Genomic DNA, 72089 nt, shown 5'->3' on the forward strand with positions numbered 1-72089 from the left:
CTTCACCATGTTGATGAATCTGACTTTGGCTCCCAACCAATCTGCACGGTAGACGTCAAATTCGTCACTGAGTGCCTTGATCTCAGCTTGCATAGTCACAAGTTCATCAATTGTCATCTTAACAATGTTTTTCTTTAGAAAATGCTCTTTCTTGTACTGTTCCTTCTTGAGCTTCCTGGCCTTCTCAAATTTCCATTTTTCTTCGCCTATGAAGGAAGTCAGCATGTGACTTTGCCCAGGAGTGAGCTTGAAGTCAGGCATAGGAGTGTTGGGGCCCTTGTCCGAGAGATCAATGAAATCAAGGATCGGCTTGGGATCCAACAGGAGAGGCACATCTGTGCCTTTGGCTCTAGAGGCCCTCTGCTGTCTATATCTGATGATCTCAGCGAGTTCTTCATCATCAGCTTCGTCTTCACTGGACGACACATGGAAGGCAACCTGCTTCTTGTGAGGACTTGGTCTAGAGCCTCGTCCAGCAGTAGCCTTGGTCTTCAGTAAGGTGGGGCCAGTTGAGGATTGTGGAGGAGCTGAAGAACTTGCAGAGGCTCCTAAGGCAATTGGGTTGCCTGCAGTCCTTTGGCAAGTGGCGAGATGCGCAGGTGATGAGGACTTTGCCAGAGAGGAGCCGAGGGCTTTGCAATAGGAGGAACTGGAGCAGCTTGAGGAATTTGCCGTGAGGGCATAGACGAGCTGGGCCATGAGGGCATTGCCGAGGAACTTGATGGTTTGCGAGCTGGCTTCTTGGCCATAGCCTTCCTGGGCTTGCTAGCAGAGGCCTCAGCAGCAGCAACAACAACAGTGTCTTCATTCAATTTCTTCACTACTTCTTTGGACACTTTGGCCAGTTTAGCTCGTCGCTTGGCCCATTCAGCTGGAAATTCCTCATTTCTTCTGATGCTAGAGGGATCAGCTTCTTGACCAGGTGCCAGTGGAGGTCTTGGGCATGGAGGGTGTAAAATGAATTTCTTCATGTACTTGGGAGTGACATAGCGATATGCCCTCCATTCTCTGGCCCATTTCCTCTCAGTTTTCTGAATGCGCACTTTTCACTCATTCTTTGTTTCTTCAGGGGGTGTGCAATACCCTGCATAGATGTCTTCAGGGATTTCAAAGGCAGTGTTGACTTCCAATTTCTTCCCTCCCTTCTGAGGTTTCTTGCCATCAACCATTTTCTTCTGCCAAGGATTTTGAACAATTGAGTTCTCAGAAGAGGTATGCAATCCATCTTCGAGGAACGCTGCACATGAGTTAAGTTGATGAGAACCTAGTGATTCAGCAGCACACATGAGTACCTATGAACAGAGTATAGGTGCGAAGAATTTGGAGAGGTCACATGCGTTCTCAAAAGTTTTTGCAAAAAGAACAAGTTTGAGGAATTTGACCAAAGGTGCCCTGAGGAATTTCACTAAGCGTTCTTTGACTTAGGTTCTAGATTTGTATAGATTGAAAATCCACACAATTGAGGAATCTTGAAGAAAAATGTTGCTTAGAGAAATAGATCAAGAACATATGCTTATGTGAGTTGTTTAAAGTGTGGAAGTTGAAGAATAAACACCTTTTGAAGATTTTGTAGAAATCATCAGAATCAACAAGGGCAGTAAAAATAACTTTTAATTACCCTTGATGAAGAACACGACGAACTGGGAGTAGTAGATTGGAAGTTCGTCAGTCCAGATCTTCCATGCCCTAACTTGGCAGAGGAAGACAGCTACGGCGGCGGCGGAGAGAAGAAATCCGCGGCTAGCGCGAGTACGATGATGACGAGGTCGAGGTAGTGAAGCTCTTCCTCACCTGCGACGATGTAAGTAGCAGCGGCGCTAGGTCTGGAAGCTTGGGCAAGGAGAGTGAGGTCGAGCGAGGTAAATGAAGTCTGAGGAGGGTGAAGGGTATTTATAGCCGAAGTGAAAAACCGCTCGCCCGAAGAAATTGGACAAGTGTGCCCCTGACTCTTCTCATCCTAGCGACATGTGTCACCCACGTACAGAGCGGTGGCGATCGTGTGAGATCGTGTGTGAATATACAAGTCTTATCGAGGGATGCAAAACGATTTGAGTGGCAAGAGCCAAAAATTTGAGATAAGAAAATTTTAACGTTACGTTCGCAAATTCTTCAGCTGACAAGGGCACAGTGAATATTTTGAACGGGTTTCAAATAGAACGCACATGAAGAATTTGTGAACAGTTTGGGTTGAGTTTAGAATAGAGGGGGAAGGGTCCGATCACATTCACTTAGCAGAAAAGGTGACTTGAAGAATTAGCAACAAGTGAATGCTGTAGAGGACAAAAAAACTCAAATATATATATAGTCAATGAAGAACAACGACAGAAAGAGTGAAGACAATGCAAAGTGAAGAAATTGAATGAACTAAGGAATTTCAAAACTGAAGAAAAACTCAAATTGAAGAATTTCAACTTTTGTTGGCGGCGTGACCCACCGTATAAGAATGATGATTTCAGACGCCGCGTACAATTGTCGTAGGGCTCTGAGAATCAAATTCTTTGTTAATTTCTTCACACTTAGAGGGTTAGTCTTCATTGATTGAAGAAAAACGTTACTTCGTGCGTTGCACATCTAAGTCATCAATTTTGCATAAGTGTTAGGATGTGTGCCCTTTTCAAAGGACATTCGAAGATTCTAAGATATTTAGCTCACACTGCAACTTGCTAAATCTCTTCTCATCCAAGGGCTTTGTGAAGATATCGGCTAGCTATCTTTAGTCTTCACATGCTCAATAGAGATGTCGCCCTTCAACACATGATCACGAAGAAAATGATGACGAATCTGAATGTGCTTTGTCTTCGAGTGCTAAACTGGGTTATGAGCAATCTTGATGGCACTCTCATTGTCACAGTAGAGAGGCACATTCTTCACATTGATGTTGTAGTCCTTGAGGGTTTTCTTCGTCCATAGAAATGGAGCACATCACAAACCAGCAGCAATGTACTCAGCTTCAGCAGTAGAGAGTGGTACACCGTTCTGCTTCTTCGAGGACCAACATACCAAGGATCATGCGAGGAAATGGCATGTTCCTGATGTTGACTTGCGGTCCACACGATGACCAACATAGTTAGAGTCAGAATATCCAATGAGATCAAAAGCCGAGCCCTTGGGATACCATAGTCCTAGTGTTGGTGTGTGAGCTAGATACCAAAGAATATGCTTCACAGCCTTATGGTGTGATTCCTTCGGTGTAGCTTGAAATCGGGAACACATGCAAACACTAAGCATAATATCTGGCCCAGATGCACATAAATACAATAAGGAGCCAATCATGGAGCGGTATACCTTTCGATCGAAGTCTATACCATTTTCATTAGTGCATAGGTGGCCATTTGTGGGCATAGGGATTTTGACGCCTTTGCAATGTTGCATGCCGAATTTCCTCAACACATCCTTGAGGTATTTCTCCTAAGATATGAAGATGCCATTGCGTTGTTGACGTATTTAAAGACCTGAGAAGAATTTCAATTCTCCCATCATAGACATTTGATATTCTTCACTCATCATATAGGAAAATTCATCACTGTAACGTTGGTCAGTACAGCCAAAGATGATATCATCAACATATATTTGGCACACGAATAATTCATCATCATAGGTTTTGGTGAAAAGAGTTGGGTCAAGTGAACCGGTTTTGAAGCCTTTCTTCATGAGGAATTCCTTCAAAGTATCATACCACGCCCGAGGGGCCTACTTGAGGCCATATAGGGCCTTATTGAGTTTGAAGACTTTGTCAAGATGCTTTGGATCTTCAAAACCTGGGGGTTGAGCAACATATACTTCTTCCTCAAGCTTACCATTGAGGAATGCACTTTTCACATCCATTTGATATAAGATGATATTATGATGGTTAGCGTAAGCAAGCAATATGTGAATAGCCTCAAGTCTAGCAACAGGTGCAAAAGTTTCATCAAAATCAATTCCTTCAACATGTGTGTAGCCTTGAGCTACAAGCCATGCCTTATTCCTTACCACAAGGCCATTTTCATCTTGCTTGCTGCGGTTGATCCATTTGATGCCTATGATATTGTGCTTGTGTGGGTCTGGTCGCTTGACAAGTTCCAACACATTGTTGAGCTCGAACTGATGTAATTCCTCTTGCATTGCTTGAATCCACTCAGGCTCCAGAAATGCCTCATCTACTTTGGTGGGCTTTGTGATAGAGACAAAAGCAAAGTGCCCACAAAAGTTAGACAAATGTGAAGCTTTTGAGCATGTGAGAGGACCTGGTGCTTTGATGTCGTTGATGATTCTATCAATATGCACTTCATTAGCAACGCGAGGATGAGCGGGTTGACGACGTTGAGGGGGCTCAGCATTTTCTTCAGAGCCATTTTCCTCAGGTGCACCAGGATGATGTTCTTCACGATCAGGAATGGCTTCTTCAGCAGATTCTTCGGTAGGGATGACATCCTCAGTGGCCTTGAACTTAATGGATTCCTCAGGTGGTATTTCATCTAGCACAGGAGGTAGGTGCTCTCTTTGCGAGTCGTTAGTTTCATCAAACCGCACATCTACATTTTCAAAAACTTTGTGGTGATGGGTGTTGAAGACTCTGTAGGTGTGCGAGTCCTTTCCATAACCAAGCATAAAACCTTCATGTGCTTTCGGTGTGAATTTAGAATTTTGACAAAGGTATCTAATCCAACATTTAGCACAGAAGACTTTGAAATAACTAACATTGGGTTTATTGTTAGTGAGGAGTTCATATGAGGTCTTTATTAAGAATTTGTGAAGATATACCCTGTTGATGATGTGGCACGCAGTATCAATTGCCCCAGGCCAGAAGCGAGGAGGCGTCTTGTATTCATCAAGCATAGTGCGAGCCATCTCAACAAGAGTCCTGTTTTTGCGCTCCACGACGCCATTCTGCTAAGGAGTATAAGGAGCAGATAACTTGTGAGTGATGTCTACTACACAACCATCTTCTAGTAGACGTTGTTGGGCCTCCAAGTGCATAGGTTTGTAGGACAGTGGCAAATTTCCCTCAAGTGGATGACCTAAGGTTTATCAATCCGTAGGAGGCGTAGGATGAAGATGGTCGCTCTCAAGCAACCCTGCAACCAAATAACAAAGAGTCTCTTGTGTCCTCAACACACCCAATACAATGGTAAATTGTATAGGTGCACTAGTTCGGCGAAGAGATGGTGAAACAAGTGGTATATGGATAGTAGATAAAGGTATTTGTAATCTGAAATAATAAAAACAGCAAGGTAGCAAGTGATAAAAGTGAGCGTAAACGGTATTGCAATGATAGGAAATAAGGCCTAGGGTTCATACTTTCGCTAGTGTAAGTTCCCTCAACAATGATAACATAATTGGATCACATAACTATCCCTCAACATGCAACAAAGAGTCACTCCGAAGTCACTAATAGTGGAGAACGAACGAAGAGATTATGGTAGGGTACGAAACCACCTCAAAGTTATTCTTTCCAATCAATCCGTTGGGCTATTCCTATAAGTGTCACAAACAACCCTAGAGTTCGTACTATAATAACACCTTAAGACACAAATCAACAAAAACCCTAATGTCACCTAGATACTCCAATGTCACCTCAAGTATCCGTGGGTATGATTATACGATATGCATCACACAATCTCAGATTCATCTATTCAACCAACACATAGAACCTCAAAGAGTGCCCCAAAGTTCCTACTGGAGAATCACGACGAAAACGTGTGCCAACCCCTGTGCATAGGTTCATGGGCGGAGCCCGCAAGTTGATCACCAAAACATACATCAAGTGAATCACGTGGTATCCCATTCTCACCACAGATACGCACGGCAAGATATACATCATGTGTTCTCAAATCTTTAAAGACTCAATCCAATAAGATAACTTCAAAGGGGAAACTCAATTCATTACAAGAGAGTAGAGGGGGGAAGAAACATCATAGGATCCAACTATAATAGCAAAGCTCGCGATACATCAAGATCGTATCACCTCAAGAACACGAGAGAGAGAGAGATCAAACACATAGCTACTGGTACATACCCTCAGCCCCGAGGGAGAACTACTCCCTCCTCGTCATGGAGAGAACCGGGATGATGAAGATGGCCACCGGAGAGGGATTGCCCCCTCTGCCAGGGTGCTGGAACAGGTCTAGATTGGCTTTCGATAGCTACGGAGGCTTGTGGCAGCGGAACTCCCGATCTATTGTGCTCATAGATGTTTTTAAGGTATATGGAGATATATAGGTGGAAGAAGTACGTCAGGGGGGCACGAGGGGCTCACGAGGGTGGAGGGCATGCCCAGGGGGGTGGGCGTGCCCCCTGCCTCGTGACCTCCTCGCAGATCCCCCAACGTGCACTCCAAGTCTTCTGGGCTTCTTTCCTTCCAAAAATGAGTTCCGTGAAGTTTCAGGTCAATTGGACTCCGTTTGGTTTTCCTTTTCTTCGAAACCCTAAAACAAGATAAAAACAGAAACCGGCACTGGGCTCTGGGTTAATAGGTTAGTCCCAAAAATGATATAAAAGTGTATAATAAAGCCCATAAACATCCAAAACAGTATATAATATAGCATGGAGCAATCAAAAATTATAGATACATTGGAGACGTATCAGCATCCCCAAGCTTAATTCCTACTCGTCCTCGAGTAGGTAAATAATAAAAACAGAATTTTTGATGCGGAGTGCTACTTGGCATAATTTCAATGTAATTTTTCTTAATTGTGGCATGAATATTCAGATCCGAAAGATTCAAGACAAAAGTTCATATTGACATAAAAATGATAATACTTCAAGCATACTAACAAAGTAATCATGTCTTCTCAAAATAACATGGCCAAAGAAAGCTATCCCTACAAAATTATATAGTCTGGCTATGCTCCATCTTCACCACACAAAATATTTAAATCATGCACAACCCCGATGACAAGCCAAGCAATTGTTTCATACTTTTGATGTTCTCAAACTTTTTCAATCTTCACGCAATACATGAGCGTGAGCCATGGACATAGCACTATAGGTGGAATAGAATGGTGGTTGTGGAGAAGACAAAACGGAGAAGATAGTCTCACATCAACTAGGTGTATCAACGGGCTATGGAGATGCCCATCAATAGATATCAATTTGAGTGAGTAGGGATTGCCATGCAACGGATGCACTAGAGCTATAAGTGTAAGAAAGCTGAAAAAGAAACTAAGTGGGTGTGCATCCAACTTGCTTGCTCACGAAGACCTAGGGCATTTTGAGGAAGCCCATCATTGGAATATACAAGCCAAGTTCTATAATGAAAGATTCCCACTAGTATATGAAAGTGACAACATAGGAGACTCTCTATCATGAAGATCATGGTGCTACTTTGAAGCACAAGTGTGGTAAAAGGATAGTAGCATTGTCCCTTCTCTCTTTTTCTCTCATTTTTTTATTTTTTTATTTTTTTATTTGGGCCTTCTCTTTTTTATGGCCTCTTTTCTCTTTTTTTATTTGGGCTTCTTTGGCCTCTTTTATTTTTTTATTTTCGTCCGGAGTCTCATCCCGACTTGTGGGGGAATCATGGTCTCCATCATCCTTTCCTCACTGGGACAATGCTCTAATAATGATGATCATCACACTTTTATTTTCTTACAACTCAAGAATTACAACTCGATACTTAGGAAAAGATATGACTCTATATGAATGCCTCCGGCGGTGTACCGGGATATGCAATGATGCATGAGTGACAAGTATGAAAGAATTATGAACTGTGGCTTTGCCACAATTACTATGTCAACTACATGATCATGCTAAGCAATATGACAATGATGGAGTGTGTCATAAACGGAACGGTGGAAATTTGCATGGCAATATATCTTGGAATGGCTATGGAAATGCCATAATAGGTAGGTATGGTGGCTGTTTTGAGGAAGGTATATGGTGGGTGTATGATACCGGCGAAAGGTGCACGGTATTAGATAGGCTAGCAAAGGTGGAAGGGTGAGAGTGCGTATAATCCATGGACTCAACATTATTCATAAAGAACTCATATACTTATTGCAAAAATCTACAAATTATCAAAGCAAAGTACTACGTGCATGCTCCTAGGGGGATAGATTGGTAGGAAAAGACCATCGCTCGTCCCCGACCGCCACTCAAAAGGAGGATAATCAATAAATAAATCATGCTCCGACTTCATCACATAACGGTTCACCATACGTGCATGCTACGGGAATCACAAACTTCAACACAAGTATTTCTAAAATTCACAACTACTCAACTAGCATTACTCTAATATCACCATCTCCATATCTCAAAACAATCATCAAGCATCAAACTTCTCTTAGTATTCAACACACTCATAAGAGAATTTTATTATTCTTGAATACCTAGCATATTAGGATTTTAAGAAAATTACCATGCTATTTAAGACTCTCAAAATAATCGAAGTAAAACATGAGAGTTCATCTATTTCTTCAAAATAAAACTACCACCATGCTCTAAAAGATATAAGTGAAGCACTAGAGCATCGACAAACTACTCCGAAAGATATAAGTGAAGATAAATGAGTAGTTGAATAATTATGAAACTATGTGAAGACTCTCTAACATTTAATAATTTCAGATCTTGGTATTTTATTCAAGCAGCAAGCAAAACAAAAGAAAATGACATTCTAAGAATAGCAAACATCATGTGAAGAAGCAAAAACTTAAGATCAACCGAAACTAACCGATAGTTGTTGAAGAAGAAAGGTGGGATGCCAACCGGGGCATCCCCAAGCTTAGATGCTTGAGACTTCTTCAAATATTATCTTGGGGTGCCTTGGGAATCCCCAAGCTTGAGCTTTTGTGTCTCCTTAATTCCTCTCATATCACGGTCTCCCTAAATCTCAAAAGCTTCATCCACACAAAACTCAACAAGGACTCGTGAGATAAGTTAGTATAAACTATTGCAAAAACCTTATCGTACTCTACTGTAGAAAATCACTAAAATTATTATTCAACATTGCATACTAAATGCCTCTGAATATTTAATAGTCCTATCCTCAAATAGAATCATTAAAGAAGCAAACATATGCAAACAATGCAAACATAACAGCAATCTGCCTAAACAGGATAGTCTGTAAAGAATGCTGCAACATCCATACTTCCCTAGCTCCAAAAATTATGAAAGGAAATTCCCACTGTAGTAAATTTATCATAGCTTAATATGCAAAAGGTTTCAACATTTTATCGCATTCTGACTTTTCTAGGGAATTATTGCAACAGCGGTAAACTTTCTGTTTTCAAACAGCAACATGTATACTTGTAACATAGGCATAGTAAAGGCTATCAATGCCACTTTTATTGAAATAAAAGATGCAAAACATTGTTCTAAATAACAGCAAGCAAATCTTAACAAAATAAATTGACGCTCCAAGCAAAACACATATCATGTGGTGAATAAAAATATAGCTCCAAGTAAAGTTACCGATGAACGAAGACGAAAGAGGGGATGCCTTCCGGGGCATCCCCAAGCTTAGGCTCTTGGCTATCCTTGAATATTACCTTGGGGTGCCTCGGGCATCCCCAAGCTTAGGCTCTTGCCACTCCTTATTCCATAGTCCATCGAATCCTTACCCAAAACTTGAAAACTTCACAACACAAAACTTAACAGAAAACTCGTAAGCTCCGTTAGTATAAGAAAATAAATCACCACTTCAAGGTACTATAATGAAATCATTCTTTATTTATATTTGTGTTAAACCTACTGTATTCAAACTTCTCTATGGTTTATAAACTCTTTTACTAGCCATAGATTCATCAAAATGAGTAAACAACACATGAAAAACAGAATCTGTCAAAAACAGAACAGTCTGTAGTAATCTGGATCAAACGTATACTTCTGGAACTCATAAAATTCTCAAATAAATTTCTGGACCTGAGTAATTTATCTATTAATCATCTTCAAAAAGAATTAACTAAATATCACTCTCCAAATAAAAATGGCAGCAATTCTCGTGAGCGCTAAAGTTTCTGTTTTTACAGCATGATCAACAAGACTTCTCCCAAGTCTTCCCAAAGGTTCTACTTGGCACAAAAACTAATTAAAAGCATAAAACCACATCTAAACAGAGGCTAGATGAATTATTTATTACTAAAAAGGAACAAAAAGCAAGGATCTAAAATAAAATTGGGTTTCCTCCCAACAAGCGCTATCGTTTAACGCCCCTAGCTAGGCACGATGATTTCAATGATGCTCACATAAAAGATAAGAATTGAAACATAAAGAGAGCATCATGAAGAATATGACTAGCACATTTAAGTCTAACCCACTTCCTATGCATAGGGATTTTGTGAGAAAACAACTTGTGGGAACAATAATCAACTAGCATAGAAAAGGAAAACATGCATAACTTCAAAACTTTAAGCACATAGAGAGGAAACTTGATATTATTGCAATTCCTACAAGCATATATTTCCCTCACAATAATTTTCAGTAGCATCATGAATGAATTCAACAATATAACCAGCACCTAAAGAATTCTTTTCATGATCTACAAGAATAGAAAATTTACTACTCTCCACATAAGCAAAATTCTTCTCATGAACAATAGTGGGAGCAAACTCAACAAGATAACTATCATGTGATTGAAAATTAAGATCAAGATGAAAAGTTTCATGGTTATCATTATTCTTTAAAGCATACGTGTAATCACAATAATCATCATAGATAGGAGGCATGCTTTCATCATAATAAATTTGCTCATCAAAACTTGGGGGACAAAAAATATCATCTTCATCAAACATAGCTTCCCCAAGCTTGTGGCTTTGCATATCATTAGCATCATAGATATTTAAGGAATTCATACTAACAACATTGCAATCATGCTCATCATTCAAATATTTAGTTCTGAACATTTTAATGCATTCTTCTTCTAACACTTTGGCACAATTTTCATTTCCATCATACTCACGAAAGATATTAAAAAGATGAAGCGTATGAGGCAAACTCAATTCCATATTTTTTTGTAGTTTTCTTTTACAAACTAAACTAGTGATAAAACAAGAAACTAAAAGACTCGATTGCAAGATCTAAAGATATACCTTCAAGCACTCACCTCCCCAGCAACAGCGCCAGAAAAGAGCTTGATGTCTACTACACAACCTTCTACTTGTAGACGTTGTTGGGCCTCCAAGTGCAGAGGTTTATAGGACAGTGGAAAATTTCCCTCAAGTGGATGACCTAAGGTTTATCAATCCGTAGGAGGCATAGGATGAAGATGGTCTCTCTCAAGCAACCCTGCAACCAAATAACAAAGAGTCTCTTGTGTCCCCAACACACCCAATACAATGGTAAATTGTATAGGTGCACTAGTTCGGCGAAGAGATGGTGAAACAAGTGGTATGTGGATAGTAGATAAAGGTATTTGTAATCTGAAATAATAAAAACAGCAAGGTAGCAAGTGATAAAAGTGAGCGTAAACGGTATTGCAATGATAGGAAATAAGGCCTAGGGTTCATACTTTCGCTAGTGTAAGTTGCCTCAACAATGATAACATAATTGGATCACATAACTATCCCTCAACATGCAACAAAGAGTCACTCCGAAGTCACTAATAGCGGAGAACGAATGAAAGGGTACGAAACCACCTCAAAGTTATTCTTTCCAATCAATTCGCTGGGCTATTCCTATAAGTGTCACAAACAGCCCTAGAGTTCGTACTAGAATAACACCTTAAGACACAAATCAACAAAAACCCTAATGTCACCTAGATACTCCAATATCACCTCAAGTATCCGTGGGTATGATTATATGCATCACACAATCTCAGATTCATCTATTCAACCAACACATAGAACCTCAAAGAGTGCCCCAAAGTTCCTACTGGAGAATCACGACGAAAACGTGTGCCAACCCCTATGCATAGGTTCATGGGCAGAACCCGCAGTTTGATCACCAAAACATACATCAAATGAATCACGTGGTATCCCATTGTCACCACAGATACGCACGGCAAGACATACATCAAGTGTTCTCAAATCTTTAAAGACTCAATCCGATAAGATAACTTCAAAGGGGAAACTCAATTCATTACAAGAGAGTAGAGGCGGGAAGAAACATCATAGGATCCAACTATAATAGCAAAGCTCGTGATACATCAAGATCGTATCACCTCAAGAACACGAGAGAGAGAGAGAGATCAAACACATAGCTACTAGTACATACCCTCAGCCCCGAGGGAGAACTACTCCCTCCTCGTCATGGAGAGCATCGGGATGATGAAGATGGCCACCGGAGAGGGATTGCCCCCTCCGGCAGGGTGCCGTAACGGGTCTAGATTGGCTTTCGGTAGATACGGAGGCTTCTGGCGGCGGAACTCCCGATCTATTGTGCTCATGGATGTTTTTAGGGTATATGGAGATATATAGGCGGAAGAAGTACGCCAGGGGGGCCACGAGGGGCTCACGAGGGTGTAGGGCACGCCCCCCTGCCTCGTGACCTCCTCGCAGATCCCCCGACGTGCACTCCAAGTCTTCTGGGCTTCTTTCCTTCCAAAAATGAGTTCTGTGAAGTTTCAGGTCAATTGGACTCCGTTTGGTTTTCCTTTTCTTCGAAACCCTAAAACAAGGTAAAAACAGAAACTGGCACTGGGCTCTGGGTTAACAGGTTAGTCCCGAAAATGATATAAAAGTGTATAATAAAGCCCATAAACATCCAAAACAGTAGATAATATAGCATGGAGCAATAAAAAATTATAGATACGTTGGAGACGTATCAGTGAGTAATACCAAGTTCATCGAGATATTCATCAAGACTAGTATTCTTGAACTCGGTTCCATTGTCACTTCTGATGTGATTGATCTTCACACCGAAGTTGGTTGAAGCCCTCAAGGAAAATCGCTTGAAGACTTCTTGCATTTCAGTTTTGTAAGTGATGATATGCACCCATGTGTAACGAGAATAGTCATCAACAATGACAAAGCCATATAAAGATCCAGCATTAGTAAATGTTGCATAATGAGCAGGGCCAAAGAGATCCATGTGAAGCAATTCAAATGGATGAGTGGTAGTCATGATGGTCTTTGAGGGATGCTTGGCCTTGGTTATCTTTCTAGCTTCACAAGCTCCACACAAATGGACCTTGAGGAATTTGACACCCTCGATGCCAATGACATGCTTCTTCTTCGCTAGAGTGTGCAAGTTCCTCATGCCAGCCTGACCAAGTCGTCGATGCCATAGCCAGCCTTTTGAAGCTTTTGCAAGTAGACATGTAGCATGTTGTGGTCCTGTAGGGAAATCAACAATATATAGATCTCCTCTCCTAAAGCCTTTGAAGACTTTGGAATTGTCAGCTTCCATGATCACAATACAATGATACTTGCCAAAGACAACAACCATATCAATATCACAAAGCATTGAGATAGACATGAGGTTGAATCCTAAGGACTTGACAAGCATGACTTTGTCCATGTGTCGATCCTTTGAGATCGCAACCTTACCTAGACCCAATACCTTGCTTTTGCCTTTGTCAGTGTAGGTCATATGCTTCAGATGTGATGGAGACAAAGTAGTGTCCATCAATAAGTTCCTGTCACCAGTCATGTGATTTGTACATCCACTGTCGAGGACCCACTTAGTGGCTTTGGGTTGATCATCCTGCAGATGAATTAGTGCATCTTACGAACTCATATACTTCAGCAGTGAAGAATATGACTGTTAGGGAACATAGTAATTTCAAAAAAATTCCTACGCACACGCAAGATCATGGTGATGCATAGCAACGAGAGGGGAGAGTGTCGTCCATGTACCCTCGTAGACCATAAGTGGAAGCATTATGAGAACGCGGTTGATGTAGTCGTACGTCTTCACGATCCGACCGATCCAAGTACTGAACGTACGGCACCTCCGAGTTCAGCACATGTTCAGCTCTGTGACGTCCCATGAACTCCGATCTAGCAGAGCTTCGAGGGAGAGTTCCGTCAGCACGACGGCGTGATGACGGTGATGATGATGCTACCAATGCAGGGCTTCGCCTAAGCACCGCTACGATATGACCGAGGTGGATTATGGTGGAGGGGGGCACCGCACACGGCTAAAAGATCAACCGATCAACTTATATGTCTTAGGGTGCCCCCAGCCCCCGTATATAAAGGAGCAAGGAGGGAGGCCGGTCGGCCCTAGCAGGGCGCGCCAGGAGGAGTACTACTCCCACCAGGAGTAGGACTCCCCCCTTTCCTAGTTGGACTAGGAGAGAAGGAAGGGGGAGAGTGGGATGAAGGAAAGGGGTCGCCATCCCCTCCTAGTCCAATTTGGACCAGAGGGAGAGGGGGCGCACGGCCTGCCATGGTCTCCTCTCTCTCTCTCCACTATGGCCCGATAAGGCCCATACATTTACCGGGGGGTTCCGGTAACCTCCCGGTACTCCGGTAAAATCCCGATTTCACCCGGAATTATTCCGATGTCCAAATATAGGCTTCCAATATATCGATCTTTATGTATCGACCATTTCGAGACTCCTCATCATGTCCGTGATCATATTCGGGACTCCGAACTACCTTTGGTACATCAAAACACATAAACTCATATTACCGATCGTCACCGAACTTTAAGCGTGCGGACCCTACGAGTTCGAGAACTATGTAGACATGATCAAGACTCGTCTCCGGTCAATAACCAATAGCAGAACCTGGATGCTCGTATTGGTTCCTACATATTCTACGAAGATCTTTATCGATCAAACCGCATAACAACATACGTTGTTTCCTTTGTCATCGGTATGTTACTTACCCGAGATTCGATCATCGGTATCCTTATACCTAGTTCAATCTCGTTACCGGCAAGTCTCTTTACTCGTTCCATAATGCATCATCCCACAACTAACTCATTAGTCACAATGCTTGCAAGTCTTATAGTGATGTGCATTACCGAGAGGGCCCAGAGATACCTCTCCGACAATCGGAGTGACAAATCCTAATCTCGATCTATGCCAACTCAACAAGTACCATCGGAGACACCTGTAGAGCACCTTTATAATCACCCAGTTATGTTGTGACGTTTGGTAGCACACAAAGTGTTCCTCCGGTACTCGGGAGTTGCATAATCTCATAGTTATAGGAACATGTATAAGTCATGAAGAAAGCAATAGCAACAAACTAAACGATCATCGTGCTAAGCTAACGGATGGTTCAAGTAAATCACATCATTCTCTAATGATGTGATCCCGTTAATCAAATGACAACTCATGTCCATGGTTAGGAAACATAACCATCATTGATTCAGCGAGCTAGTCAAGTAGAGGCAAACTAGTGACACTCTGTTTGTCTATGTATTCACACATGTACTAAGTTTCCGGTTAATACAATTCTAGCATGAATAATAAACATTTATCATGATATAAGGAAATATAAATAACAACTTTATTATTGCCTCCTTCAATGACATCAAGTTCATCACATCAATTTCATCAAACGATAGAACAGATATAGCAGTATGAGGACATGGGAAATGAAAATTCATTTCTTCATGATTAGCCTGCATCCTTTCAAGCATATTCAGGTCTCCAACAAATTCTTCAGACATTTAGGATCGTCTGGAGACCTGACCCTACATAAGATATTAGTTCTTTTTCTTCACCACCCACATCTGGAGGGGTGGCAAAGAGTTCACCATTCTGCGAGCTACATATGAGAAAGGTGGCATAGAAGCCAATCCACTTCGTTTCACATGAGAGGGGTTAGAGTAAGCATATGAATAAGCATAGAAATTCTTCGAGGACTTATGAACATAATGATTTGAAGAATAATGCACATATTCATAACCCTTAGATCTTCCTTGCGAAACAGAAGTGTTAGCACGATGATGTTCATATGAGGATCTGGATCTAGATCCATATGAAGACTCTGGTCCATATGAAGAATTTGATCTGGGGTTCCAATTCTTCATAGGTGGTGTCATGATGACATTCACCTGAAGACTTTCAAGGCACCTTTTGGGAACCCAGATTTTCTTCATAGGGGTCCGTTCCTGCAGTTAGTGCCAACATATCTAGCAAATACTTCACCATTCTGATTTTTGAACATTTTATAGTTGAGTCCAAAGACTCATCAGAAGAATGTGAAGATTTAGACATAAAGCCAAATAAAGTAGATGGATCCACTGAAGGTCCCTTTGCAGCAACCCATGAGGTTTTGGGATACTGCTCAGGTTTCCAGTAGGTCCCATCAGCATTGAGTTTCCTCTCAAAGGCAATACCCTCTTTCCTAGGGTTCCTGTTGAGGATCTGCTTTTTAAGCACATCACAAAGTTCCTGATGCCCTTTGAGGCTTTTGTACATGCCTGTCACATACAATTCCTTCAGCCCTGCAGGGTCAGTGATACTAGCAGCATCCTCAGATGATGAATTTGTGATAACAGAGATAGTTGAAGAATTTGCAACAATAGAAGCATTTGAACTTTCAGGTGAAGAATTAGCAGATTCACGTTCAATGCATTTCAAACATGGTGGAATGAATTCAACCTAAGCGGAACTGATTTGTTGAGCAAGTAATGAATCGTGTTCCTTTTGAAGATCTTCATAACTCGCCCTTAGCTGCTCAAGATATTGCTTTCTTTGAATAAATTCATAAGAAAGCTTCTCATGATCAGATAAGAGAGTGCTATGATGACTCTGAAGATTGTCAAACTTAGTTTGAAGTCTCTGAAGACTTTCAGCCAAAGCTTTAGAACGGTCCATTTCTTCACCTAACATATCATCGCTCTCATCTAGCATGTTTTGAACTTTTTTCAAAGCTCTTTGTTGTTTAGTGGCAAAGAAAGCAAATTTGGTATAGCTGGGTCCAAATTCATCGCCAGATTCATCATCACTGGACTCAGTGTTGGGGAACGTAGTAATTTCAAAAATTTCCTACGCACACGCAAGATCATGGTGATGCATAGCAACGAGAGGGGAGAGTGTGTCCATGTACCCTCGTAGACCGAAAGTGGAAGCGTTAGCACAACACGGTTGATGTAGTCGTACGTCTTCACGATCCGACCGATCAAGTACCGAACGCACGGCACCTCCGAGTTCTGCACACGTTCAACTCGATGACGTCCCTCGAACTCCGATCCAGCCGAGTGTTGAGGGAGAGTTTCGTCAGCACAACAGCGTGGTGATGATGATGATGTTCTACCGATGCACGGCTTCGCCTAAGCACTGCTACGATATTATCGAGGTGGATTATGGTGGAGGGGGGCACCGCACACAGCTAAGAGATCAAGAGATCAATTGTTGTGTCTTTGGGGTGCCCCCTGCCCCCGTATATAAAGGAGTGGAGGAGGGGGAGGGCCGGCCCTCTCTATGGCACGTCCTAGGGGAGTCCTACTCCCACCGGGAGTAGGATTCCCCCTTTCCTAGTAGAACTAGGAGCCCTTCCAAGTAGTAGGAGTAGGAGGGAAGGAAAGGGAAGGGAATAGGAGAAGGAAGGAAGGGGGCGCCCCCCTCCCAAGTCCAATTCGGACCAGCCCATGGGGAGGGGTGCGGCCACCCTTTGAGGCCTTTCTCTCCTTTCCCGTATGGCCCATTAAGGCCCAATACGAATTCCTGTAACTCCCCGGTACTCCCGAAAATACCCGAATCACTCGGAACCTTTCCGATGTCTGAATATAGTCGTCCAATATATCGATCTTTACGTCTCGACCATTTCGAGACTCCTCGTCATGTCCCCGATCTCATCCGGGACTCCGAACTCCTTCGGTACATCAAAACACATAAATTCATAATATATCCATCATCGAACTTTAAGCGTGCGGACCCTACGGGTTCGAGAACTATGTAGACATGACCGAGACACGTCTCCGGTCAATAACCAATAGCGGAACCTGGATGCTCATATTGGCTCCTACATATTCTACGAAGATCTTTATCGGTCAAACCGCATAACAACATACGTTGTTCCCTTTGTCATCGGTATGTTACTTTCCTGAGATTCGATCGTCGGTATCTCAATACCTAGTTCAATCTCGTTACCGGCAAGTCTCTTTACTCGTTCCGTAACACATCATCCCGCAACTAACTCATTAGTTGCAATGCTTGCAAGGCTTATAGTGATGTGTATTATCGAGTGGCCCCAGAGATACCTCTCCGACAATCGGAGTGACAAATCCTAATCTCGAAATATGCCAAACCAACAAGTACCTTCGGATACACCTGTAGAGCACCTTTATAATCACCCAGTTATGTTGTGACGTTTGGTAGCACACAAAGTATTCCTCCGGTAAATGGGAGTTGCATAATCTCATAGTCATAGGAACATGTATAAGTCATGAAGAAAGCAATAGCAACAAACTAAACGATCAAGTGCTATGCTAACGGAATGGGTCAAGTCAATCACATCATTCTCTAATGATGTGACCCCGTTAATCAAACGACAACTCATGTCTATGGCTAGGAAACTTAACCATCTTTGATTAAATGAGCTAGTCAAGTAGAGGCATACTAGTGACATACTGTTTGTCTATGTATTCACACATGTATTATGTTTCCGGTTAATACAATTCTAGCATGAATAATAAACATTTATCATGATATAAGGAAATAAATAATAACTTTATTATTGCCTCTAGGGCATATTTCCTTCAGTCTCCCACTTGCACTAGAGTCAATAATCTAGTTCACATCGCCATATGATTTAACATCAATAGTTCACATCACCATGTGAGTAACATCCATAGTTCACATCGTCATGTGACCAACACCCAAAGGGTTTACTAGAGTCAATAATCTAGTTCACATCGCTATGTGATTAATACCCAAAGAGTACTAAGGTGTGATCATGTTTTGCTTGTGAGGGAAGTTTAGTCAACGGGTCTGCTACATTCAGATCCGTATGTATTTTGCAAATTTCTATGTCAACAATGCTCTGCATGGAGCTACTCTAGCTAATTGCTCCCACTTTAAATATGTATCCAGATTGAGACTTTGAGTCATCTGGATCAGTGTCAAAACTTGCATCGACGTAACCCTTTACGACGAACCTTTTGTCACCTCCATAATCGAGAAACATATCCTTATTCCACTAAGGATAATTTTGACCAATGTCCAGTGATCTACTCCTAGGTCACTATTGTACTCCCTTGTCAAACTCAGGGCAGGGTATACAATAGGTCTGGTACACATCATGGCATACTTTATAGAACCTATGGCTAAGGCATAGGGAATGACTTTCATTCTTTCTCTATCTTCTGCCGTGGTCGGGTTTTGAGTCTTACTCAACTTCACACCTTGTAACACAGGAAAGAACTCCTTCTTTGACTGTTCCATTTTGAACTACTTCAAAATCTTGTCAAGGTATGTACTCATTGAAAAACTTATTAAGCATCTTGATCTATCTCTATAGATCTTGATGCTCAATATGTAAGCAGCTTCACCGAGGTCTTTATTTGAAAAACTCCTTTCAAACATTCCTTTATGCTTTGCAGAATAATTCTACATTATCTCCGATCAACAATATGTCATTCACATATACTTATCAGAAATGCTGTAGTGCTCCCACTCACTTTCTTGTAAATACAGGCTTCACCGCAATTCTGTATAAAACTATATGCTTTGATCAACTTATCAAAGCGTATATTCCAACTCCGAGATGCTTGCACCAGTCCATAGATGGATCGCTAGAGCTTGCATATTTTGTTAGTACCTTTAGGATTGACAAAACCTTCTGGTTGCATCATATACAACTCTTCTTTAATAAATCCATTAAGGAATGCAGTTTTATTTATCCATTTGCCAGATTTCATAAAATGCGGCAATTTCTAACATGATTCGGACAGACTTAAGCATAGATACGAGTGAGAAACTCTCATCATAGTCAACACCTTGAACTTGTCGAAAACCTTTTTGCGACAATTCTAGCTTTGTAGATAGTAACACTACTATCAGCGTCCGTCTTTCTATTGAAGATCCATTTAATCTCAATGGCTCGCCGATCAATGGGCAAGTCAATCAAAGTCCATACTTTGTTCTCATACATGGATCTCATCTCAGATTTCATGGCCTCAAGCCATTTCGTGGAATCTGGGCTCATCATCACTTCCTCATAGTTCGTAGGCTCGTCATGGGCAAGTAACATGACCTCCATAACAGGATTACCGTACCACTCTGGTGCGGATCTCACTCCGGTTTACCTAGGAGGTTCGGTAGTAACTTGATCTGAAGTTACATGATCATCATCATTAGCTTCCTCACTAATTGGTGTAGTAGTCACAGGAACAGATTTCTGTGATGAACTATTTTCCAATAAGGGAGTAGGTACAGTTACCTTATCAGGTTTTACTTTCCTCCCACTCACTTCTTTTGAGAGAAACTCCTTCTCTAGAAAGGATCCATTCTCAGCAATGAATATCTTGCCTTCAGATCTGTGATAGAAGGTGTACCCAACATTTTCTTTTGGGTATCCTATGAAGACGCACTTCTCTAATTTGGGTTTGAGCTTATCAGGTTGAAACTTTTTCACATAAGCATTGCAACCTCAAACTTTAAGAAACTGAAAGGATCGAGAAGAGGTGTCTAGAGGGGGGTGATTAGACACTAAGTGCCAAAAGTTGCAGTTTTTAATATTCTTAAGTTTAAGTGGAGTTTAAGCACAAGTTTAACAAACACAATACATATCGAGCAAGCATGCAATGAGTATATGAGCAGCGGAAAGTAAAGCATGCAACTTGCAAGAATGTAAAGAGAAGGGTATGGAGTATTCAAACGCAATTGGAGACACAGATGTTTTTGTCGTGGTTCCGATAGGTGGTGTTATCGTACATCCACGTTGATGGAGACTTAAACCCACGGAGGGTAACGGTTGCGTGAGTCCACGGAGGGCTCCACCCACGAAGGGTCCACGAAGAAGCAACCTTGTCTATTCCATCACGGCCGTCGCCCACGAAGGACTTGCCTCACTAGCGGTAGGTCTTCACGAATTAGGCGATCTCCTTGCCCTTACAAACTCCTTGGTTCAACTCCACAATCTTGTTGGAGGCTCCCAAGTGACACCTAGCCAATCTAGGAGACACCACTCTCCAAGAAGTAACAAATGGTGTGTTGATGATGAACTCCTTGCTCTTGTGCTTCAAATGATAGTCTCCCCAACACTCAACTCTCTCTCACAAGATTTGGATTTGGTGGAAAGAAGATTTGAGTGGAAAGCAACTTGGGAAAGGCTAGAGATCAAGATTCATGTGGTTGGAATGGAATATCTTGACCTCAACACAAGTGTAGGTGGTTCTCTCTCAGAAAATGTGTATTGGAAGTGTAGGTATGTTCAGATGGCTCTCTCCACGAATGAAGAGTGGGTGGAGGGGTATATATAGCCTCCACACAAAATCTAACCGTTACACACAATTTGCCAAACTCGGTGGGACCGAATGGTTAAACTCGGTCGGACCGATTCAGCAAACTTAGTGACCGTTAGGATTTTCGGTGGGACTGAGATGCAACTCGGTAGGACCAATATGGTTAGGGTTAGGGCATAACATAATCTTGGTGTGACCGATTACACAAACTTGGTGGGACCGATTTTGGTAATAAGCTAACCAAAGAGTTGGTCAGGCAAACTCGGTGAGACCGATTACACAAACTCGGTGGGACCGATTTTGGTAATAAGCTAACCAGAGGGTCTGCATTGTAATCTCGGTAGTACCGATTTCTCAAACTCGGTGAGACTGATTTTGGTAATGGACATACACAGAGAGATTACAATCCCATCTCGGTGAGACCGAGATCCCTATCGGTGAAACCGATTTGCTAGGGTATGTGGCAGTAGCTATGACATTTGAAACTCGGTGGCGCCGGAGATAGAATCGGTGGGGCCGAGTTTGACTTTTGGTGTAGGTCATATGTGGATGTGGGAAGGTAGTTGAGGGTTTTGGAGCATATCACTAAGCACTTTGAGCAAGCAAGCCATTAAGCAACACCTCATCCCCTCTTGATAGTATTGGCTTTTCCTATAGACTCAATGTGATCTTGGATCACTAAAATAGAAAATATAGAGTCTTGATCTTGAAGCTTGAGCCAATGCTTTGTCCTTAGCATCTTGAAAGGGTTCCACATCCTCTAGTCCATGCCACTCCATTGTTGAACTTATCTGAAACATACTAGGTAAAAGTGTTAGTCCAACAAGAGATATGTTGACATTAATTACCAAAACCACCCAGGGAGCACTTGTGCTTTCAATCTCCCCCTTTTTGGTAATTCATGACAACATACATCAAAGCTTTAGATAAAGATATAGAGAATAGCAAGTAAATATTTGGAAAGACATGTAACATGCATAGGCTCCCCCTACATGTATGCAATCATGTGAATATTTAATATAGGAGCATGTGAATGCGTAAACATGACAGAGTAAGAAATGTGTTACATGTATCTTGGCTATATGCATCAGAGCAAATGATGTGAATGTGAGAAATGTACCTTCATGCTCATGAGTCCTTCTTGCAAATAGCATGTACATCAGCAAGAATTTCTCATTCACATGACTGTGATGCATATACTTACCTTGTGGTCTTGAGTTGGCTTAGGATGGGATGAACCTGCGCAAACAAGGTTAAATAACACAGATACACCTACTGACCAGAGCAAGCAAGAGAAACCACAAGAGAACCAAGACTGGGATGACATGTAGAGTGAGTACTAAGTACCACATTGCCATATAGACATGTCCCCAAAGGTAAAGATATGCAATAAAATCAGAGATTTCCTTCCCTTAGATGTCTTGCTCCCCCTGAATCTGCATGGGATATTGGGAGAAGATAGGGAACAGAAAATCAGAGCAACAAAAAAGGAATCAACAGAGCTTGAGCTAAAGCAAGCAACCAAACATGTCTTTCCCCTCTTAAAGACATGTGACATCTCTCCTCTTGAACACCAAGCATCTGGGGTCTTTGATGATATTACTTTCTCCTAGTTGAGAAACTCTCTCCCCCTGAGTATTCTCTCTTTCTCACCCTATAGGAAGGATTAATTTCCAAGAAGGGCTCTTCTGGACATGTGATACAAATGGGTTGGTCCTTGAGTCACAGAGCAAAGCAGCATGTCTAATATGATGCTGGTAGAGGACAAGAATCATTGAGTGGAGCTGGAGCAAACAGAAATCAGGAATAAGTGGCAAGTTGGTTTTCCTGTGGTGGAATCGGTGACTCCGAGTTGTGTGCTTCGGTTGCATCGAAAGATTTCGGTTGGGCCGAAGAGAACAAACCGGTGTGACCGAGTTCATTAGAGTGAAACCACTTGTCACCTCAGCTCACTAGACAAGTAAAATCTCACAAGGATATGCAAGGAATTTACTGAAAGATTTGCAATGAATTGAATGCAGAAAATGCAGAACAAAAAAGGAAAGAAAAGAAACTAAAAGTTCTAGATGAAGTTTTTTTTGAAAGGGGAAACAAATATGCAAGAGACAAAAGCACGGAGAGACACACGAGAACTTCATCTAGAGATGGTCGGCGACAAAGTCACCTATGTTAGAGTATATTGACTTAGGAGTCAAGTGAGAGCACTTGATCATAGGTCATACTCATCGTTTAAGCTCAAAATGGGGTTACCATTTTTCGTTTAAGCCTTTTGATGTATTCACATCTTGTCGAGTTGCTTTGACTCATGACTTGGAGTAAAGCTTCTCTAAGATGGAATAACACTCCTTGGGTGGTGGTGTTGATCTTTCTCATGTAGTTGAACTTGTGTGGGTTGCTCAAGGTTGATGTAGTTCATCAAGGGTTGGGAGCACCACTTGGAGTTTGAGTTCATCTACCTACATGGGTTAGCTTTGCAAGGAAGAGCACTTGTGTATCCAGAATGACAATCATGAGACTCAACATAGAATTTCCCAAAGGATATGTTCGAATGGTTTCGTGCTTCCTTGTCTTCAACCACCATTGTGTAGAGACCTGGTGATGTAGAGATTGCTCAAGATGTGAGTGAGTTGCAATCTCATAGATTTAGATTCAACCAAGTACCTACACGGGTTAGATAACATGCAAGGTACAAATATATCCAAGACATATGAATAGCATCATAAGAGAAATATCGAGGATTAGTCATAGGCTCATGCCCCGCATGTATCAAATGGAGTTCCTACTCCAAGTTTGAAGCGTCAGTGATGTTCAATTCACCTCTCAACCTGCAAAACACTTTCTCATCAAGTGGTTTAGTGAATATATCCGCCAATTGCTTATCGGTGCGAACATGCTTAAGGTTAATGTCCCCTTTTGCAACATGATCTCGAATGAAATGATGAATAACTTCAATATGCTTAGTTCGAGAATGTTGCATGGGATTGTGAGCAATCTTAATAGCACTTTCATTGTCACATAGCAATGGAACATGTTTCACATATTGTAACATCCCAAATTTTCAATTTGGAATGTTATACATTAGATCATCATGCATATCATATTTTCTTGCATTTTGGTCGATCCTAGAAATTTCACGCAACTCAAGGACCTTCGGAGAGAGTTGGAGATTTCGTTATTTTCATATTTGAGAGTTTCTCGAATTTGAAAAGAGGATCATTTGATTTATTTATTCCATCTTCAATTATTTTTCCGATATCAAAAATATGAGAGAGGGAATAATATGACTTTCCCAAAAGTTAGGAAAAATGAAGATCTAATGAATAAACCAAATTTTGGTTTTGCCGGAGTTTTGTTTGCTTTTTATTTGGATAGGGAAAAATGCGCGTTTTCGAAAATTGCATATTAGGTCCGGAGAAAAGTTCATTTTGTTCGACTCATTTTTAGGAGTCGGGGAAAATTTACTTTAGAAATTTTGGAGCCCGTTTAGTTTTCTTTTCTTTTGTTTTTCTGCGCGCGTAACCGTTTAAAAAAAAGGGAGCCTCCCCCCAGGCCAGCCGGCCACCGCCCCAGCCTCCCTACGCGCCGTGCGCCAGGCCGCCGCCTCGCCTCTAGCCAAGTCCCTCTAGGACTCTGGTTAGCCCCCCCTCTTTCCTTTGTTTCGTTTTCCTTTGCCCTCTCTATTTCTTGTCCCCTACCCCAAGTAATCTCTCCCCTCACCAATATAAATACCCCCATAGACCCCCCCTCTCCTCACACCAAAAACCCAAACCCCCTCTCCTCCCCGAGCCGCGCCCCACCCCGTGCCCCTCACCCGCCGCCGCCGCCCCTATAGCGCAGCCGCCGCCCTAGCACGCCGCCGTTCGCCCCGCCTCGCCGGAGGTAGCCCCGCGCCTCTCTTTTTCTTCCCCGCGGTTCGGTTCTTTTAAAAGAAACCGTTCCGGTTTTCTTTTCCGGTTTTCTTTTCCGGTTTTTCTCTACGATTCTTCGTTTCGGTTTCTTTTCCGAAACCCTAGATCGATTTTCTGTTTTCTTTTTCGGTTTCTTTTCCGAAAACCCTAGATCGGTTTTCGTTCTTCTTTCGGACCGTTCGTCTCAACGAACGTGATCACCGATTATTCCCGGTTAACGACGCCAGTTCGTTTAACCGTTCGTCTCTTTCTTTTCGTCGGATTTATTCCGCGATCGCGATCTCAGATCCGATCTTCGTTCTAGTTTATCTTCTCGCCCGTTTATCGGAATCAGGTGATTCAAGCGCCTGGAGTTTCGTTTCGAAACCGCCGTTCCGTCTAATCAACTTAAACAAGCTTTTTCCCCGGTAAAATTTGACCTAGTTTCAACTTGCTAGAACCGAGTTGTTTTCTTCCGCCGTTTGTTTTCCGTCGTTTGTTCGGTTCGTTCTTTCTTTGCAACCGGAGTTCTTAAGTTGAACTTTCTGGTTCGTTCTCTCATTCGAGTTTTACTTGTGCATTAGATGAGTACTTATTGTGTGGTTACTATTTCTTGCTTACGATAGATTGACCGGAGTGTGATGAGTAGATCTATCAAGAATTTTGAGTGCGAATCGTCCTCATCAACATTGCAGGCAAGTTCACACTTTGATCATACCTTTTCTACAACCCACTTTTATTGCATTAGATCAATCCTCTCACATTGCATGATTAGGATCTAATTAAATTGTGGGATGGGAAGTAGATGAGGTAGTACCTATTACCTGTATTATTATGAAACCTTTGGGAGTTACTTCTACGTTTGCTTATTATGCCATGCTATGCTATTAGACGTGGATTGGGTGAGTGATATCCATGACAGATGTGAGTTGATAATTTTTAATGGTTTATCTAAGGTGGCCACTTAAACACACATCTGGGTGGATTGAGGCACCTGATGTCCATCAGGACTTGCTTGTTTTTTTTCGGACGGCCACCCAGGCTCAAAGGGATCATAACATAATTCATGCTAGAAACTTCCGTGTGCAGCCACATGCTACTATGGGCTCTGGCATAGTTGACTAAGTTGTGCGAACTCTTACGGGGTGGACTAGCAGATGTAGGGGTTGTAGGTGGTATGGTCTACCCCACATGTAAGGTGCTAGCGCTTCTGAAAGACTATGTCTCGTTCATCCGTTTCTCAAACACCATGTAGTGCGAGAAAACAAACGGAGGCGATCGAGTCATGTGGGGAAAAGTGCGCAAACCTCTGCAGAGTGTACAAACTAATCATGATTAGCCGTGTCCCCGGTTATGGACAACTTGAGTATCTAGTACCTGAATATCATGTGAATCTCATCATGTTACTTCTAATGAATATTGTTGGGTTTAATGACGTTACTTAATTGGGATTGAGAATGCTGTCAACCATTCTCAATGTTCAACAACCACCATGATAGTTAATTAAAATGTATTCCTTTGCAGTACGAAAAAATTGGCTTTACGCAAAAACCTTATAACCATAGAGCTTTTCCACCAGCCATATATGCATATAGTGATAGCCATTGTTCATCATTTTTCTCTATGGTGTGAATTTGCCAGTACATTCAATGTACTGACCCGTTTCGGGCTACAACGTCTCATGTTGCAGGAGTATCTTACGACGAGTAAGTGATACGTTAGGGTTATGATTTCTACACTCAACTTTGCCGTTGGGGTTGATGGGAATCCACAACCTTGTTGCTTCCGCTATTTGGATTGAGGTAATAGTACTTACGTTACGTTATACATGTGATTTACCTCTGTTATAAATCCTTCGAGTACTGTGTGTGTCAGCATACCGATCCAGGGATGACACCTAAGCACAGAGACTTGATCCATTCGGGTCGGGTTTGCTACACATATATCCCATAATCTTTAAGAGTTTGGTTCATCCAAAGTAATTGAGCACAACATGAACCAGTGGCAATGTATTCCGCTTCGGCGGTGGATAAGGATACCGAGTTTTGTTTCTTAGAAGACCAAGACACAAGAGATCTACCAAGGAATTGACAAGTTCCCAAAGTGGATTTTCTATCAATCTTGTCTCCGGCATAGTCCGAATCGGAGTAGCCAACAAGATCAAAAGAGGACCTCTTAGGATACCAAATGCCAAAATTTGGTGTATGGATTAGGTATCTCACTATCCTTTTCACAGCCTTAAGATGATACTCTTTAGGAGCAGCTTGATATCGTGCACACATGCACACACTAAGCATAATATCGGGACGAGAGGCACATAGATATAACAATGAACCAATCATAGAGCGATAAACCTTTTGATCAACCGGTTCACCATCTTTGGTCAAATCAAGATGTCCACTAGTAGGCATGGGTGTAGTCATACCTTTGCATTCTTGCATATTGAACTTCTTGAATAAGTCCTTGGTGTACTTCGTTTGAGAGACAAAGGTACCTTCCTTAGTTTGCTTGATTTGCAAACCGAGAAAGAATTTGAGTTCACTCATCATAGACATCTCAAACTTCTCCGACATTAGCTTTCCAAACTTCTCACTAAAATGAGGGTTAGTTGAACCAAATATGATATCATCAACATAAATTTGGCACACAAATAGTTCTCCATTAACCCTTTTAGTAAAAAGAGTAGAATCAATTTTACCAATTTCAAAGCCTTTTTCAATAAGAAACTTGGTCAAGCATTTATACCATGCTCTAGGAGCTTGTTTAAGACCATAAAGGGCTTTGTGAAGTTTGTAAACATGATTAGGTTTCTTAGGATTGACGAAGCCGGGAGGTTGCTTAACATAAACTTCTTCCTCAATTTTTCCATTTAGAAAAGCACTTTTAATGTCCATTTGGTACAAGGTGATATCATGGTGATTAGCATAAGCAAGTAAGATGCAAATGGACTCAAGTCCTAGCAACGGGAGCATATGTCTCACCATAGTCCATACCTTCAACTTGTGTGTAGCCTTGGGCGACGAGATGTGCTTTGTTGCGAACCACTTGTCCATCTTCATCTTGCTTGTTGCGAAACACCCGTTTGGTACCAATGATGTTGTGGTTGTTGTCGGGCTTCTCGACCAATGTCCACACTTGATTTCTCTCAAAGTTGTGTAGCTCTTCATGCATAGCGTTTATCCAGTCCGGATCCTCCAATGCTTCTTCAACCTTCATAGGTTCAATGCTAGAGATGAATGAGTAATGTTCACAAAAGTTAGCTAAACGAGTTTTAGAGCGAGTGATTCTCCCGGTTTGGATATCATTGTAGATTTGCTCGACGGGATGATCCTTAGCAATTCTTGCTTGAACTCGTGAAAGCTTTTGCTTGGGTCGGGGTGGAACATCCTCTTCATCTTGTGCTTCTTCTTGGCCTTCTTCATTGTTGACGTTGTCGTTCTCTTGTCGTGGTGGAGAAGGAGGTTGTTGATGTTCATCTTGGTGCGCTTCCTTGTTTTCTTCATCTTGGCGTGTCCCACTTGTGGATGCTTCTGTATCAACTCTTGGTTCACCTTGTCGTGAGGTAGAAGCTTCCACTTGGACGGACGAGGTACTCTCCTTCACTTCCGTTGGACGAATCTTGCCAATGGACAAGTCTTGAATTGCTTCCGAAGGGTCTTTGTCTCCTACATCAATTGACAATTGCTCTACTTGCGAGCCGTTAGATTCATCAAACTTCACATCTACCGTCTCTTCAACCTTTCGGGTGAAATTGTTGTAGACATGGTAAGTGTGAGAGTTTGAGCCATAACCAAGTAGGAAACCTTCATGAGATTTAGGAGCAAATTTAGAACAACGATGCTTATCAAGAATGTAGCACTTTGAGCCGAATACTCGAAAGTATCCAACTTGGGGTTTGTTACCGGTGAGGAGCTCATATGCCGTCTTGCCGAGTAGCTTGTGAAGATACAAGCGATTTGTTGCGTGACAAGCTGTCTCAACCGCTTCCGCCCAAAAGTGCTTTGGCATTTTGTACTCATCAAGCATCGTTCTTGCCATCTCGATAAGAGTCCGGTTCTTCCTTTCAACAACTCCATTTTGTTGAGATGTGTACGTAGCCGAGAACTCGTGTGAAATCCCTTCTTCGTCAAGAAAGGTGTCCACATTTGCGTTCTTGAACTCCGTTCCGTTGTCGCTCCGAACCTTCTTGATCTTCATGTCAAACTGATTTTGGGCCTTCCTAGCGAAGTTTTTGAAGATCTTTTGGACCTGCGATTTGTCATCAAGAAAGAACACCCACGTAAATCTTGAAAAATCATTAACTATGACTAGACCAAATGAGTTACCACCGAGACTCTTGTAGGCATTTGGACCAAAGAGATCCATGTGAAGTAGCTCGAGTGGTCTTCTTGTGGTCATGATGTTCTTTGCGCGGTGACTTCCTCCAACTTGTTTCCCTGCTTGACAAGCACTACAAAGTCTATCCTTGTCAAATATGACATCTTTTATTCCAAGGATATGATCACCTTTAATAAGCTTATCAAGATTTCACATACCAACATGACCTAGTCTTCTATGCCACAACCAGCCTTTAGAAGATTTGGTAATTAAGCAAGTTCTAGGTTGAGCCTTTTTAGTGAAATCAACAATGTAAAGATCTCCTCTACGTATACCGGTAAAGACCATTTTATGATTGTCTCTATGAAACACTTGGCAATCTACTTCAGTGAATAAGACATTGAAACCGAAATCCGCAAGTCTAGAAATTGAAAGTAAATTGTATCCAAGGGATTCAACGAGCATGACATTTTGTATGGAGCTATCATGTGAGATGGCCACCTTACCAAGGCCAACCACCTTACCCTTTGAATTATCACCAAAAGTGACATATTTTCGAGGGCCGTCGTTTTCAGCAAGCTCACGGAACATATCTTTATCTCCGGTCATATGATCAGTACATCCACTATCAAGGACCCATTCCTTTCCTCCAACCATGTAGCCGCGAAGATTTGCCATAAGACCAAAATGCCTCATTGCATCGTCAAGATCATAGTCACTATCATCATCTTCATCATAGTATCCATGTTCAACATCATCTTGTGATTGATCAATTCCTAGAGAGGGTAATTCATTAGATAAATGATCATCACAATGTTTACCTTTATGAATTCTAATAGCTTCGGATATGATATCGCTAATGATTCCAACATTTCCTTTAGCACGCATGAGATTGGTAAGCTCAAATAGACAATCACCAAAGCTAGGATCACTAGAGTTCATCTTACTCAAGGCAATAGACTTATGGAGAATTTCGTCTAAATTTTTCAAGGAATAATCTGGAAATCGTTCCTCAAGAAATCTTCATATGGTGTAGGCACACTTGAGAGTAGGCAAACATCTAATCAAGTTTCTAGGCAAGCCTCTAATGATGAGCTCAACAGTTCTAAGATTGCGAATCATGTCAATATCTTCATCTAGGGTAGGGTGCAAAGGATCAACATGAGGTGCACAAGGGCTAGTAATGTACTTGTTCAAATGATATTCATTGAAAATATCAAGAATTTCATTTTTCCACTCATGAAAATACTCTCCATCAAGAATAGGCACTCTATGTCTAAGACTCCCCAAAGTAGACACATCCATCTTTCTCCAATGGTGTTTAAACCACGGCAATGGAGACCAAAGCTCTGATACCAATTGAAAGGATCGAGAAGAGGTGTCTAGAGGGGGGGGGGTGATCAGACACTAAGTGCCAAAAGTTGCAGTTTTTAATATTCTTACGTTTAAGTGGAGTTTAAGCACAAGTTTAACAAACACAATACATATCAAGCAAGCATGCAATGAGTATATGAGCAACGGAAAGTAAAGCATGCAACTTGCAAGAATGTAAAGAGAAGGGTTTGGAGTATTCAAATGCAATTGGAGACACGGATGTTTTTGTCGTGGTTCCGATAGGTGGTGCTATCGTACATCCACGTTGATGGAGACTTCAACCCACAGAGGGTAATGGTTGCGCGAGTCCACGGAGGGCTCCACCCATGAAGGGTCCACGAAGAAGCAACCTTGTCTATTCCATCACGGCCGTCGCCCACGAAGGACTTGCCTCACTAGCGGTAGATCTTCATGAAGTAGGCGATCTCCTTGCCCTTACAAACTCCTTGGTTCAACTCCACAATCTTGTTGGAGGCTCCCAAGTGACACCTAGCCAATCTAGGAGACACCACTCTCCAAGAAGTAACAAATGGTGTGTTGATGATGAACTCCTTGCTCTTGTGCTTCAAATGATAGTCTCCCCAACACTCAACTCTCTCTCACAGGATTTGGATTTGGTGGAAAGAAGATTTGAGTGGAAAGCAACTTGGGAAAGGCTAGAGATCAAGATTCATATGGTTGGAATGGAATATCTTGACCTCAACACAAGTGTAGGTGGTTCTCTCTCAGAAAATGTGTATTGGAAGTGTAGGTATGTTCTGATGGCTCTCTCCATGAATAAAGAGTGGGTGGAGGGGTATATATAGCCTCCACACAAAATCTAACCGTTACACACAGTTTGCCAAACTCGGTGGGACCGAATGGTTAAACTCGGTCGGACCGATTCAGCAAACTTAGTGACCGTTAGGATTTTCGGTGGGACTGAGATGCAACTCGGTAGGACCGATATGGTTAGGGTTAGGGCATAACGTAATCTTGGTGTGACCGATTACACAAACTCAGTGGGACCGATTTTGGTAATAAGCTAACCAAAGAGTTGGTCAGGCAAACTCGGTGAGACCGATTACACAAACTCGGTGGAACCGATTTTGGTAATAAGCTAACCAGAGGGTCTGCATTGTAATCTCGGTAGTACCGATTGCTCAAACTCGGTGAGACCGATTTTGGTAATGGACATACACAGAGACATTACAATCCCATCTCGGTGAGACCGAGATCCCTATTGGTGAAACCGATTTTCTAGGGTTTGTGGCAGTGGCTATGACATTTGAAACTCGGTGGCGTCGGATAGATAGAATCGGTGGGGCCGAGTTTGACTTTTGGTTTAGGTCATATGTGGATGTGGGAAGGTAGTTGAGGGTTTTGGAGCATATCACTAAGCACTTTGAGCAAGCAAGCCATTAAGAAACACCTTATCCCCTCTTGATAGTATTGGCTTTTCCTATAGACTCAATGTGATCTTGGATCACTAAAATAGAAAATGTAGAGTCTTGATCTTGAAGCTTGAGCCAATCCTTTGTCCTTAGCATCTTGAAAGGGTTCCACATCCTCTAGTCCATGCCACTCCATTGTTGAACTTATCTGAAACATACTAGGTAAAAGTGTTAGTCCAACAAGAGATATGTTGACATTAATTACCAAAACCACCCAGGGAGCACTTGTGCTTTCAGAAACGACAACTTAGGTTTCTTGCCAAACCATAGTTCATACGGTGTCGTCTCAACGGATTTAGATGGTGCCCTATTTAACGTGAATGTAGCTGTCTCTTATGCATAACCTCAAAATATAGTGGTTAATCGGTAAGAAACACCATATATTGCACTATATCCAATAATAGTACGGTTATGACGTTCGGACACACCATTATGCTGTGGTGTTCTAGGTGGCACGATTTTGTGAAACTATTCCACATTGTTTTAATTGAAGACCAAACTCGTAACTCAAATATTTATCTCTGCGATTAGATCGTAGAAACTTTATTTTCTTGTCACGATGATTTTCCACTTCACTCTGAAGTTCATTAAACTTTTCAAATGTTTCAGACTTGTGTTTCATTAAGCATATATACCCATATCTGCTCAAATCATCGGTGAAGGTCAGAAAATAACGATACTTGCCGTGAGCCTTAACACTCATCGGACCGCATACATCAGTATGTATTATTTCCAATAAGTCAGTTGCTCGCTCCATTGTTCCTGAGAATGGAGTCTTAGTCATCTTGCCCATGAGGCATGGTTCGCAAGCATCAAGTGATTCATAATCAGGTGATTCCAAAAGTCCATCAGCATGGAGTTTCTTCACACGCTTTACACCAATATGGCCTAAACGGCAGTGCCACAAATAAGTTGCACTATCATTATTAACTTTGCATCTTTTTGTTTCAATATTATGAATATGTGTATCACTACGATCGAGATCCAACGAACCATTTTCATTGGTTGTGTAACCATATAAGGTTTTATTCATGTAAACAGAACAACAATTTATTCTCTTACTTAAATGAATAACCGTATTGCAATAAACATGATCAAATCATATTCATGCTCAACGCAAACACCAAATAACACTTATTTAGGTTCAACACTAATCCCGAAAGTATAGGGAGTGTGCGATGATGATCATATCAATCTTGGAATCACTTCCAACACACATCGTCACTTCACCCTTAACTAGTCTCTGTTCATTCTGCAACTCCCGTTTTGAGTTACTACTCTTAGTAACTGAACCAGTATCAAATACCGAGGGGTTGCTACGAACACTAGTAAAATACACATCAATAATCTGTATATCAAATATACCTTTGTTCACTTTGCCATCCTTCTTATCCGCCAAATACTTGGGGCAGTTCCGCTTCCAGTGACTAGTCCCTTTGCAGTAGAAGCACTTAGTCTCAGGCTTAGGACCAGACTTGGGCTTCTTCACTTGAGCAGCAATTTGCTTGCGTTCTTCTTGAAGTTCCCCTTCTTCCCTTTGCCCTTTTCTTGAAACTAGTGGTCTTGTCTACCATCAACACTTGGTATTTTCTTGATTTCTACCTTCGTTGATTTCAGCATTACGAAGAGCTTCGGAATCGTTTCCGTTATCCCTTGCATATCATAGTTCATCACGAAGTTCTACTAACTTGGTGATGGTGACTAGAGAATTCTATCAATCACTATCTTATCTGGAAGATTAATTCCCACTTGATTCAAGCGATCGTAGTACCCAGACAATCTGAGCACATGCTCACTGCTTGAGCTATTCTCCTCCACCTTTTTAGCTATAGAACTTGTTGGAGACTTCATATCTCTCAACTCGGGTATTTGCTTGAAATATTAACTTCAACTCCTAGAACATCTCATATGGTCCATGACATTCAAAACGTCTTTGAAGTCCCGATTCTAAGCCGTTAAGCATGGTGCACTAAACTATCAAGTAGTCATCATATTGAGCTAGCCAAACATTCATAACGTCTGCATCTACTCCTGCAATAGGTCTGTCACCTAGCGGTGCATCAAAGACATAATTCTTCTGTGCAACAATGATGATAATCCTCAAATCACGGATCCAATCCGCATCATTGCTACTAACATTTTTCAACATAATTTTTCTCTAGGAACACAATAAACTGGGAGCAACATCGCGAGCTATTGATCTACAACATAGATATGCTAATACTATCAGGACTAAGTTCATGATAAATTAAAGTTCAATTAATCATATTACTTAAGAACTCCCACTTAGACAGACATCCCTCTAAACTTCTAAGTGATCACGTGATCCATATCAACTAAACCATGTCCGATCATCACGTGAGATGGAGTAGTTTCAATGGTGAACATCACTATGTTGATCATATCTACTATATGATTCACGCTCGACCTTTCGGTCTCCGTGTTCTGAGGCCATATTTGTTATATCCTAGGCTCGTCAAGTTTAACCTGAGTATTAAGCGTGTGCAACTGTTTTGCACCCGTTGTATTTGAACGTAGAGCCTATCACACCCGATCATCACGTGGTGTCTCAGCACGAAGAACTTTCGCAACGGTGCATACTCAGGGAGAACACTTATACCTTGATAATTTAGTGAGAGATTATCTTATAAAGCTACCACCGAACTAAGCAAAATAAGATGTATAAAAGATAAACATCACATGCAATCATAATATGTGACATGATATGGCCATCATCATCTTGTGCCTTTGATCTCCATCTCCAAAGCATCATCATGATCTCCATCGTCACCGGCATGACACCATGATCTCCATCATCTTGATCTATATCAATGTGTCGTCACATGGTTGTCTCGCCAACAATTGCTATTGAAACTATTGCTATCGCATAGCGATAAAGTAAAGCAATTATTTGGCGCTTGCATCTTATGCAATAGAGAGATAACCATAAGGCTTTTGCCTGTTGCCGATAACTTCAAAAAACATGATCATCTCATACAACAACTTATATCTCATCACGTCTTGACCATATCACATCACAACATGCCCTGCAAAAACAAGTTAGATGTCCTCTACTTTGTTGTTGCAAGTTTTACGTGGCTGCTATGGGCTGAGCAAGAACCGTTCTTACCTACGCATCAAAACCACAACGATAGTTCGTCAAGTTAGTGCTGTTTTAACCTTCTCAAGGACTGGGCGTAGCCACACTCGGTTCAACTAAAGTTGGAGAAACTGATACCCGCCAGCCACTTGTGTGCAAAGCACGTCGGTAGAACCAGTCTCGCATAAGCGTACGCGTAATGTCGGTCCGGGCCGCTTCATCCAACAATTCCGCCGAACCAAAGTATGACGTGCTGGTAAGCAGTATGACTTATATCGCCCACAACTCACTTGTGTTCTACTCGTGCATATGACATCTACGCATAAAACCTGGCTCTGATACCACTGTTGGTGAACGTAGTAATTTCAAAAATTTCCTACGCACATGCAAGATCATGGTGATGCATAGCAACTAGAGGGGAGAGTGTGTCCACGTACCCACGTAGACCGAAAGAGGAAGCGTTAGCACAACACGGTTGATGTAGTCATACGTCTTCACGATCCGACCGATCAAGTACCGAACGCCCGGCACCTCCGAGTTCTGCACACGTTCAACTCGATGACGTCCCTCGAACTCCGATCCAGCCGAGTGTTGAGGGAGAGTTTCGTCAGCACGACGGCGTGGTGATGATGATGATGTTCTACCGACGCACGGCTTCGCCTAAGCACTGCTATGATATGATCGAGGTGGATTATGGTGGAGGGGGGCACCGCACACGGCTAAGAGATCAAGAGATCAATTGTTGTGTCTTTGGGGTGCCCCCTGCCCCCGTATATAAAGAAGTGGAGGAGGGGGAGGGCCGGCCCTCTCTATGGCGCGCCCTAGGGGAGTCCGAATATATCGATCTTTACGTCTCGACCATTTCGAGACTCCTCGTCATGTCCCCGATCTCATCTGGGACTCTGAAATCCTTCCGTACATCAAAACACATAAACTCATAATATAACCGTCATCGAACTTTAAGCATGCGGACCCTACGGGTTCGAGAACTATGTAGACATGACCGAGACACGTCTCCGGTTAATAACCAATAGCGGAACCAGGATGCTCATATTGGCTCCTACATATTCTACGAAGATCTTTATCGATCAAACCGCATAACAACATACATTGTTCCCTTTGTCATCGGCATGTTACTTGCCCGAGATTCGATCGTCGGTATCTCAATACCTAGTTCAATCTCGTTACCGGCAAGTCTCTTTACTCGTTCCGTAACACATCACCCCGCAACTAACTCATTAGTTGCAATGCTTGCAAGGCTTATAGTGATGTGCATTACTGAGTGGGCCCAAAGATACCTCTCCGACAATCGGAGTGACAAATCCTAATCTCAAAATATGCCAACCCAAGAAGTACCTTCAGATACACCTGTAGAGCAACTTTATAATCACCCAGTTATGTTGTGACGTTTGGTAGCACACAAAGTGTTCCTCCGGTAAACGGGAGTTGCATAATCTGATAGTCATAGGAACATGTATAAGTCATGAAGAAAGCAATAGCAACAAACTAAACGATCAAGTGTTATGCTAACAGAATGGGTCAAGTCAATCACAACATTCTCTAATGATGTGATCCCGTTAATCAAATAACAACTCATGTCTATGGCTAGGAAACTTAACCATCTTTGATTCAACGAGCTAGTCAAGTAGAGGCATACTAGTGACATACTGTTTGTCTATGTATTCACACATGTATTATGTTTCCGGTTAATACAATTCTAGCATGAATGGTAAACATTTATCATGATATAAGGAAATAAATAATAACTTTATTATTGCCTCTAGGGCATATTTCCTTCACTCAGATAGGTAGCATTCAATTACCTTGGCACCTTTTGCCATAAGGCATGGTGAAGAGGATGATGATTTCGGATTGAAAGTCATAGCCTTGCGCGATTCCATGAAATCCTCAAACCAGGGATCACGATAAGTTCTATGACCTTCATAGACCTCAGAGAGTCGGTCCCAGATGAGCTTCGCATGATAGAGATGCATAATGTTCCTGAACTGGTTTTGGGACAAGCCAGAGCAGATGATGTCCTTGGCCATGAGGTTAAGTAGAGTGTACTTGCGAATATCATCAGCCTCCGCCATCTTGAATAGATCGGTAAGACCAATCTCAGTGACGGTCCATAGTTCGTTGTTCATCGCCATGAGGCGCTTCTTCATCATGGACTTCCACTTGGGATAATCATGATCGTCAAAGATGGGGCATGTCACTATCTTCATTCCTGCGGTCGACATAACTAAAACTCCAGGCAGTTAAACCAAAATAACACAGAACAAGGGAGTACCTTGCTCTGATACCAATTGAAAGTGTGTTAAGTCGACTAGAGGGGGGGGGGGGTAAATAGGAGATTTTTACAAATTCATCACTGAGGAATTTCACAGTGAGGAAATTCCTAAGTCACGAATGACTAGCAGCGGAAAAAGTACTCAGATGCAAGCACAACAAAACAGAAGCACAGTCATCATGATGAAATCAAAACAAGCATAGAGTACAGAAAGCGTAAACACAGGATAAGAAGGCTGAGGACAAACTGACTGAAGAAATATGATTGAGGAAATTGAGAAATACTTCAGTCAAAGTTTTCAAACAGTAACGATCAAGAACAACAACAGAGTAATGGGGAAATGAAAGGGTTGACTAAATAGAACCAGTTAGCTTGGTGAAGATAGTGATTTGGTAGACCAGTTCCAACCGCTATGACAGTTGTATGTCTGGTTGGAGCGGCTAGGTATTTAAACCTGAGGACACACAGTCCCAGACACACAGTCCTCACCGTATTCTCCTTGAGCCAAGGTCACATAGACCTCGCCCAATCACTCATGGTAAGTCTTTAGGTGACTTCCAAACCTTCACAGACTCGGTCACTCGGTGATCCACAATTTCTTCTTGGATGCTCTAGACCATGACGCCTAACCGTCTGGAGGATGCACAGTCCTCAAAGGTAACAAGCGTCGGTTCCACATAGGAACAATCTCTTCAGTGATGCTCAATCGCTTTGGGTTTGTTGGTGTTTGCTTTGGGGTTTTGTGTTTTTCCTCACTTGATGATTTTCGCTCAAAGTCCTCAGAGGATGGGATGCTCTCAATGACAAGTGTCAGATTCTCGCGGAGCAGCCAACCAGCTAATGGTTGTAGGGGCGGCTATTTATAGCCTAGGGAGCAGCCCGACATGATAAGACATAAATTCCATTCAAAATGTTGGAAAAAGCGGTAGGCGTAAGCGAGGCGGTTGGCCTTCGCCTAGTGCGTAGGCGGTGCCTAAGCGCCCTAGGCGCAGCCTAGGTGGTAATATAGTTTTTAATTATAGTGTATTTGTGATTATTATATAGGTGTTGATATTAGTTTAGGGCATATAAATAAGTTATTACCATCTACTGCCATTGGAATATAACCCGTTTGGCATATCAGTGCAATATGTGGCACGATTTCTTTCTTGGGTAGGCAATTCTTTGCTTGCCCTGCCTAGACCTCCATTTATGCCCTAGGCGAGGCGTTTAGCCATTTCCTAGCGCCTAGGTGTGCCTAAGCGTCTCCTAGGCACTGCCTTTTCCAACAGAGCCTTCAATGATATGACCGTTAGGTGGGTAGATATTTTGGGACAGCTGGCGCATAGCACATCAACGGTCGGAAATTTGGCTATCGGAAATTTGGCTATCAAATTCCTCAGGGCTATCATGTTCCTCTCTTGTAGGCAATCTGCACTGGCAAACTCCTAACTTCTCAGTCAGAACAAATTCTTCAAAGAACAGAAGATCTTCGTCTCTGTCACTGAAGAAATTGATCGAACTGTATGAGATTCCCAATGGCTTCACTCGAAAGGATTGGTAGGTGTAGGATTTTGAGATGAGCATCACTTGGAAACTTTTCCTTAGTTTTTCCTCGACCCCCTTTAATAGTACGGTGTTTCCTATGACTCAAGAAAGAGAAAAACGAAACTAGAAAAACAAGAGTCTTCAAGCTTCATATTCCTTGCATGAATATCAATTCTTCACGGTCACACCAATTTCTTCACTTTCAAAGTCTTCAGAAAGCCAAAGTCTTCAGTTGAAGACATTCATTTTTAGGGGTCGACTTTCTCTGTAAATATCAAACTCCTCATAGACTTATAGACCTGTGTACACTCACAAACACATTAGTCTCTCAACCGATAAGTCTTCAATACACCAAAATCACTAAGGGGCACTAGATGCACTTAAAGACTTGTCCATCTTCGTCTTGCTTGTTGCGAAATACCCATTTGGTACCGATGATGTTGTGGTTGTTGTCGGGCTTCTCAACCAATGTCCACACCTGATTCCTTTCAGAGTTGTGTAGCTCTTCATGCATGGCATTTATCCAATCTGAATCTTCCACTGCTTCTTCGACCTTCATAGGTTCAATGCTAGAGATGAATGAATAATGTTCACAAAAAATTTCCAAACGAGTTTTAGAGCAAGTGATTCTCCTGGTTTGGATATCATTGAAGATTTGCTCGACGGGATGGTCTCGTGAAACTCTTGCTCTAACTCGTGAGAGCTTTTGTTTGGGTCGGGGTGGAACATCTTCATCATCATCTTGTTCTTCTTCTTGGCCTTCTTCATTGTTGACGTTGTCGTTCTCTTGTCGAGGTGGAGAAGGAGGTTGATGAGGTTCATCTTGGTGTACTTCCTTGTTTTCTTCATCTTGGCGTGTCCCACTTGTGGATGCCTCCGTGTCAATGCTTGGTTCACCTTGTCGTGAGGTAGAAGATTCCACTTGGATGGATGAGCTACTCTCCTTCACCTCTGTTGGACGAATCTTGCCAATAGAAAAGTCTTGGATTGCTTCTGAAGGATATTTGTATCCTACATCAATTGGCAATTGCTCTACTTGCGAGCCGTTAGATTCATCAGACTTCACATCCACCGTCTCTTCAACCTTTCGGGTGAAATTTTTGTAGACACGGTAAGGTGTGAGAGTTTGAGCCATAACCAAGTAGGAAACCCTCATGAGATTTAGGAGCAAATTTAGAATGACGATGCTTACCAAGAATGTAACACTTTGAGCCGAATACTCGAAAGTATCCAACTTGGGGTTTGTTATCGGTGAGAAGCTCGTATGCCGTCTTGCCGAGTAGCTTGTGAAGATATAAGTGATTTGTTGCATGAAAAGCTGTCTCAACCGCTTCCGCCCAAAAGTGTTTTGGCATCTTGTACTCATCAAGCATAGTTCTCGCCATCTCAATAAGAGTCTGGTTCTTCCTCTCAACAGCTCCATTTTGTTGAGGTGTGTACGTAGCTAAGAACTCGTGTGAGATCCCTTCTTCGTCAAGAAAGGTATCCACATTTGCGTTCTTGAACTCTGTTCCGTTGTCGCTGCGAACCTTCTTGATCTTCACTTTAAATTGACTTTAGGCCTTCCTGGCGAAGATCTTGAAGATCTTTTGGATATGCGATTTATCATCAAGAAAGAACACCCATGTAAATCTTGAAAAATCATCGACTATGACTAGACCAAATGAGTTTCCATCGAGACTTTTGTAGGCATTGGGACCAAAGAGATCCATATGAAGAAGCTCGAGCGGTCTTCTTGTGGTCATGATGTTCTTCACGGGGTGACTTCCTCCAACTTGTTTTCCTGCTTGACAACCACTGCACAATCTATCCTTGTCAAATATAACATCTTTCACTCCAAGGATATGACCACCTTTAATAAGCTTATCAAGATTTCGCATGCCCACATGACCTAACCTTCTATGCCACAACCAACCTTTAGAGTATTTAGCAATTAAGCAAGTTCTAGGTTGAGCCTTTTTAGTGAAGTCAACAATGTATAGATCACCTCTATGTAAACCGGTAAAGACCATATTATGATTATCTCTACGAAACTCTGTACGTAAACCGATAAAGACCATATTATGATTATCTCTACGAAACACTCGGCAATCTACTTCAGTAAATAGGACATTGAAACCAAAGTCATCAAGTCTAGATACGGAAAGTAAATTATAGCCAATGGATTCAACGAGCATAACATTTTGTATGGAGCTATCATGTGATATGGCCACCTTACCAAGGCCAACCACCTTGCCCTTTGAGTTGTCACCAAAAGTGACATACTTTCGAGGGCCGTTGTTTTTAACAAGCTCACGAAACATGTCCTCGTCTCCGGTCATGTGATCGGTATATCCACTATCAAGAACCCATTCCTTTCCTCCAGCCATGTAGCCACAAAGATTAGCCATAAGACCAAAGTGTCTCATAGACTCATCGAGATCAAAGTCACTATTATCAACCTCATCATAGTATCCATGTTCAACATCATCTTGTGATTGATCAATTCCTAGAGAGAGAGTGATTCATTAGATAAGTTATCATCATAATGTTCATCTTTATGAATTCTAATGGCTTCGGAGATGATATTGCTAATGATTCCAACATCTCCTTTGGCAAGCATGAGGTTACTAAGCTCAAATAAACAATCACCAAACCTAGGATCATTGGAATTCATCTTACTCAAAGCAACAAACTTGTGAAGAATCTCATCTAAGTTTTGCAAGGAATAGTTTGTAAATCATTCCTCAAGAAATCTCCATATGGTGTAAGTACAATCAAGAGCAGGCAAGCTAGCAATCAAGTTTCTAGGTAGTCCTCTAGTGACTAAATTGATAGTTCTAATATTACAGATCATGTCAATAGACTCATCAAGGGTAGGATGCAAGGGGTCAACAAGGGGTGCACAAGGGCTAGTAATGTACTTGTTGAAGTGATATTCATTGAAAATCTCAAGCATCTCAATTTTCCACTCATGAAAGAACTCTCCATCAAGTATAGGCACTCTACGTCTAAGAGTACCCAACGTAGTCTCATCCATCTCCCTCCAATGGTGTTTAAACCAAAGCAATGAGACCAAAGCTCTAATACCAATTGTAGGATCGAGAAGAGGTGTCTAGAGGGGGTGGTTAGACCCTCAACAAGAAAAAGTAGTAGTTTTTAATTTCTTTAAGTTACGGTGGAGTTTTAGCACAAGTTTAAACATTCACAATACATTTCCAGCAAGCATGGCAAGAGTATATGAGAAGCAAAAAGTAAAGCATGCAGCTTGCAAGAAAGTAAAGGGATGGGATTGGAGTGTGCAAACGCAATTGGAGACACAAAGATTTTTGGCGTGGTTCCGATAGGTGGTGCTATCGTACATCCATGTTGATGGAGACTTCAACCCATGAAGGGTAACGGTTGCGCGAGTCCATGGAGGGATCCACCCACGAAGGGTCCATGAAGAAGCAACCTTGTCTATCCCACCATGGCCATCGCCCATGAAGGACTTGCCTCACTTGGGTACATCTTCATGAAGTAGGTGATCTCCTTGCCCTTACAAACTCCTTGGTTCAACTCCATAATCTTGTCGGAGGCTCCCAAGTGACACCTAACCAATCTAGGAGACACCACTCTCCAAAAGGTAACAGATGGCATGTTGATGATGAACTCCTTGCTCTGGTGCTTCAAATGATAGTCTCCCTAACACTCAACTCTCTCTCATAGATTTGGATTTGGTGGAAAGATGATTTGAGTGGAAAGCAACTTGGGGAAGGCTGGAGATCAAGATTCGTGTGGTTGGATTGGAATATCTTGGTCTCAACACATGAGTAGGTGGTTCTCTCTCAGAAAATGAATGGTGGAAGTGTAGGCACGTTCTGATGGCTCTCTCCACTAATGGAGGTTGGGTGGAGGGGTATATATAGCCTTCACACAAAATCTAACCGTTACACACAATTCACCAAACTCGGTGAGACCGAATCATACAACTCGGCCAGACCGATTCAGTTCAAAATGTGAATGTTAGGATTTTCGGTGGTGTCACACCCTAGCTAGTTCATGCATTAGAGTGTTGCATCATGTTTATTTTCCCAGAAAACTGAATTGGGGATGACAGAACCCCCAGCACCCCCCTGGAACAACTAGGGTTTACTAAAAACTTTTTCAATGAACCTGAAATGCCCTTCTAAAAAGTCCACCCTTTTTGTTTTGGGTTAAAACTTTTGACAAAAATGGTGCACACTTTTCTAGGACATCATAAGGTCATTGGATTAATTCATTACTAATTGCATTTGGGCAATTTAAATCCTATAAATATTTTAAAATTCCCAAATAATCCTGAAAGTATTTTTAGGCTGTTGAGAATATTTTCAAATGTGCCTCTAAATATTTTCAGGGTTTTCCTAAATGAAATAGTATTTTTACTATTTCAAAACACAAAACAGAATAAATAGAAAACAGAAAAGAGAGAGAGAGAAAGGAAACTAACCTGGCAAAGCCACCGGCCGGCCCACCTGGCGGCCCAGCACTGTGCTGGCCCGTGCCAGCCAGCTGCTTCGTCCCTGCCAGGAAGACAGGGAGGTGACGCCGGCGTGCGTGAGCTTGCTAGCGCGTCAGCTGCTTGCTGCCCTCGCCCTGGACACCTGGGCGAGCTCCACGTCGCCGCTCCGACCCTGCAGACACCTCGATCACTCCTCTGCCTCTCTCCCTCGCCCTCTCCCACCATGGCCGCCGCCCCTGCCGCCGCACCGCCGACGTAACCGCGTCCGCCGTTGTCCCCATGCCGCGTCACCATGTCCACGAGCTTCGCCGTCGTCGACTACGTCGAGCAAGCCGAGCCCCGAGCGCTCGCCCGCTCTGGAGTCGCCCCGACCCCGTCTTCCCCAACTCCGGCCGCCAGAGATCCCCTTCGCCTTCACCGCAGCACCAGCTCGTCCCCGACCTCGCCGTCTACCTCGACATGACCGCCGTGAGCTCAGCCACCTCCCCATCCTCTCCGTTTGCCTTCTCGAGCACCGCAGCGACCACACCAAGCTCGGCCGCACCCGCTGCCGCCACCGCACGTCACCGTCGTGGCCACAGCCACGTTGGCTCGCAACCAAGCACGTCATCATCTTCACCGCACTCGCAGGAGCCCGTAGCACCCCTGCACGCTCCTCGCCATGCCTCCTAGCGGCTAGTTCGACCTCACCCGAACTCCAGCAGCCGCAACGCTCGTCGCCGACATCGTTTCCGGCGATCCTGAGCCCAACCATTGCCACCACTCGACGCGGTTTGCTCCCAGCTATGCGCACCGTCCATTTGGTCATTGGAGTGCAAAACCCGCACTGCCTCGTTGCGTCTGGCCTCGCCGGCAGCTAAACGCCGACGAGTTTGACTCCGCTGACCCGGTTTGACCTCGGGTGGGCCTAGTTTGACCCCCCAAGGTCACTGACGTGTGGGCCATGCCCATGTTTAATTTAGATTTAGATTAGTTAACGCTAATTACTTTAGTTAGTGGGTTGACTCACTGACATGTGGGCCCAGGACCTAACTAACCTAGATTAGTGCTAACGAAACACTAACTAACTCTGTTAGTTAGTTGTTACACTGACAGACGGGACCCACTGGTCAGGTTTAACCTGGGCTGGCGCCTTTGACCTGCTGACGTCACCCTGATGCAATGCAGACGCAATAACTCAATTACTAGAATTATTCTTATACAGGAAATTCCAGAAAATATTACAAACTTCAAAAATTCATAACTTTTAATCTGTAACTCCAAATGCAAAGATTTATATATGAAAATTCAATCTTTCCATCTGTAATGGTTTCATGCATGACAAAACACTTTAACCTTGCTGTTTAGGTGAAACAAGCTAATACACTTATAAGGCTTAAGAACATAAGCTTCCATTTGAATCTTTGATTCAAATGGACCCAAACCAACTTGTTTCACATTGCATTAGGCAGGACACCTCATATTGCCATGTCATAGCATGCATCATATTGTTGCATATTGCCATGTGATGATTGTGTTCTGTGGTGTCTTTCGTGGTAGGTTCTGCCTCCGAGGATATTTCCGAGTATCCAACTGAAGGGCAGTACCCTACTACTACTCCATCAGGCAAGCATCCCCATTGATCATATCGATACAATCCCATGTTCTCGCTTCTGCTCTCATTTACTACATTAAGACAACAACGTTTCAAACTGCTGTGTGCTGCAGTAGTTGAACCCTTATCCTTTGCATGACCTGTCATTGCCACAGTAACTAGATGAAACCCACTAGCATGTGTAGGAGTTGATTGAGCCATGTATGTGTTTCCTACCTTGCTATGCCTGCTATGCTTAGAGTTGTGTCAGGTCTGGTTCATCTGGGTGATGGGCTAGAGTGAAATGATTACGGTAATGTGAGGGATGGGTTGAACATGATTTGGTAAAGGTATCAATGAGAGGCCATGTAGGAGTACATGGTGGGTTGTTTCATTGAGGCATCCCTAAGAACTGAGATCTGTATGTGTGACTCAAGAATCAGTTACTACCATACATTGGGACCGAAACCAATGGACCCTCTCGGCTTCTTAATCACCCTAGTACTCTGTCCAGGAGTTGCAACTAGTTTCTGGTGTTTGTAGGTTATGTGTTGGCGGCCGTGCGTAGCGCTGACCCTAGGGGTGGGCTATGATGCGGTAGATACACCATGGCCAGGTATGCCGGGCGCCCGTTTGGCGTCTCGGGACTCTGTACACATCGTTTGGGGCCGTATGTGGAAACCTCAGTCGGACTCCCTGCAGATGGAACCTGTATAGGCGATGAACCTGGACTAGAGACTTGAGTGTTTAGGTAGGCCGTGGCCGACACCCTCGTTGGGCTTCCGCCTGAAGGTTGCCGAGTACATGTCGTGTAAACGACGATAAGTGGTGAGAGCGTGTATGAAGAAGTACACCCCTGCAGGGTTAAAATCATCTATTCGAATAGCCGCGTCCGCGGTAAAGGACTACTTGGTTGCCTATACGGTTCATAGACAAGTTAATGGTTACTACTAAAAGACTCAAGATAAGTGTGAGTACCAAGGATGGCCCTCTCATAGGATGACGAGGGAGGATCCCTGGTGGAGTATTATGCTGGTGATTAGTGGACTTGTGTGCGAACACTATTTTACAGTGGTGTCTCGTAGGATAGTTTAGCCAAGAGTCAAAGATGGCTTGCTGCAATAACTCCACCACCTTCTTGATAATGAGCATGTATAGTAGGATCTGTTGTAAGACTTGCTGAGTACCTTTGTACTCATGTTGCTTTAATTATTGTTTCAAACGACAACACCGCCCCCTCCGATGGGTTTTATGTATACCTCGACGTCGATGAGTAACTTGCCACCTAGGTGGTGATTCTGGCCATGGAGGGCCCTATGTAGATAAACAGGCTTTGACAAGCCTTCTTTCTTTCTAATGTCTGTACTCAGACTTATTTACTTCCGCATGTGCTTGTATGCTTGTATGACTTGAGTGTCGGGTCTTGTGACCCCTACCTATATGAACATGTTATGTATGGCTCTCCGGAGCCTTTAAATAAAGTACTTGAGTTGTAGAGTTTTGTTGTGATGCCATGTTGTATTTACACATATCGAGCATATTGTGTGTATGATGGAAATGCTTGGTATGTGTGGGATCCGACAATCTAGTTGTTTATCCTTGGCAGCCTCTCTTATGGGGAAATGTAGTCTAGTGCTCCTTGAGCCATAGTAGTCCGCTACAGCCCGGTTCACCGGAGTCCTGCTAGCCCAGTACTACTGCTCAGGACGCTTGACTGGCCAGCATGTGTTTCACTTCGTTCCTATGTCTGTCCCTTCGGGGAAATGTCACGCGGTGACATCCGGAGTCCTGCCTAGCCTGCTACAGCCCGGGTTCCCCGGAGTCCTATTAGCCCAATGCTACAGCCCGGATTCACACGCTGTTGACCGACATGCTCGATGTGATTCATGTATTCCTGTCCCCATAGGTCTGTGCCGCTTTGGGTTCACGACTAGCCATGTCGGCCCGGGTTCTCTGTCATATGGATGCTAGCGACACTATCATATATGTGAGCCAAAAGATGCAAACGGTCCCAGGAATTGGTAAGGCGACACCCGTGGGGATACCGTGCGTGAGGCCGCAAAGTGATATGAGGTGTTACCGGCTAGATCGATGTGACTTGGAATCGGGGTCCTGACAGGTGGGACCGATATGATCAACTCGGTGGGACTGATGTGCTAGGGTTAGGGTAAAACCTCAACTCGGTTTGACTGATTACACAAACTCAATGGGACCGATTTTGGTAATAAGAAAAACAGAGAGTTGGTCAAGCAAACTCGGTGGGACCGATTGCATATCTCGGTGACACCAAAATTATTTCAACAGGTAACAGAGAGTTTGCAAGCCCATCTCGGTGAGACCGAGATCCCATCGGTGAGACCGAATTGATTAGGGTTTCTGGCAGTGGCTATGTCAAATGAACTCGGTGGCGCCAGATAGATCAAATCGGTGGGGCCGAGTTTGACTTTTTGGTTTGGGACATATTGAAATGATAAAGTGGTTGGGGGCTTTGGAGCATATCACTAAGAACTTTGAGAAAGCAAGCCATTAAGCAACACCTCATCCCCTTTTAATAGTATTGGATTTTCCTATGGACTCAATGTGATCTTGAATCGCTAAAATGAAAATGTAGAGTCTTGAGCTTTTGAGCTTTTGAGCTTTTGCCAACCTTCTATCCTTGGCATTTTGAAGGGGTTCCACATCCTCTTATCCAAGCCACTCCACTATTGAACTAATCTGAAATATACTAGATAGAAGTATTAGTCCAACAAGAGATATGTTGACATTAATTACCAAAATCACCCAGGGAGCACTTGTGCTTTCACTAAAGGAAATATGCCCTAGAGGCAATAATAAAGTTGTTATTTATATTTCCTTATATCATGATAAATGTTTATTATTCATGCTAGAATTGTATTAACTGGAAACTTAGTACATGTGTGAATACATAGACAAACAGAGTGTCGCTAGTATGCCTCTACTTGACTAGCTCATTAATCAAAGATGGTTAAGTTTCCTAACCATAGACATGTGTTGTCATTTTATGAACGGGATCACATCATTAGGGAATGATGTGATGGACAAGACCCATCTATTAGCTTAGCATAAATGATCGTTTAGTTTTATTGCTATTGCTTTCATCATGACTTATACATGTTCCTCTGACTATGAGATTATGCAACTCCCGAATATCGGAGGAACACCTTGTGTGCTATCAAACGTCACAACGTAACTGGGTGATTATAAAGATGCTCTATAGGTATCTCCGATGGTGTTTGTTGAGTTGGCATAGATCGATATTAGGATTTGTCACTCCGTGTATCGGAGACGTATCTCTGGTCCCTCTCGGTAATGCTCAATACTATAAGCCTTGCAAAGCAATGTGACTAATGAGTTAGTTGCGGGATGATGCATTACGGAACGAGTGAAGAGACTTGCCGGTAATGAGATTGAACTAGGTATGATGATACCAACCATCGAATCACGGGCAAGTATACAGGTTCGTAGAATATGTTCGTAGAATATGGTTTGACCGATAAAGATGTTCGTAGAATATGTAGGAGCCAATATGAGCATACAGGTTCCGGTATTGGTTATGGACCGAAGATGTGTCTCGGTCATGTCTACATAGTTCTTGAACCCATAGGGTCCGCATGCTTAACGTTCGATGGCGATTTGTATTATGAGTTATGTGATACGTCTCCAACGTATCTACTTTTTCTCACGCTTTTCCTCTTGTTTTGGACTCTAATTTGCATGATTTGAATGAAACTAACCCCGGAGTGACGCTGTTTTCAGCAGAACTACCATGGTGTTGTTTTTTTTGCAGAAATAAAAGTTCTCAGAATGGAATGAAACTTTGTGAGGATTTTTTATATCAATAATAAGAATTTCTAGAGCCAAGACTTGCAGGAGAGGGGCACCTGGGTGGGCCCACTGACCCTCAAACCAACTCTATAAATTCCTATTTTCGAAGGAAAAAATTAGGGAGAAAGAATTATCGTGATCCATGAGACGGAGCCTCCGCCAAGCCCTGTTCTTCCTCGGGAGGGCAGATCTGGAGTCCGTTTGGGGCTCCGGAGAGGGGGATCTTCGTTCTTCATCATCACCAACCCTTCTCCATCGCCAATTCCATGATACTCCCCACCGGGAGTGTGTAATTCCTTCATAGGCTCACTGGTCGGTGAGGAGTTGGATGAGATTCATCATGTAATCGAGTTAGTTTTGTTAGGGCTTGATCCCTAGTATCCACTATGTTCTTAGATTGATGTTGCTATGACTTTGCATGCTTAATGCTTGACACTTTGGGCCCGGGTGCCATGATTTCATATCTGATCCATTTATGTTATCATCATTATATCCATGTTCTAGATCCGATCTTGCAAGTTATAGTCACCTACTACGTGTTATGATCTGGCAACCCCGGAGTGACAACAATCGGCCCACTCCCGGTGATGACCGTAGTTTGAGGAGTTCATGTATTCACTATGTGTTAATGCTTTGTTCCGATTCTCTATTAAAAGGAGGCCTTAATATCCCTTAGTTTCCAATATGGACCCCCTGCCACGGGAGGGTAGGACAAAAGATGTCATGCAAGTTCTTTTAATAAAGCACGCATGACTATTTACTAAATACATGCCTACATTATATCGATGAACTGGAGCTAGTGCCGTGTCGCCCTGGGTTATAACTGTCACATGATGAATATCATCCAACAAGTCACCGATCCAATGCCTACGAACTTTTCCATATTGTTTCTGCTAAGTTACTACTGCTATCATCACTGTTACACTTGCTACAAAATTACTGCTATCACTGTTACTGGTACTATTGCTGCTGTCACTACTATCAAAACTATCAAACTACTTTGCTACTAATCAATTTGCTGCAGATAATTAATCTCCAGGTGTGGTTGAATTGACAAGTCAGCTGCTAATACCTTCAAATATTCTTTGGCTCCCCTTGTGTCGAATCTATAAATTTGGGTTGAATACTATACCCTCGAAAACTGTTGCGATCCCCTATACTTATGGGTTATCATTATGTGATTTGATGACAAAAGTTTGTTCGGAGTCCCGGATAAGATCACAGACATGACGAGGAGTCTCGAAATGGTCGAGACATGAATATTAATATATTGGACGATGTTATTCAGACACCGGATGAGTTTCGAGAGGTATCGGGCAACTATCGGAGTGCCGGAGGGTTACCGGAACCCCTCGGGGGAACTAATGGGCCTTCATGGGCCTTAGTGGAGAGAGAGAAGGGCCACAAGGGGCTGGCCGTGCCCCCTGGCAGTCCGAATTGGACTAGGGAAAGGGGGCGGCGCCCCCCTTTCCTTCCCCTCTCCCTCTCCCTTCCTTCTTCCCCCTTCCACCAAGTAGAATCCTACTAGAACTTGGAGTCCTAGTAGGACTCCTCTCTCTGGCATGCCCAACAGGGGCCGGCCGGCCTCCCCATCTCCTCCTTTATATACGGAGGCAGGGGCACCCTAGAATACACAAGATCAATTATCTTAGCCGTGTGCGGTGCCCCCCTCCACAGTTTACCAGCCCGGTCATATCGTCGTAGTGCTTAGGCGAAGCCCTGCGCTGGTAACTTCATCATCACCGTCGCCACGGTGTCGTGCTGATGGAACTCTCCCTCGTCCTGAACTGGATCAGGAGCTCGAGGGATGTCATCGAGCTGAATGTGTGCTGAACACGGAGGTGACGTACGTTCAGTGCTAGGATCGGTTGGATAGCGAAGACGTTCGACTACATCAACCGCGTTACTAAACGCTTTCGCTTTCGGTCTACAAGGATACATGGACACACTCTCCCCTCTCGTTCCTATGCTTCACCTAGATAGATCTTGCGTGATCGTAGGATTTTTTTTAAATACTAGATTCCCCAACACCCCGGCCCTCTGCCTTGACTGTAGTCGGCGGCGTTTGGGTGGCGGTGACTTTGGCGTTTGGAATGAATTTTCGCCTGCCTCGGCCACATCTGGACAATGCCCCCTAGTGGTGAACTTGAGGGGACTGTGGGGACCTTATTCCGTCGTTTCTTTCATGCAATGGATCTGGTGGTGTTTGTTGTGTATGTGGTGGATCTCGTCTCGTTCAATGTTGTCTTTGTTTAGGAGAAGACAAAGGTCCAAGAACAAGGTTGTAGGTTTGTGGGTGGCGGTTCTGGCATTCTGCCTCAAATATATCGACGGCATGAGGCTGATCCGGGTTTTGATGAGTACGTGGATGATTTTTGATCGACACGCTACACCGACAATGGCCTTGCCGATGGCGTTCCTCTTCTTTGACTCACAAAGCCATCATGGGTGATGGTGCTTCTTCGTCTCCAAAGATGGAAAGTGGTGAGAATTGTGGTTGCAAAAATCAGCTTTAGTGGAGTTTTCTTGGAATGTTCCTACACACGTGTCTCCTCTCTTTTTCTCTTGTGGTTTCCATAGTTTTGTATTGTAATTTGACATCGGTTTAATGGAAAGTGGCATTTCTCAAAAAAAACATTGATACATCTCCAACGTATCTATAATTTTTGCTTGTTCCATGCTGTTATATTATCATTCTTAGATGTTTTACAATCATTTTGTAGCAACTTTATATCATTTTTTGGGACTAACCTATTGACATAGTGCCCAGTGCCAATTGTTGTTTTTACTTGTTTTTTACTTCACAGAATATCAGTACCAAATGGAGTCCAAACACAACAAAACTTTTTGGAGAATTTTTATGGACCAGAAGGAACAACATGCGCCAAAGAAGTGTCGGAGGGGTGCCCCGAGGGGGGCACAACCCACCTAGGCGCGCCCTGGTGGGTTGTGCCCACCTCGGTGGCCTCCCGCACCGCCTCTTCGCCCTATAAATACCCCAATATTCCAGAAACCCTAGGGGAGTCGACGAAATACAATTCTAGCTGCCGCAAGTTCCAGAATCACCAGATCCAATCTAAACACAATCACAGAGGGGTTCATGATCCTCATTGGTGCCTCTCCGATGATGCGTGAGTAGTTCATCATATACCTACGGGTCCATAGGTAGTAGCTAGATGGCTTCCTCTCTCTCTTCCGATTCTCAATACAATGGTCTCTTGGATATCTATTTGATGTAACTCTTTTTGCGGTATGTTTGTTGAGACCCGATGAACTTTGAGTTTATGATCAAATCTATATCCATGAATATTATTTGAGTTTCTTTGATCTCTTATATGCATGATTACTTATAGCCTCGTATTTCTTCTTTGAATCTTTGGTTTAGTTAGGCTGACTTGATCGATTTTTCTTGCCATGGGAAGAGGTGCTTTGTGATGGGTTCGATCATGCGGTGTTCTTTCCCAGTGACAGAAGGGGCAACAAGACATGCATGTATCGTTGCTATTAAGGATAATAATATGGGGGCTATTCCTACATGAATAGATCTCGTCTACATCATGTCATCGTTCGTATTGCATTACTCTGTTTCTCCATGAACTTAATACACTAGATGCATGCTGGATAGCGGTCGATGCATGGAGTAATAGTAGTAGATGGAGGCAGGAGTCAGTCTACTAATCTTGGACGTGATGCCTATATAATGATCATTGTATGGATATCGTTATAATTATTTGAGGTTCTATCAATTGGCCAACAGTAATTTGTTTACCCATCGTATGCTATTTTTCTCAAGAGAAGCCACTAGTGAAATCTACGGCTCCCGGGTCTATTCTCCATCATATTTGCTTTGAGATCTATTTTATTTGCTTTTATTTTCAGATATATTATTCCAAAAACCCAAAAATACCTTGCTGCACTTTTTATTACTTATTTTATTTTGCGTTTTATCGAGAGCTATTTATCCAATCTACGACAAATTTATCTATCTTTTTACCGTGGAGGGATTGACAACCCCTCTTACGCGTCGGGTTGCAAGTATTTGTTCTTTGTGTGTGGGTACTGTTTACATAGTGTTGCTTGGTTCTCCTACTGGATTGATACCTTGGTTTCATAACTGAGGGAAATACCTACCGTAGCTATGTTGCACCATCCCTTCCTCTTTGGGGAAATACCGACGTAGTTCAAGTGACATCAAACATCACATGTTCAAATTCATGGTAAATTAGCACAACTTTTTAGCAAGGAAATGTCTTATTAGAGCAACTCTAGCCGATCCTCTAAAACCGTGTTCTGGAAATTTGATATGAGGGTCGCCTATAAAAACTGCGGTATCGTGAGGCCTCTCGTGGAACAGATCATATAAACTCGTCTCGCAAAATTTTGCGGGGCGAGTATACAAGATTTGTTCCATGTTAGAGGCCTCGCGGTAGCACAAAGTTTCAAGAGCTTTGGAAATTCATGATTTTCAACAATATAAACTTAATACAATCACAATGTAAATCAAACTTATTATAGATGGTCCGAAAGGCAAATCACAATACGACAACCATCTTCATCACAACAAATGGTTTAACTCAAAGAAATAATACAACAACAAATGGCCTGGAAGGAAAATAATTGTTCAGATCACACACAAATACATATGAAATTTATTAAAATGAAATGGGAGTCTATCTCCCATAGAGTTTCCATTGATGCTCAACAAGATCACCATGAAGCTGGTAATGTGAAGCATTGTTCTCAGTCAGTCGGTAGGTATCAAAAAATGCATTGATCTCATATGTGCCCCTAGAAGGCTTCACATAGCTACCAACATTATCATAGTAAATCTAGGTTTAAATCCCTCTCATCCTCGATGATCATGTTGAGTAGAATTACACATGTAGTCATGATGTTTATGAGGGATTTTTTTATCCTAGAAGCGAGCTGGACCTCGAACAATGGCAAATCGGACTTGCAACACACCAAATGCCCTCTAAATATCCTTTCGACATTCTTCTTGTGCCTGGGCAAAAAAATTGTGCTTCTTGGTTTCAGGTCACTTATGACCTTCACAAATGTTGACCATCGAGGATAAATACTATCGGAAACATAGTACCCATGGTATAGTCATGTCCATTGTTGATATAGTTGCAAGCTGTAGCTTTTATAGTAGCTAGCTAAGCAAAAAGATGAGATTGCTACAACACATTGATATCATTGAGAGACCCCGGCAATTCAAAGAGGCAATGCCAAATCCACAAATTGTGCGAAGCCGCAACTTCAAGCACAATAGTTGGTTTATGTTTGTGGCCGGTGCATTGCCCCACCCAAGCCACCGGGCAGTTCTTCCACCTCCAATGCATGCAATCAACACTTCCAAGCATGCTTGGTGCTACTTGTGAGATACGTTGGGATTTTCTCAGAGAGGAAGGGTGAAGCAATATAGTAGCAGTTAGTATTTCCCTCAGTACAGAACCAAGGTTATCAAACCAATAGGAGATTCATGCAAACAACCATCGACTGTACCTACCCACACAAGAGCAAATACTTGCACCCAACGCGGGCAAGAGGGTTGTCAATCTCCTTGTACTCGTTAATTGCAAGGATCAAATCTGATTGTAGTAAATAAGTAAATTGCAAAGTAAAATAAAAGTAAAGAAAATTGCAGCAAGGTATTTTTGGTTTTAGCAATATGATTAAATAGACCCTGGGCCATAGTTTTCACTAGAGGCTTCTCTCTCATAATAAATAACATGTGGTGGGTAGACAAATTATTGTTGGGCAATTGATAGAAAAGCACATAGTTATGACATTATTCATGGCATGATCATGTTCATATGCATTACGTCTGTGACAAGTAGACCGACTCCTGCCTGCATATTACTCCACCTCGTGACCGCTATCCAGCATGCATCTTAAGGTATTACGTTCATAACAAACAGAGTAATGCTTGGAGCATGATGACTAATGTAGACAAAATAAAACCAAGCAATATGATTGAACCCATCATTTTACAATACAGATATGTGCCTCGCTACCCTTTCTGTCACGAGGTGAGGACATCGCAAGATTGAACCTACAACTATGCACTGTTGGAAATATGCCCTAGAGGCAATGATATTTGTATTATTATATTTCCATATTCATAGTTAAGAGTTTATATCATATGCTATAACTGCTATGATCCTAGAATATGCGATTCAATGAAAAACTCATATGCATGTGTGAAATGATAAACGGTAAATAGAAGGTTCCTGGTCTCGCCTCTAAGACTATTTCAAGTGTTGTTTGTGATCATGCTTTCCGGAACTTAGGATATCATTAAGTGTAACGGTAGTCTTAAAACAACATTGAGATTATGATGTTGGAAGAACGATCATATTGAATCGACCCAATCTTGTTTGTTATGAATTGAGTTAACATCGTTTGCATTCAATTGTAATAACATAGAGTGTTAATGTGTGACATTGCTCCTTAGAAAACGAGAGTATCGTGGTCACTTCTTACCGTACAATGGGATTTGGGGTTGCTCAAACGTCACCGATAACACAATGATCATAACGACAACTTACAGGTTCATCAAAAAGTTTGACAAGTGACTGGATAGCTCGAGAGTGGGTTTGCTCCTCCGATGATGGAGAGACATTCTTAGGGCCCTCTTGGTGTGACCACATCAATCATCATCCGGCCAGACACATGTGACTTCGTCACGGGGATGCCGGAACACAATAATGAGAAATAAGAACAAAACTGGTAACAAGGATTTCAGTATAGCACTACTGTAGGATGCTACTAACGCGACACTACGATCAGAGACCCTTTGACGAAACTGTGTGCGATGCAATAATCACAAACGGTGGTGTAAAAGAACCATCAAAAAAGGTGCACAACATTTGCGATGGCAGAGCCATCAAACACGATTCAGATTTTAGTTGCGTGTGTGATGCAGGGCATACGGTTCAGTTCAGTGAGCTGTTTGCGATGAGGCGGAACAAAAGAAACGGGTAGCCAGATGAAGGCGTGTGCGATATACAACATACGGTTCACTCAGATGAACTATTTGTGATGAGGAGGAGCAATATAAATGGGTAGCTAGATAAAGGTGTGTGCGATTGAGGGCATACGCTTCAGAAGGATTAACTGTTCGCGATTAGGCAACATAACAGAAACGGGTCAGCCAGATCAAAGTGTTTGCGATTGATGGCATACACTTCACATGGATGAACTGTTTGCGATTAGCCACAACAAACTGAAACAGTTAGATAGATCAACATGTGTGTGCTAGATAGGCATGCACATTCTAATTAAAAGAAGCGTGCACGATGGTAATAACGAGTGTGCACAGTTGTTGGAACAAGACGTGTGCTGACATTGCCTATTTCGGTGCACTCTATGGTGCAAACTCCGCGTACGCGACCGAGAAGGCGTATGTGCCCATGTTACGCCTTTTGGGAATAATGCCGCACTTATAATGGTCAGTAAATTTTGAGCATGCGTCCCGTCACATTCCAAATTGCAAACCTGTTCACACCGATCAAAACCTAAACGTTTTCCCACTTAGGAGCGTATTAGTACTCGGTTATAAATACTACTACTCCAAGATGACTGCACATTCCTCCTCAACTCCTCGTCCACAAAAACAAACAAGTCATTCATCATCATTCCCTTGCGTCAACCATGGCCAGCATGAGTTCTGGGTCGAGAGATTGCCACCAGGGAGATGCGAGCATGGAAGCGGAAGCACGAGAGATGTCCCGCCTCGCCGCGAACGTAGCCGGCATGTCCCGCCGCGTAGCCGTAGCAGCACAGAGGTCCCGCCGCGCCGCTGAAGCAGCATGCAGGTCCTGCCGCGTCGTTGATGCGGCAGAGTGGTGAAAGGATCAATATAGTTGACTTGATGGGGGGTGAATAGGCAACTAACAATTTTTAGCTTTTCTTTACCAATTTAAACTTTGCATCAAAGTAGGTTGTCTAGATATGCAACTAGGTGAGCAACCTATAAGATGCAACAACAACAAGCACACAAGCAAGCAAGGAATACAACACACTATGAGCTAGCACAAGTAAAGGTGAGAGATAACCAAAAGTGGAGTCGATGGAGACGAGGATGTGTTACCGAAGTTCCTTCCCTTTGAGGGGAAGTACGTCTCTGTTGGAGCGGTGTGGAGGCACAATGCTCCCCAAGAAGCCACTAGGGCCACCGTATTCTCCTCACGCCCTCACACAATGCAAGATGCCGTGATTCCACTATTGGTGCCTTTGAAGGCAACGATAGAACCTTTACAAACAAGGGTGGGGCTATCTCCACAACTCAATTGGATGCTCCCAACGATACCACGGAGCTTCACCACAATGGAATATGGCTCCGAGGGGACCTCAACCGTCTAGTGTGCTCAAACACCCAAGCGTGACAAGATCCGCAAGGGATTAGTGGGGGGAATCAAATTTCTCTTGGTGGAAGTGTAGATCTGGGCCTTCTCAAGAAATCCCCAAAGAATCAACAAGTTTAATTGGCTAGGGAGAGAGATCGGGCGAAAAGGAGCTTTGGAGCAACAATGGAGCTTGGGGGAAAAGAGGTAAGTCAACTTGGAGAAGAAGACCTCCTTTTATAAGGGGGGAAACAATCCAACCGTTACCCCCGCTCAGCCCCGCATAGAGTGGTACTACCGCTGGGGGTAGCGGTACTACCGCTCCCCCTCGCGGTACTACCGCATAGAAGAGGAAAGTAAGAGCGGAGTAGGACTTGGACCCAGGGTGGTACTAACAGCGGTGGTAAGGGCGGTACTACCGCTTATGAGCGGCACTACCGCCTCTACTGCCGCTGCCAGTGCCGCAAAACCCAACACGAGAGGCGTCACCCTCGAGTCAAGGCGGTAGGGCGCGAAACAGTGGCGGTACTACGGCTGAGAGTTCTAGGCGGTACTACCGCGGAGGAGCGGTACTGCCACTTGTAGTTCATGAGCGGTACTACCACTGGGGTCCGTGGTACTACCGCTGGTACCAGACTTCATAGAGAAGGTGACGAGGAAGCCTCCATCGAAGAGGGAAGGCTCAGTGGGTGCAAAGGGAATGTGTACGTGATGATTCCACCCTAGCATGACCAATGCGGACCCCCTCTTGATAATACGGTGACTCATACAACACAAGACCACCAGAACTGAATCGAAGGAGCTACACCATCTTCGCTTAAAACTCCGAGGGGAGGGAATCATCTCGTGCCAAAGGATGGAACTCTGAAATACTCAACGCACATGATTAGTCCGCAAGAGTGTTGTCATCAATCACCAAAACTACTTAGAGAGAGAAATGCCTTAACAATCTCCCCCTTTTTGGTGGATTGGTGACAACACGAGATTTGCACAAAGGTAAGACAAGAAAGTACATGAATCCCCAAACTAAAAAATATAGACAAAGCTCCCCCTGAATGTGTGCAGCTAAAAGAGGTACCTTTGGAAAGCAAGGCACACAATTCAGGATCAACACTCCCCCTATATTCTGTCTCCATGTCTGCAGCTCCAGGCGGAATCCCAAAACTCGGAGCCGAGGTGCCCTAGCTCTCCTTCTTCCTTAGATGCCTGATCTCATGAGAAACTAACTCCCCAGTCTCCAGCACCACCCTAGGATAAACATGCACCCAAGTCTTCTCAATAAGCAACATGATAAACGGTCCATAGATAGGGCACTTGCGCTCAGAGATGGCGGAGACCAGTTCAGACCACATGACATGAGAGATATTCAAGGATTCTCCAGTGTTTTCTTCCTTCTGATGCTGGCAGAAAAGAAGCATGTCCATAAGGAAAGAGTGTACCATATCCAGGTTTCCAATGCGAGGAAAGAGGGTCTCCCTGAAGATGCAATGGAGAATGTCCAGAAATGCAGGCATCTCATAGGTCTCCTTCTGAGTCACTGGGTGAATCCTCAAAGTACAATATGGCCAGAGAGATTGCTTGTGTGTGGAAGTTGCATTGTGGTTAGGGCGAAAGCCAACTGGGTTCTCAAGACCATGATCTTCAACTCAAAGTAACTCCATGAAGGCCTTCCAATTGACAGAAAGTAGCTTCCATTTGTCATCGATGTCAGAGTTCTTTCCCCGTTTGTCCCAAGGTGGACCGTGGCATAAAACTGAGCCACTAAATTAGCATCAAAGTCCTTGTTGAACTGCATGATCTTGAGAATGTTCAGCTGAGAACACATCTCAAGGGCTTCACCAAAATAGGAAGGATCCTTCTCCATGAAGTCAGTGTCGATGGTCCGAACGTCAACAAAGTGATTCTTCTTTGCTTTGATCACACTACAAAAAAATACACTTCCGTGATGATACGTGTTTATCATAGTAGGTCACGTTTTTTGTCATGCATGTACATCCATGAAGATTTTATGACAGAATCAAGATAGTCATACCTGTGTTGTCATAGAAGTCTTCCATGATATTACCAAAATTATCATCACGGAAGTGTCCACTTCCATGATGATAAATCGCACGTAACAGAAGTGCTTTCGTCAAGGGTGACCGACACGTGGCATCCACCGTAACGGAACGCCGTTAAGCTATCAGGTCCGGTGTTGGATCCGATAACCCGTTAACAGCCCTGACCAATGGGGATTTTCCACGTGTAAAATCATCATTGGCTGGAGGAAACACGCGTCGGCTCACCGTTGGGACAGATGTCATCCACTCATTGGACCCAAGGTGCCTATGATACGTCGACACGTGGCACGGCCCAACAGAGGCCCATTCCTATGAAAAGGCCATCCCGTTTGACTTGGTCAAAAGGTGGCAGGCCGGCCCACGGAAAGCCTGTTAACGACATGTTCGCATATAGCCCATTTACAGCCCGCTAACTCACGGCCCATTACGGCCTACCAGAATTAGGCCCAGTAGCATCATCTAGGCCGTCCAATATGATTCCAGCCCATTGTAACTTCCGGCCCATGTATGGCCCATGACGTATTTCGGCCATATGAGTCCCTTTGTAATTCCTGGCTCATTAACGGCCCGTGGTGAAACCAGCCCATAATGAACAGTGTATCGCTTTATACCCATTAGCGGCCCATTATTCCATTGGGTCGTTTCCAGCCCATGTTACCTTTCGGCCTTCTCAGGGCCCATTTATTCTTGGGCTCATTTCCAGCATTCGGTTACTTACGACCCGTTACTGGCCTTTTCTGCTTGTGGGCCAAATTTAGCCCGTGGATACAGTCGGCCCGTTTGTGGCCCATTAATTTGTTGGGCCATTTTCATAACATCATCAAATACGGCCTATTAACGGCCCGTATGGTCAGCCCATAAAATGTACGATTTCCAGTCTAGCCCGTTTACGGTCCCTTATACAGCCCGTACAAGGCCCATAGATGAGACGGCCCGTAGAAGGCCCATTGATCCGACGGCCCATAGAAGGCCCATTGATCCAACGACCCATAGAAGGCCCATGGATCTGACAGCCCATAGAAGGCCCACGGATCCGATGGCCATAGAAGGCCATGGATCATCCGTCCCGTAGATGGCCCATGGATCGCATGGCCTGTGGAGGGCCATGGTCACTACAACGTTTGGGCGAGTTGGCCCTCGTTTGAACGATATAACATATTCAAAGAATTATCCTACTCTATACTATCACCTCTAAAAAACATACACTATACAATAAAGAGACTAAGGCATAGAAATGCAGAATAATCCTACACTATACAATAAAGAAATTACCGCCGATTATACCCACTGGGCATTATGGTTCGGCACCAGTGATAATAAAGCATACACAAATAGCAAATTACATACACTGGGCAAATACAGCTCCTACATCATGGACGCGCATCAACATAATTACCATTTGAACTATAATCTCTTCAGAAAATAGGATTGGCCAGATTTAGATAGCACAAATTTCAGTCTGCAAAATCTCCAATTCCTTTGTTGTTACCTCAGTGTCTTGTTTCATTTTTTTGACTCCTGCATCTAATACCCGCATGTCCAGTCTCAACTTGCTGATTGTACGTTGAGAATCATGTACACGTTGTCTTGCCACCTCTAGTTGATGCTCAAGAACATCAGCACATTCCAATTCCAATCCATAATCATTCGGTAACGGACATGCCGCACTGCTCGCAGATCTTTGTGTTGATGTCACTTCATCCTAAAATGTTTCTGTAAGTACACATGACTAGGGCAAAACTATAGTTACAACAGTGAAGCGAGCAAGACAGACTATTTTGTACATGGCAAAACAGGACTAACGATAATGTTACATGTCATGAAGCATAAGCAGGTGATATTTTAAAAATTATAAAAAAGGTAGTCTGTGCAGCCTGCATACATAAATCTCTCTTAGCTCATCAGAGGAGCATGATGTTGGGGCCCAATCCAAAACACAGACAAGTTACAAATTTAGACAGGACGTTGTGTAGAAGTAAGCAAGCAGTTGGCCATTCTGTAGCTCAATTAAAGTCTTAGGGAGCATAATGAATAGCAGAGGGTTTCATACAAACATACTACAGCAAGCAAAACTATGCAATCATTAGCCTAGTGTAAACTTGATTGTGAGCCTCATGAAATAATAGTTGGTTAATAGACTTCAAAGCTTCAGGCACACTTCGACGGAGTAATTAAATGGTAAGGCCTTTAATTATGTCAACTAATAGTTATACAAGTACCCAACATCAGGCATCATTCTTTTGGGCATCTCATTAACTGAGGACAAATAAAGCAATTGAAAAGAGCAAATTAACTATGACTGAAACAAACAAGGAATTGAACTATTGAGTTGGATACAGTGACTTACCTTAACAGGTTGAAGAGGCTCAACGCAGCTCCTACTTCTCTTGCAAGGCTCCTTCCTAACATCTTGTACATGGAAATCCTCAATCTTATCTTCATTGCACCCCCTCTGCAAGGTGACACAAACTAGCTACTCGTCTCCTTGGAAGATAAATATGCATACTTTCCAGTCTGTGAACACAAAAGGATGAGATTATAACAAAACAACACCACATAATGAAACATGACGCATCTCTTACACTTGCACACAATGAAATGAGCATTTACTATGTCTGCACTATGTAAAACCTAGGCATACCTTTGAACTGGATCTCCAGGTACTTTTGGAGAGCCTACTTTAGTGTACAGCCAAACCTTTATGTCACCTATGAGTTAGAAAAGGCCCCACTACAGCAGCCCTTAGTGTTTAAATCATTGACAAGCTCTGTTAGAGTGTTAGATCAAGAACAGAAAGTAATCAAAGCAAACAGTCCTAGTATGGCTGGCTGATGCAAACAAGCAATTGAACAGATGTGTGAGCAAATCTTACATATCAAGAAAAGAAGCAAAGAAGGAGGCTTAAAGACCATCACTTGACTGACCAAATTTAAGGGGCATTTAAACATCATGTGCAACGTATGAACTAACATAAACATTGCATATTCCAGATTCTACAATGGAATGCACATGTATTAGGTTATGCCATGTATGATCATGCCTAAATGTACACTATAGCAGGCAGGAGTGATTCATCATTGCACGCACAACTGAATTGCAGGTTAAGGGCTAGTTCTATTCTGCCTATTCAGGGCTTATTGTCAAAATAAGCCATAAAAGATGTAAAGAAGTCATTTTTGAGTTATGGGCTTGGGCTTAAATAATTTTGCTTTGGAGGGGGGTGTTTCGAGTAGAATCTCACTAAAAATTGAAGGGAAGGGGAATAGTGAAATGACTCTGTTGTCTGCCTATATTACACTCAAAATGCAACTGCTGACGCCCGCGTCACACCTCACCCTCAAGTAAAAACAAACACGCAAGCGTTCATTGCCCTGCCCGCTTGCATCTCCTCTCCCCTTTCCCTCTACCTAGATCCCCTGCCTGCATCACTAGGGTTCCTCTAGCGAGCCGTCGCCATTGGTCCCATCTTGCCTGGTCCTCGACGATGCTCTGTCCAGCTAGGCTACATGGCCGGCGGGTAGGGGCAAATCTCCCTGGCTGCTCCTCCCTCTAGCGCCGCCCCTCATTCTCATGGTCTCCAGCAGCTGCTCCACTGTGGTTCGTCCAACGCACTACTCTGGCAGGCGCTACACAACTACGACTGATGCCACACTACGGCAGAAGGCACCTTATTCCCCCTCCCCACCTCCCAGGCCGTGGCCTTGAGGTGCTGTTGAAGGATGAGCTCATCCAACAAGGTGAGGATCTCCTCTGATTTTTTTCCAACTTTTCATTCTGATCCACTATATGATGAATTGCTATGAGCTGCTTCTGCTGCTGCTATATGATGCATTGATATGAGCTACTCCTGCTGCTGCTATATGATGAATTGCTATGAGCATGCTGCTGCTATATGATGAATTGCTATGAGCTACTGCCGCTGCTATATGATGAATTACTATGAGCTACTGCTGCTATATGATGAGTTGCTATAAGCTGCTCCTGCTGTTGTTGTATGATGAATTGCTATGAGCTACTCCTACTGATGCTATATGATGAATTTCTATGAGCTGCTCCTGCTGCTGCTATATGATGAATTGCTATGAGCTGCTCCTGCTGCTGCTATATGATGAATTGCTATGAGCTGCTCATGCTGCTGCTATATGATGAATTACTATGTGCTGCTGCTGGTATATGATGAATTGCACACTGCTGCTACTATATGATGAGTTGCTATGAGCTGCTGCTACTATATGATAACAACCAGCCACTTGGACCATCAAATTTCAATAAATAATTGTTCTTCATTTAAATGTGGGTCATGCATTCTTCATTTAAATTAGGCAATGGGATCTCTATGGAAAACATTGACCAAAGTAGATTGTGCCAAGTAGATGGTATCTTTGTATTTGCATTTTGAGCAAATAGTGAGGGTCTGTTTTCCTATCATATTAATTACTGCATTGTGTTCAATTTGTGATGTTTGCAAGTCAAATTAATTTTCATATGGGCAGCAAAATGAAAAAATATAATGCAATCTAGTCTTTTCACTGATCATACCAAAGATAAGCTGAAAACGCAATGAAAAGAACTGGTTGGCTTATTACATGGATCTTATATTCACAGGTGCTTATTTTCTTAGGATAACTCGTAATAACTGTCCCTAAGAAACTTTGCCAATAGAACTGACATACAAATAACATGTCACAATGATTGCAATGGAGGAGTGACGTACCATAGCACACTGTATAGGCTCACTGCCGCCTCTCCTTTTTTGTGATGTTCCATGAAATTGCCACATACATCTTGTAGTTTCTCATTGTGTAACCCTATCTGCAAGTTGACACGGCTAATTTTAGACATCTCTACATGGTAATACATTGCATATCCCTTGCGCATATTTAAACCACCAATTAATGATTGTGTGCGTACCATAAACCATTGTTGAGGAAATCGTTAACTAGTAGCTGCTCGGTCGGCTGGTGAGTAGGGGATTAATAGGCTAATCAACAAGTTAATCAGCCATTTAATTAATTAATCGGACGATTTATCGGGTAATCGGCTACACGGGGACCCTATGAGTAGGGATTAATCGGCAAGTTAACTGGTTAATCGGATGAATTCTTGAACAGAGCCATAAACTAGCCATGACTCTGTGTGCTGGACTAGCAGGCACTCTAAAGGAGCCTAATGTAGTGCATTGAATTCCTACATGCCACCTACGATCTTGTGTAATGTACTGCCTCTGTTCCTAAATATATTTATTTGTAGAGATTCTAGTATGGACCACATACAGTTGTATATAGATGCATTTTCGAGTGTAGATTCACTCATTTTGCTCCGTATGTAGCCTATAGTGGAATCTCTAGAAAGACTTATATTTAGGAATGGAGGTACGAGGTAGTATCATGTATGACATCTACATATCTAATTTAGCAGCGTAGTAGAAATCATTGTCCGCACAAAGGGATTACTGGTCGAAAATCCTAGCAAAGCACGCTAGCAGGCACAGAACAATACAAGAGAGAGAGACGCACTTACAAGATCATAGCAATGCCTCAGTCCAGGATCTTGGTTGGCCAAGCTGTTAGATCTAGAAGAAACATCGTCCTTGTAGTTTTTGCCAGCTGCATAACAGGTAACAGCGACCTGTTAGTATATTTGAAGTACATCGGGAAGGTGATGCTAGACGGGTTTAAAGGTGACAAGTACCTAGGCCGTGGCGGGTGCTTGGCATCTTGCCAGACGGTGGGAATCAGGTTAGAAACGTCAAGGTTGATGATGCTGTGCTAGCTGTCGGGGTCCGGTAAGGAGATCTAGAACCGTCGAATAGGGTGTTTGTGGAGCGGCTCCGGTAGGGTGGAATACGGTGTGGGCGAAGCGGATCTGTGGCCGTGGACGAGGGCGTAGGTGAAGCTGCTCCGGTGGTTGGGTAAAGGATGGTGTCGACGATGCGGATATGCGGCCGTGGACGGGGCGTCAGAAGCTGCTCCGGTAGGTTGGATGAGGGTGTGAGGAAGCAGATCTGAGGCCGTGGACTTGTGAGTTGGCAAAGCGGCCCCGGTAGGGTTGAGAATGGTATAGGTGAAGCTACTGCGGTGGGGTTGACGATGGTGTCGGCGAAGCAGCTCCGGTAGGGTTGAGGAAGGTGTCGGCGAAGAGGATCAGAGGCCGTCGACGGGGGCGTCGGTGGGGCAGCTCCGGGGGGGGGGGGGGGGGGGGGGGGTGGGGGGGGGGGGGGGGGGGGGGGGGGGGGGGGGGGGGGGGGGGGGGGGGGGGGGGGGGGGGGGTGGACGAAGTCTCTCCGGTGGGGAGTACGAATGAGCCGCTGCAGTTGACAAGAGTACCAATGAAGCAGATCCGGCATCGTGGACAAGGCTGGCACTGAATGGGCTGTGGTACAGTGGTGGATGAGCAGTCTACTAGTTTCTAGGGGAGGTGTGTCCGTGTTATGGGAACAGGGGGTCCCCAGACTTGCCTGCCTGCGGCCCACGGCGTGGCTTTGCTAGCAGGCCTGTACGACCCATCTTCATCAACAAGGCATTCAAGACCCTCGCGAGGCGGACGACGCAAGACCTCCTCAGGAGCGGCCTCGCCAGGCCGGCTCATGAGGGGTAGAGAGTTCAAGGCCAGGCAAGCCTCGCGAGGTTCTAGTGACGTGAGCCATGACGACCAAGACCAGGCGGCGCCAGGCGAGCGCCAGCGCGCGCAGCGTCCTTCTTTCCTCTTTGGTGCTAAGGAAGCAGGCGCAGGCGCAGAGTACCGAGGCGTCAAGCAAAGGTTTCCATATCGATGCAACGAGACCAAGACCAGAAGGACGGAAAGACAGAGGTCACCATGGAGCCCAAGGCGGCGTCACTACCAGAGCCTTTTGCAGGCGAAGACCACTTTTGTCAGGATAAGTTGTACTAGTTGTCCCCTTTCAAATTGGCCATTGTTGGCTCCCTTCCCGCTCAATATTTGGGGAGAGGACCAGGGCCTCTATAAATAGGACTAGCCACCACCCTAGCTATGGGAGAGGGGGAATCGAATCCTCACACGCACAAGTTCGCCAAGCACAAGAACACGTCAACCTCAGGAGGCTGTTCTTCCCTTTGTACTGTTCATCCTCAGCCGGAGAGGCAATCCACCACCACCACACTGGAGTAGGGTATTACACCACAACGGTGGCCCGAACCAGTATAAATCTTGTGTCCTTTGTGTTGCGAGTTCGTGGAGTTAGTTTGTAAGATCTTAGCTGAGTTAGGACGTGGATCGGTAGGGGGGGGAATCTTCATGTGCACCCCAGTGTTCGAACCTTAAGGGTTTTGAAGGAACCCGTGATTCGACATTTGACGCGCTAGGTAGGGGTGCGCCGGAGCCTCTTGCCCACCCGTCGATCCGCCGACGCTCCGCGGTTTCGATGTCCGGCGACCCGAGGGCTGACGACGACCGCTGGGCAGCCTAGCCCGCCTGGGCAGTGCCGCCTGCCCAGGAAGACCTCAACCCCGCATCTTAGGCGGCACGCGCACCGCCAAACACCGCAAGGCATGGGCGGCACGGTCACTCACCCTCTTCTCTTACTCCCCGACAGACATGAGCTGCTTCAAGTGTCGCAAGCCATGCCGCGGCAACGGCGCCGCACACCAGGAGGGCGCAGGCGAACATGCGGGCCGCGCTCACGGTGGCACGGGAGATGGTGTGGTGCCGACTGATGGAGAGCGACCGGGATGCACTGCTGGAACGCGTCGTCGAGCTACTAGACGCGGCAGCCACGGGAGCACCGCCTTTTTGCTACCAGCTCACGCCCCAGGCAACGGCAGGATCCCACGGCGGGCCTCGCCACGCCTGCGTACCCCCAAGTGCGCCCGGGGGCTTCATCGACATCAGCACGATCCATGGCGGAGGGCACCCCCTCGCACCCGCACCACCTCAGATGGGTGCGGGCACGAGCGTCATCGCACACGGCACAGGTGAGGCGCCGCCCCTCCATCCTCAGGACAGCGTGACATGCCAAGCGACATGAAGTGTGGGGCACTTCGACGAGGTCTTTAGGGCAGCGGCCTCAGAGGCCTACGTGCCCCGCATGATGGACCAGGAGTACACGCCGGAGGATGACCCCGACTCGTTCCTCGGGCCAGGATGGGAGGAGGAGGCATTAGGAGCTGAAGCCTTCCAGGAGCAGCCAGAGAGCCCCACCAGCCGCGCCGTCGACAACAGATACAGGGTACCACTAATCCCTCAGGGACAAGCTTACACTAACCATGAGTCACAGATGAACCGGGTCACGGCGCCAGGCGATGGTTCCGGCACGGTGATGCCCGCCCCATCAGGAGAGACTCACTGGGGGCTGTGTGGGAGGGGCCAGGAGCAAGGCCCCTCCCTGCGTCGCATGGATCAAGGCAACGCCCGGAGGTAGGCCCTCTGCCGGGGTGGCGCCGGCGACCTTTCCCCCGGCAAAGGACCCGTGGTCGCCGAGGGCGCCGCTGGCGTCCCCTCTGCCCTCATTGGGCCGTCCTGGTTTCCGATCGTCCCGGCGATGGTAGGGGGTGGCGGAAGGCGGGGCCCTCGTCACGCGATATGAAGTAAGGCTCGGGCCTGTGAAGGTCGCCGCCCGTGACACTCTCATGTAATAACGAGTGGGGCTGTACACGCCCCAGAGTCTCAGGAGTGCCACCCTCGGGCCTTAGGGGCTCCCTCCCACGCCCAGTGGCAGCACTTAGCTCCACGCTGGTGAGAAGATGTCGAAGACTAGACTAGGCGCCGGACGCGACCAATTGCTTTGGATCTCTTTTCTGTAACCCTGCCTTCTGGATTTGGATTTAAGTTGAAGTTGAATTTTCATTTGATGCGCGCAGGAGGGATGTCTTTTCTCGTTCGAGCTATTTCTCGCAGTTTGGTTCTTGCCTTATTTCGGAGTTCGCGCCTGTCGCTCCCCCCTCACGAGCAGGGCTGGTGTCGGTGTCAAAACTGGCGGATCTCGGGTAGGGGGTCCCGAACTATGCGTCTAGGATCGATGGTAACATGAGACAGGGGACACGATGTTTACCCAGGTTCGGGCCCTCTCTATGGAGGTATTACCCTACTTCCTGCTTGATTGATCCTGATGAATATGAGTATTACAAGAGTTGATCTACCACGAGATCGTAATGGCTAAACCCTAGAAGTCTATCCTAAGAATATGGTAATGAGTATACGTGGTGTCCTTTCCGGACTATCCCCTTCAGTTTATATAGACACTGACGGGATCTAGGGTTTACATGGAGTCGGTTACATAAGAAGGAATCTACGGTCGCCAAGCTTGCCTTCCACGCCAAGTAGAGTCCAATCCGGACACGGCGTAGTCTTTGGTCTTCATGTCTTCACATCCCATCAGTCCGGCCCATAGATAACAGGTCGGATGCCCGAGGACCCCTTAATCCAAGACTCCATCAGTAGCCCCAGAACCGGTCTTCAATAGCGAAGTGCTCGACACACATGTTGTCTTCGGCATTGCAAGGCGAGTCCCCCCTTCAATGATCTCCAAGTAATGTATTCGGCCATTGACCCTAATGTCACCTCCTTGGCTTCTGTGCATTGAATAATCTTCATCCTCCACGTGTCGAGCAAATGTGGAATGTCAGGGTGTTTTTTGCGAATAACACCTCATCCATGCAAGGAAGAGCGCCTATTTAACGAGATTGGATCCTAGATCCATTCAGCGCTGCGCAGAAGAAATCCCCAGAGACTGCATAGGAGAAACCATTCCAGCATGGCTAGCGTCCCTAGCTCCTCTGCTCATCCCAGCCCAGAGAAAGGCGAATGGGAGAAGTGTTCCGTGTCTTACATCCGTTTGACAAAGTTGCAAACGCAGGGATACCTTCCCCACGCAGATCTAGTCCCTGTTCGAGTAGGGCTAGCTTCCTTCAATGAGGGGACTCAGGCAGAGGACTTCCCCAATCCGTCCAGGGGAGAGCGAGTATGTTTGGTCCCCTACCTATTAAGAGGCGTTGGATTTCCTATCCATCTGTTCCTCCAAGGGCTCCTGGAGTACTACGGCCTCCAGCTGCACAACTTCACTCCGGCCTTGATTCTGCATATTCCGGGTTACATTGCTACATGCGAACTTTTCCTGGGCGTCGAGGCTCATTTTGAGTTGTGGAGGAAGTTGTTTTGCCTCGTCCCGCGTAATCATGAAGGGTCAATATTTGAAGTGGGCGGTGCCGAAGTATGGCGCGTCACTGATACCGGATACCCATCCGGTACACCAAGGAAGGCACATGATGATTGGCCCTCCGAATGGTTTTATATAGAGGATGTGGCGCTTCCTAACATGGTTCGAAAGGGTCTTCCCGAATTTGCGCGCGTCCCACTGAAGAAACGCCATAATTGGCGTCCCCGGAGTCTCGAAGAGGTAGATGGCGCGGAGGTTTGTCAGCTGATGAGGAGGATGAAAGAGCTCACTCAGTCTTGACTCACAATAGTTGAGGTTATGGCGATCTCCATAAAGCGAGGGGTTCAACCACTCCAATACAGAGGGCTCCCAATGTGGAACTTCAATGGGGAGGACGACGCCTCTCGCTGCGGCCGGAAAGGTCCGGATACCCCTGCCGCTTTGGCTAAAGCATTAGCCGAACCATTCAAAGGGGAGGAAAAGGAATTTCTCCGCATCAGATTCAGAGATGGGTATTCTATGTACAACCCTCCCAGCTGGGTAAGGCCCGACCCCTCTATTTTTACTCCTTCCATCTCCGGATTGCCTTTGATAATCTTTGTAACTTTGTCTGCCTATGACATCACTGGCGAAAAGTCACCGAGGGATTTTGTAGTCCCGCCCCACATCCATAGGATCACAACTTGGAGCTTGATCCCAGGTTCGAAGAGGATCCGGAGATATTTGTGGTGCTTGCGGAGGGGGTGTTTTACCAGACAAGCTACGATGGCACAGAGGTGGCCATCATCGCCGACTACCTCGGTCTTCTTCCAGCTTCACACGTAAGGGATCTGAACACACCTTATTCAAAAAGAGATTTCTCCTTCCTTCTTACCCACCGCACCGTCTTGTGCTCCAAAGGGGAAGGGTTCGGTGCACCGTACTACTCCCAGGGTACCTCCGAAGAGTGCATCCCCCATGCCGGGCGAGCCTTCCAAGAGGAAGGCAAACGAAGATACGGTCGTGCCTTCATCAAAGAGGTATGAATCTGCCAACCTGCACCTAAGCAGTCATGCCCAACCGTGACCTTCCTGTTATTCATGTGTCAGGAGAAAGATGCGCCGGACTGTATCCAGAGGTTCGAGCAGCCGTGCTTCCCGCAGCCAGGATTCAAATCCTACCATGAAGATGAGGGCTGATATGGAAGCGAAGCCGAAATGTCCTCGAGCCGAGGACTCAGATGATGTATCCGTTACCAACTCGGAGGTGGAAAGTGCAATGAATCATTGGCGCCGCCGGGCCATTTTACAGGACCCTGGCTTTTCAGAGGAGTCGTTTAATGCCTTCAACTCGGCCGATGCGTATATCCGAGCTGCTCGACATGGGATTAATAGGGCCACAAAGCAACATTTGAAAGATGTGCAGGTAAATTTATTTTGTTAGACTATGATAACCAGTAGCCCCCGAGACTTAAAGGAGTTGAAACAACTAATTTAAGGATCAATGTGTTACCAGGTGATTACAGAGAAGAACACCCAGCTAGCTCAGGAGCTGGAAAAGTGTCAGTGCCGGCTGCTTGCTGCCAATGCCGAACTGGAGAAATACAAGGCATCTCCTGGTAATGTTTCATTCTATCGAAAATTCAGAATGATACGCCGATAGTGCGGATCCGGGTGTTAATCTTTATGTTCGGCTGTTAGACCAAGTACAAGAGCAGCTGGACGCCGCTCAAAGCAAAGAACGCGGAGCCAAAAGGCAACTAGCGGCGGGCGAGCGTGTATTGACAATGGTTGTCCAAGAGAAGAAGAAACTCCAGGACTCGAACGCCAAACTGGCCGAGGAACTGAAAGATGTGCAGGCTCAGCTAGCTGACTCAGTGAAGGAGAACAAGAAGCTGCAAGGCGGCATATTCAGTATGTGTCCACTGTTGTTTTATAAAAGCTTTGGAGGTAGTGGTAGCTGATATAGCTGTAATTGCAGATGTTTTGACGAACTGCCCCTTAGAGGAGGTGTCTGGATCATCGAGTGATCTTCTGCAAGGGTTGTCGCAGTTGCACGAGCAAGCTCGGCAGGCGATGCGGAGTGTAGCCAAGGCTTTATGGCCATCCGACTCCCCTCCAGGAAGCATGGAGCAGCTGCTAGAGCTATTCAAGGGAGCACGGCGGCGTATCCGGTTGTGGAAGATATCGGCATGCTGCAAGGGTGCGTGAGAGGCCTGGACCATGGTGAAGACGCGATATACCGAGTTGGATCCTAATCACCTGGCTAGGGTCGGACCAGTAGGGCCGAATGGGGAAGAAATTCCCGTTAGTTTGGTATATCACCAGGTAGAGGTGGCCGCCAAATATTCCCAGCATGATTGTAAGTTAGATTGCCTATTGGAAGGTGTAGAAGAGGAGGTGTTCGAGTCCAAGTGACTGTGTACTTTCCTCATCTAGCCGAATTATATATCATTTGTCATGGCAGACCTTTTCGCTTCAACCTCCGGTCCCGAAGGTGCGGAGTGTTTCCGAATACCATCGCAGCCGAATAGGCCGGGGTATGCCTGGAA

Source organism: Triticum urartu, chromosome 2, assembly GCF_003073215.2.
Source record: "Triticum urartu cultivar G1812 chromosome 2, Tu2.1, whole genome shotgun sequence".
Classification (NCBI taxonomy): Eukaryota; Viridiplantae; Streptophyta; class Magnoliopsida; order Poales; family Poaceae; genus Triticum; species Triticum urartu.